Source organism: Myotis daubentonii, chromosome 13 (genome assembly GCF_963259705.1).
Source record: "Myotis daubentonii chromosome 13, mMyoDau2.1, whole genome shotgun sequence".
NCBI lineage: Eukaryota > Metazoa > Chordata > Mammalia > Chiroptera > Vespertilionidae > Myotis > Myotis daubentonii.
This window is the reverse complement of record NC_081852.1, coordinates 57,832,154-57,904,242: the sequence shown is the minus strand read 5'-3', so window position 1 is coordinate 57,904,242 and position 72,089 is coordinate 57,832,154. Positions and strand designations below refer to the sequence as shown.

At 43.0% G+C, this 72,089-nt stretch overlaps 1 protein-coding gene across 3 annotated transcripts; it reads left to right on the top strand.

The window, feature by feature from the left end:
• The first annotated feature begins 36,178 nt into the window (after positions 1-36,178).
• Positions 36,179-58,310, top strand: FAM204A (family with sequence similarity 204 member A). 3 transcript variants are annotated; one of them, XM_059661562.1, is made up of 8 exons: positions 36,179-36,283; positions 41,510-41,751; positions 42,272-42,359; positions 42,495-42,525; positions 42,707-42,806; positions 46,661-46,750; positions 57,279-57,385; positions 57,677-58,310. In XM_059661562.1, the coding sequence occupies exons 1-8, from the start codon at positions 36,223-36,225 to the stop codon at positions 57,726-57,728; spliced, it is 771 nt and encodes a 256-aa protein (XP_059517545.1). In that variant the 5' UTR covers positions 36,179-36,222; the 3' UTR covers positions 57,729-58,310. The 3 variants fall into 3 exon arrangements, with proteins under 3 accessions (XP_059517545.1, XP_059517546.1, XP_059517548.1); XM_059661563.1 differs by lacking the exon at positions 36,179-36,283 and adding an exon at positions 36,290-36,533; XM_059661565.1 differs by lacking the exon at positions 36,179-36,283 and adding an exon at positions 36,612-36,788.
• The last annotated feature ends 13,779 nt before the right edge of the window (positions 58,311-72,089 follow it).

Genomic DNA, 72,089 nt, shown 5'->3' with positions numbered 1-72,089 from the left:
GTAGGAACTGGAAGGAGGGGAGTTATGGGGGGAAAAAGAGGAACAAATGTAATAATCTGAACAATAAAGATTTAATTAAAAAAGAAAAAGAAAAAAACTGAAAAAAAAAGAATTATCCTGCTGTGGCCGGTTTAGCTCAGTGGATAGAGCATTGGCTTGCGGACCTAAGGATCCTGGGTTCGATTCAGATCAAAGGCATGTACTGAGGTTGCAGGCTCCTCCCTAGCCCCGGCCTGGTCAGGGCGCATGCACGAGGCAACCAATCAGTGTGTTTCTCTCATGTCAGTGTTTCTCTGTCTTTCCCTCTCTCTTCTATTCTCTCTAGAAATCAATGGAAAAATATCCTTGGGTGAGGATAAAAAATAAAATAAAAAAAGAATTGTCCCATAATGTACCCATTTGGGAAGTTTGGACTTTCATGCATCATCTTTTTCTAGAATTATACAAACATATCACAGAGCTTCAATGTCGCACCCCTTATACTTAGCCATTAACCTGGGATGCGAGAAAGGGTGAAGGGACCCTTGTTTCCTTGCCAAACTGTGTAGAGATAAACCACAGATCCATCTAGATCCTATCCCAAAGCTTTTATAATAAAGTTTTATTAAAAGCCGATGTTTATTAAGACTTTAAAAATATTAAATAATTCTTCTAAGCGACAATAGGGTTTTCATCTTGCGTAAATGGCATTTTTATGAAATCTTCAGATACTGTATATGCAGCAGCAAGGCAGCGCTCCACCTTGGATTTCTCATCTACAATATGAAGAATTTAAAATTTTGCACCTAATAACTCTAAAAATCGCCCCATTATAAATCATTCCCAGCTGGGGGGGGGGTGTGATTAAAAGAAAATTTGTGTGTAGGCACTTCACCATGGGCTTTGAGCCTCAGAATGGAAATCTCTCCCTCGTAAGAATATTCTGTATATAGACAGGATGTCAATGTACAAACACTAATAGGCCTTGAATTATTTATAATCCAGGGGGCTTATTATTGTAGCCTCTCGCAGGCTCTGCCCAACACACTGTTATTTTCATCTCACATTTACGACAGAGGGGCCTGTTCCTCACTTCCCCTGCGGAGAGAGCCAGGAATGAAAATATGACATCCAAGCGCTCAACTACCAAATCTGAAACACATTCCGAGGGCTGTCCTCAGCAGATGTCTCAGCCAGACCTTCTAAGCGGAGCCAGGGAGGGGCGGAAAGTTAGTCGCACCGCTGGGAGACAAGGAAAGAGAAGATCCTTGCCAAGGAGTCAGGGCAGAAAGCAAGAGAAGGCCCCGTGGATTTATTTATTGCTTGGGTGTGGGGTCTAGTTCTTTTTTGGGAAACAAGGAAGTGAGCGTTCCCTCTGGCTTTACCCTGGAGGCATACTCCGCAGCGGGACGGTGTGGCCTCTCTGGCACTCCGAGATGAGATGCTCTGGCAGTCACTGGTATGTTTCCTGCCCCGCTGCTAGAACCAGCTGTTCCTCTGAGGAGCGCTGGTTCCCTTCACCGAAGACTGAAGCCAAATCTGGGCGCGAGGTGCGCTCACAGCTATTGGGGTGTCATGGCTTCTAGCACCTCTCAGTTCGGTGTATGTACTAAACCGTGTATAAACATATACCTAGAAATATTTCCGTGCGTAATCATCTGCCTCTACGGGGTGTCCCCATACACACTTTGAATAATTATAAAGGCCGTGTTTATTAAACTACATTTCATTTTCAGAATGTAACAGAAATCAGCCATTAAGGCGTGTATACAGTTTTGGGGGACGCCCTGTGTAGTAAGCTAGACACGAGTTGATACGTGTCTGCAAGCCTTGGGGTTACTGAGATCAATAAATTCTAGGAGGGGAACCACGGCAGAGCTCACTGGTTCACTCTTTAATTCCAGCAACGGAAGGCTTCCCATTCTTAGGAATTCTCTGCAGTACAGAGAGCACGTTCTGCTCTGTTTCCGGCTCATCTGGGTATTCTACAGGGTGCTCCCCGGTTGCTTATTCCTCCCTTGTGCCAGAACCACCTGGCTGTCTGCGCTCACCCCTACACGCCATCTTTCAGGCTCTTCAGTGGCCACGTCATCATTAGGGTTTGCAGTGCTGCTGTTTATCAGGAAGTCCCTGCCCACTCAAACTTCAGACCACAATAAAAGGTCAATGACAAGAAATAGCCCGACTCCTTCGACAAAGTTGGACTCTTCTTACCTATTCTTTTTTTTTATTGGTTGATTTTCGAGAAAGAGAAGAAGGGAGGAAGGGAAGGAGGGAGAGAGAGAGGGGAAACATCCATTTGTTGTTCCACTTACTTATGCATCTATTGGTTGATTCTCGTATGTGCCCTGACTTGGGATTGAACCCACAACCTTGGCATATTAGGACGATGATCTAACCAACTGAGCTACCTGGCCAGGGCCAGGGCCTGCCCTCTAGTCTCGTGTAGCACTTATCACAGTTATACCTAATCAGATCGGCCTCCCCTCCAAAAGCCAAGCTCCTTGATGGGAATGCAGAGGTCATGTTAGTCTTGTTCTACGCTCTACGTAGCCCCCAGCACAGCACGGAAAATAATGGTGGCTCTTTCTGCATGCCTCCCCACAGTTCCCTCGGCATCCCCGTCTTACAAATGAAGAAGCTGAGAGAGGAAGAGATGAAATGCATCGCCCAAGCTTAGGAAGCAGATCTGAAATTAAACCCAGGCCGTCTGGCTCCAGAACCTACTGTCTTAACCTGTATTTCGTCATAGATGGTTATTGCTCAGTAATTTTCTGTGGAATGACTTCCTGAGAGCCCATGAGCTCCGGTGCTCCCTGCCAGAGCCAGCCAACAGTGTCTCATTTCTTCACTTTTCACCAGGTGACTTTCTCTAGGAACCTGCTGTGTGTGGACTTTCCAGACGAGGGCCCTTCGGCTGCTGCTCATTTGCATGGCAGGGGTGGTTGGCTGGCCCTGAGCCTGGTCACGTCACTGGTCTGCCTTTTCCCCAGCTTCTCTCTGAGAACTCATGCAAGTGACCCATAGAAGGGACCTGGCATAAGCCTATAGCTCCCGAGGAGGCAGATTCTGATCTGTGTGTCTGGACTAGGGCCTGAGATTGTGCAATTTCTAGTCATTTCCCACATGGTGCTGATGTTGCTGGTCTGTGCACGGATTTTGAGGGGTCAGGAGCCAGAGCAGCATGCTGTACTCTCTGCGCCGGCATTCCCTAGTTTGTATTTGCAGCTAATTCTTCCTACCTTGTAACATCAAAATGAGAATGAAAGAATGTGTGTTGAGTACTAGTACTGTGACTGGAATGTTAGGTGTTCAATTAATGGTATTTTTGCTTTTCTCAATATCAAATCTGTAAAGATCTTATCTTGTACAATACTTGCACTGGAAAATTGACACACACACACACACACACACACACACACACACACACAGCTCTTGGACCATTTTTTAAAAAGGAATCCAATTTAAAATATTTAATATTATGTATTATCTATATATATAAAAGCCTAAGTGACTGTCAGACCATTTGACCATCTGATCAGTAGCTATGATGCGCAATGACCACCAGGGGGCAGACACTCAATGCAGGAGCTGCCAAGCTTCGGTGACTTAGCAGCTGCAGTTCTTGGGTGATGCACCCAGAACCAGAGAGGAGGGAGCCCGATTTCAGGGTGCATCACCTGAGAACTGCCTTCTCGCAATCCAGGACTCCTTGGGGAATGTCAGAGAGCTTGTTTTGGCCTGATCCCCGCAGGCCAGGCCAAGGGACCCCACCAGTGCATGAATCCGTGCACCGGGCCTCTAGTATACATACAATAAAAGGTAGTCACCTTTACCCTTTTGAAACTTAAATTCACTCTCTAACCACCTAACCTCCGGATATTCTCTGCCTAACTATTAAAAGCTGATGATAAATCACACTAAAAAGAAACTCCTATTGCTTCTGGGTTCTCACCATTACTGCAAATCCGTAAATTGCCCAGAACTGGAGCTTTGAAGGCTGTTAGCTTCCAAGATTTCTATTATGAATTTGCACTTAATCTTTAGTCCTGACATACCTTTTAGGCTTCCCATTTAATTATTTACTAAGTACGCTTTTTAAAGCCCGACGCACCAGCCTTCCCATGGCTGCTGTCCTCTGCTCACAACTCCCCACACCTGTGTAGGAGTCCTGTCTTCCAGGGTTCCACGCTGTGCCCACATGTCGGTGTTCCAGGGGAGCCTCCTAATGGACTTGTCAAGGGACTCCTCTTGGTCTGGAACTCGGTTACTGACATTCTGACTGACACCGGGCATGACAATCACATTACCCTGGTTGTAAAAGACCTCCACTGGCTACCTGCGAAGTACAGGATTATGTGGAAAGGCCTTGTTATTAACTTACAAGGCCTTAGATCGACTTGGTGTTGAATACCTCAGAGACATTCTGGAACCATCCATTCCCCGGTCGTTTTCTTTGTTCTCGGTCAATTGGATTAGTTCTTTTTGGCTGAAGACATGGAGCCAGGGGGCATTTTTAATGTTTGTGCTCTCCTTATGGAATTTATTAACCATGGAGGTCAGGCTGTCTTCCTCTCTGTCAAGCTTTCAGTTGAAATTTAAGAGGTATCTTTTCCAGATTGCTGATTTGGCTAAGTAAGCCATAAACGGATCCCCTGTTTCGTTTTTGAATCATTGTTCATCTTTGGTATTTTTATGAACCTGCTCCAAGAGTATGTTTGACATGTCACAGTTAAATTTTATATTATTCCACTTAATACCTTTTCCCCCACATCCTGACTTGAAACACTGTCAAAGTGAGTTTACTAATTAAATGCTTTGCATGACACATTACCTTTCCCATATGCTTCAGTAGATGGCACAGGACAATATGTCATATAAGAAAGCACTTGGATTGTGAAATATCAGGTATTATATTCAATTATGTACATATATTTCACCGTATTTGGGTTATTATTCAATTACTTTACTCTTATGGTACTCAAAAATTAATTGTTGAGCCCGGCTGGTGTTGCTCAATGGTTGAGTGTCAACCTATGAACCAGGAGGTCACGGTTTGATTCTGGTTCAGGGCATGTGCCTGGGTTATGGGCTCAATTCCCAGTAGGGGGTATGCAGGAGGCAGCCAACCAGTGATTCTCTCTCATTGATGTTTCTATCTCTCCCTGGACTTTAAAGGGCCTTGCATGAAGCATCCAAAGACAGGGATGGCTTCATGTGCAAGGAAAGTGCTGCGTAATAGCCACCCCTGTTGAAATCTACTCCTGAGCTCAGGCAGAGGTGAAGGGATATTTGGAAGGTGGGCACTGGCTGGGGAACAGGCAAGGGCAGAAAATGCACTCTCTTGCATGTCTGGTTCTACCCATATGTGCCTGCAGGTATGGATCTGAGCCATGGCTTCGAAAGCTAAAAAGATTATACACATGCCCTAGAAAAATGCCCACCTTCCTGTTTCTGTCATATAGGTCCATGCTTGTGTGGTTTGCATTAGTTAGAGTGGTTCATTATGGCGCGGGGAGCGGAGAGACATTTTAATGGAACTGGCAAAACCCAAGCCACAATGCCCAACAGAGCGGGCTGTAGGCAAACAGCTATGGCCTGACTTTCTACAAGTGAAAAGGGTTTCTCATGCCTGGGGTTGATATAGAGTGCTTAAACAGCTATAGTGGTCATTTTATAAAGACCACAATCTCTTCCTCCCTCCCCTTCTTCCCTCCCTTCCTTTCTTCCTATTTATTTCCTTCCCTCCTTATTTCCTTCCTTCCTTCCTCTTTCCCACCCTCCCTTCCCTCAATCCCCTCCCTCCACTCCTTCCCTTCCTCCCTTCCTTCTCTCCCCCGTTCCTTCCCTCCTTCCCTCCCCCCCTTTCTCCTTTCTCTAAGCTTTTAAAAATAATGTGGCTTCCGTGCCAATCAAAACCAGCTAAAGCTTGCCAAGGCCAAGATGTAATTGAAGATGGCATTTGCGCCTTTGTGTCTCCTCTGTCTCTAGAGATATCATCATAAAATAAAAGCCTTCATCAGGTAATGTTTTCTTCATTATTCAACATCACCATTCTGAAGTGAAAAAAGATAATTAGACATACGGTGCTGTCGACACATAGTTTCTGAGGCGCTCATAGTTAATTAGTTATGGTAAAAGGTTTTTATAGTCATAATTACTTTCTATTTCAGAGGAAAAGAAGCAAACATCCACGTATTTTCTTTTACCTGGTGACAAGTTTATCAGAGTGATGCCGGTGTTTTGATGACCCTTCGGCGCTTTCTTCAGACTTCCCAGGTTATATGCAAAGTGTCATGAGGGGTTTAACAGCACAGCTCTTGTTAACTTTAATAGGAGCCACGCATCTGAGGTCCTTACACCTCATCTTGCTGGACTCTCTAAGAACACATCTTCTTGGCGTTTTGTCATCAAAGGAGCTTTCACCTCTACAATCGTTCAGAAAATGGTTGCAATAATTTTCTTTAAAATGTGAGACAAGACACTTGCATGAGAATACTTTTTCTATTCTCATTTTGGGTGTTGTCCACTGATGCAAAAAATAATGTCCTAGGAAGTGTGGCATTCTACAACTTATTTGTTTAAAATAATGTATAAAAGCTCTCTTTCTCTTTTTTTGCCATTGAGTTTTCTGCTGGTGTGGTTAGTCAAGATCTCAACCTAGCCCTGACCAGTTTGGCTCAGTGGATAAAGCGTCGGCCTGCGGACGGAAGGGTCTCAGGTTCGAGTCTGGTCAAGAGCATGTACCTTGGTTGCGGGCACATCCCCAGTAGGGGTTGTGCAGGAGGCAGCTGATTGATGTTTCTCTCTCATTGATGTTTCTAACTCTCTATCCCTCTCCCTTCCTCTCTGTAAAAAAATCAATAAAATATATTTTTTTTAAAAAAGATCTCAACCTAATTGAGAAATGAACTTAAAAATAAGAGTGCTACCTTTGGTCTTGCGCCTCTACCGGTTCCAATCATATCTGAGCCGAGGGGAGAATGAGAACCCCTCCGCCACGTCCTGTACCCTCTGGGTGCCCTGGAGCACAGGTTGTCCAATCTCTGAGATGCCTGCCCCTGAGAGAAAATTAATCAGGTTGCCACGTATCCTGATTGTCGACCTCCCAGGATGTCACATGGCAAATGTCCACCTCCGTGTACGGTCCAGGTGCACTCACCATGGGCGAGCACACACATTTCCTCCGTCTCAGACCAGGGCTTTATTTATGGGAACAGAAGCCGGGAACCCTGAGATACATGCTAAAGAGGGTAACGGACCGATCCTCTGTAGCATGGTGCACAGCGCTAGTGTCGCCTTCTCCACACCTGGGTTGCCATCCATCCATCCACACCCCAGCTTCAATGGTAGGTTCCTGCTTCCCTCTACTCCTGCCATAGTATGTGACGTCACAGTACTTTTAGGTAGATACATGGGAATGATAATTGTCATTTCTGGAGTGTTTTGTGATGCATGTGCCCTGTGTCAGATACTACATGGATTTCTTTTATCACTTCATCAAGCAAGGCCTTGCCTCTTCCTAGATGAATGGATTTGGGCAAGGTCATTTATCTTACTAAGCTTTAGTTTCCTCATCTACAAAATGAAAGGAATATTAAGACAGATAACCCAGGTGGGTTGTGGACGGGATGGAGGACCACCTATTTAGATGCATGTTATGTCCCGCCAGCGGTTGAGCGTCAACCTATGAACCTAGAGGTCGCGGTTCGATTCCTGGTCAGGGCACATGCCTGGGTTGTGGGCTCGATCCCCATTGTGGGGTGTGCAGGAGGCAGCTGATCAATGATTTTCTCTCATCGTTGATGTTTCTATCTCTCTCTCCCTCTCCCTTCTTCTCTGAAATCAACAAAAAATAAATAGATGCATGTTATTGTCAAAGTCCTAGTTTTTGTTTTGGGCAGTGGATTCACCGGTGCCTACTGCATTATGAAAAATAATAACTAAAGAAAAGCAGAGATACCTGGACCAGTGATCCAATAATAAGGGTGTGTCAAGAAAACAAGGTAACAACTGGCAGGAGATTGGCACAGTGCCAGACACAGTAATGCTCAGTAAACATTAGCCCTTACTATTGTTATTCTGAGAACAGTTCTGTGAGTTAGATACTACTATCACCCCCATTTTACAGATGATAAAACTAACATTTAAGGAGGTTAAGTCACATAGCTAGTATGTGGTAATGCCAGGATCTAAACCTGGGTCCCGAACCCAAGCGATGACCTCATCAGAGACGACTAGGACAACCCTGAACCGTCATCTTCTCACATGACTTTCCCTCCACCATCCACGCTGGTGGACATGCTGGAAACTAAGAGCTGGGCTTCTGGTTCCTGGGACTGGGCACGTGGCTGACTTTGTGTAGATCTGGAGGATCCAGTGGGCGGGGCTGGCTATCCTGACACTGCTTGCTTGAACTCCCCCAGCTTTCAATGCCTCCCAACTTATTGCTGATGTAAAGGATGGATGGGGGAGGAGGCCCCAGCTAGAACGTCCCCACATCCTTGTTCTCCTGGCCCTCCTGCCAGGACCTCCTTGATGAGGGACGGCTGTCACTGCTCTGGGTTTTTTCTCTGTAAAATCCCTGCGGGCTTTGGGTTTCCAGCATTATTCAGGATGCTCATATATTGTTCCTGAATAAATCAGGAAGTGGCCTCCTCATTCTCCCAGCCAGAAGAAAATCAGTCTTAGCATTCAGCATCTCCGGCATCCCTCCTCCACAATTTCAAGTGGAACAAAAAAGGGAACCCGTAGCATCGGTTTCGAGTTGGCTAAATGCAATTCTTGAGAGTGCCGATACATTAGCGATGAGGCTTTCTCTTTAGATAGGAATCATGATAAGAAACTATGGTTTTCATAGCCAAACTGGAAAAAGTCTATTTGGAAAGACTAAATAAATTATATTTGATTTGGGGTATGTAGAGAGCCTGAATAAAGGAGATCAAATAGTTTACAGTGTTGTCATAAGTGTGAATCATAGTCTGCATCCCCCTTTCTACCCTAAATCTAAATATGAGTTATGCCCCAGATATGGAATTTTGACACAATTATGCCCTAGTAAAGAAGAGCTGTCTTTAATCTCATTTCCTTGAGATAATTAAGACAATATTTACTATTTCTATGTATTTTTAATGGGAATAGTTTTAGCTATGATTCTAATCACTAGTAATTAGCCTGTAATCTAGGAAAGAAATAGAAATGTAGCATGACAAAATAATGCTTAGAAATCATCTCCTTTTGTCTCTTCTTAAAGGACTAAAAGACAAAAGTTTTAATATATCCAAGGTGAATGATTTCTAAAATTTTTGATATTTCAGGTCCAATCAACATCTTCCGATGATTTATGTAGAACACTATAATATTCTAAATTCCTGAATAAATAATTCTCAATTCAGTGTGTTAATTATTCTCAATTAATTATGCTAATTCACACTCATTACTAATGTAATTACAAAATTGAAGATTAACCTGGAAATTTGGAAGAGCAATGTTTCTGTTAACTAAACAGGAATAAATTACATGGACAGGAGCAGAGGCCGGGTTCTTTTTATTTTGTTTGGCTCGCTCAATGCCTACAAAGTACAATATAATCTGGAAACATTTGACCTCAGCATCTAATCCACTTGCAAAACTGTGGGACCAACCCTATCCTCCACTTCACTCCCACACGTATCCTTTGCTCTCAACATTCCTAACATTTTCAAAAGCTGTTCTTAGCAATGAGAAGATCATTTCTAGCCGCAAAGGAAAAAAATAAGACTAGGACCTTCTAGAACATTCTGTCTGTGTCTGCCAAGGCTGTTGGAAAGCCACAGCATTGCTAGATCTCTTGACTATTTAAGGGGACTACGAAAGTAGCTGTAATCTTTGTTTGCTGGGCCCAAACTCAAGATTCTACAGGACAGTGGCTTGAATTACAGGGACTACTATCTCGCTGATATGGGAAAACTGGGGTGGGTTCCAAAGTAATAGCAAAAACTAGCTGTTTGAGATGGTGAGGAATATAATTTCTTAACTATTAATAAGAAACAAGGGCAGCAAGGCCTGATTTTATGTATTGCTGCACTTTGCATACTAAATGTTATTGACAGGGTTTAAGGGGGTATAGTTCTCTATGACTTACTGATGTTCATTCATTTGATCAATTAATTGGTAACGTGTGTGTGTGTGTGTGTGTGTGTGTGTGTGTGTGTGTGTGAGAGCATTCCCCTGTTCCAGGTTCTAGATCTTGAGTATCCAAAGAGGAAAAACCCCAGCCTTTAAGAAGCTGTCACCCCAGCAGAAGTGATGTCCCGTAGTTGTCTCCGTAGAAAATTAGAGCTTGGAGAACACAAGGTATTAGCCAGGGGGGAGGAGGAACAAGTGATATTCACTTTGAGAGAATGACTCATTGAGCAACAATTTCCCACTCCTGGTTCACGTGTTCACCCATCATGGACAGAAGTATGTTGAGGGTTTGCATGCGGTAGAATAATTCACCTCCTCCCAAAGCTGCAAGGAAAGGCTCCTCCTTGCTTCCTTCACCTCTAGGCTCAAGGAGCAGCATTTTTCTGAGCTGGTAGAGAAGAATCCACTGGAATTTGATAGAATCCTTATTTCCCTTCCAAAGGCCTGTGGATTATCTTAGGTCAAAACCCACTTTTATCTCCTAACGAAACACATAGTCTTCTTCTGAGGGAAAACACCCATGGCCCTGGAATGCCGCGAAGAGTAACGGCCTAATGCTTCTAAAGTACTTTTAAACGTCCAAAACGAAACTCACCCCACATGAAAGGCAAGTGTTGTTATGAAGGACAGGAATTGCCAGCCTGCTAAGAAGAAAGCAAAGCTCCAAGCACTTACCATTCATTCATCTTATGCTTTTTCATCCACTGTGCTTTTCTTTAATAGCAAAGCCTATCGTTATAAATTATTAGTTGTAAATCACTTGTTTAAAACATCATGATGGTTCGTATAAGTAACCCATGAGGGTATATTTTTGCTGCAATTTAAAAAGCTACCAAATGAACTATAATTCATTTACTGTTAACATCCAAATAAGAGCTGTAAACCACAAGAAGAAAATGAGTCATGGTTGCATCATGAGCATTAACTTCAGAGAAATATTAAAGAACTAAATGTTATTGTCAGTACATTGGGATTAACTATTATTTGCAGTGCAGCCACTCTATTTATGAGAGAAAGCACAAAAACACATGATTAATCCTGACCTGGTATCTATTAACATTAATCTAGATTACTGTCAACCTTCGTTTGTTTCACTCCACGACATTTCAAACTCCCCCAAGAGATGTTATGAAATTGTTCCAAATTCCCTAAACAAAATCAGTTTTCATTCACATTCATATTAAAAATAAATGTATGCCATATGGCAGATGAGGGGAAGGAAAATACTTGCATGTCAAACTAATAACTTAGAAAAAGATTCCAACTCATTAGCCAACTTAAGTGGTATTTAAGATAACACTTTTTAAGTCACAAATTCTCAGTAAATAGGAACATAGTTCTGGAAACCAAGAAAAATATTACTGAGTTGTAAGTCCTCAAATTGTATGTGGAGGTCTCTTGATGAAATGCTTTTCTTTACCACGAGCTGATTCTAGTTTCAAATACATTTAAAGACCTCCTCGTTCTCTTGCAGTTTAGGTTACTAGTAGGATAATGTTCTACTCCTTCATGGTGTAAACACTCTTCCGTAGACAGCATCTCAGCCGGTCACTAATGCTGGAGGCTCCTCTGGCCACAGAGAAAGAGAAAAGAAAAAGGCGACTTCAGTGAGAGACCTTCACCCAACTAAACCTCAGGTGGAATTAGTGTACAAGCCACCCCACCGAAAGCTTCACATTCGCCTAGGACACCTCGGGGGAGATGGGAAGAGTGAAGGCTGCTACTGGGCTGTTACTTCTCCAGCTCCAGCACCGCATGCCGAAGCTGTATGATACATAAACTTGGCCTCCCTCTCTCCCACTCCCAAATAAAGCGAAGGGAGGGGCAGTCAGGAGTGAGTGGTAGAGGGGCTAAAAGAAAATGGTTCCACATAAATTTAAAGTAAGTGGTGTGGGTAGTGATCGCGGGGGGTAGGGGGCAGGGGGTGGGTAGTGGAGACTGGTGAGCAGGCAGGTAGACCACAGGGGTAGAAACTGGAGAGTTCAGATTGAAATAACGCCTACTGATGGAGGCATCTTTTGAGACCCAAAAGGAAACCCAGGACGAGGCTCACTCATTCTTGGCTCTCACACACAAATTAAAAACAGAGATGCTGTGCTTGTTGCGACACTCAGGGGACTAAAGAGTATTTTTTAAACCAAAAGTTCATGTCCATTTGTGATAACATGGACCTGCCTCACATTCTGATTTTAATACGTATTCAGAGGAAGGTAATTAAAATAATGTTTGGACCATTTGAATGTTTTAATCGAGAATATAATTTTTAGGATACCTAATACTTTTTTCATTTTTTTTTAATTTTAAGAAAAACGATTTTAAATATAACGTTACATGCAATAAACATTAATATCTCAAGAAAAACGATTTTAAGTATAATGTTACATGCCATAAACACCAATTATTCAAGAAAAATGAGCTTACATAGAATAATATTACATGCTACAAACATTAATATTTCAAGAAAAAAAAGGATTTTTAGAATACCTAATAGGGAATGAATTTATTGAGAGCATCATTATAAGAAGTAAAATGCTAAGAAAGCTATCAATGACATGGGAATTCTAGTTGACATAGGAAATGTTAAATCTACTGGGGAACTATACCACACATGTATTTAACTCATAGACTCTAATGTTTAGTAAAACACAGAGCAGGCTGGTATGATTCTCATGGCATTCAGTTATCCTCTGAATCTCTTCCTGCAGGTGGCAGACACAGATATACGCAGACCTAGAAACAAGGGCTTCTGGCCCTTGCATGATGGCCAAGAATCATATAAAACGAATTCTCTTTATTTGGTTCATTAACACTTGTTCATTCACCAACTTTTTGAAAGCTCTTAGCAGTTTATGGTCCTGGCCTTTAAGAAGTGACTTGCGTGGGATAAAGAGATATACAGACAAATCATGTTAACACCATACAGTAAGGTCTGCTGAAGAGGCACTCACACAGAATCCTAGAAGCTCATAGAAGGGAGTGGACATCTCTTTCTAGGGAACTCATTTGGTCTCCCAGGTGAGGAGCAGGAGTCACCATGTATAAGAGAAGGGCATTCAGGTCAGAGGGAAGAGCAAATGCCAAGGCTCAAAGGTATAAAAAGGCAAAGGTGTCGTCCAGGAGAGAGTGAGAAGGGGAGGGGCCTGGGCATGGAGTGGGTCGTGGACAAGTATAGATTAGAATAACGATGTACAAGATGGCAGGAGGCTGGATATAAAATGGTAAACATTCTGGGGGAACAACAGTAAAGCACTCAACAATGCAAAAACTTCCGGGAAAACAGACTTGGACTTGGCAGTCATTTTAGCCTTGTACTTATCCCCAATTCTGAATCCTCTAGTAGGTAGTTTATTCAAGAGAACACTAAGCTGCCTGGCTGGCATTGCTCAGCAGTTAGCGTCAACTTAGGAACCAAGAGGTCACGATTTGATTTCCGGTCAGGGCACATGCCCTGGTTGCGGGCTCGATCCCCAGTGTGGGATGTGCAGGAGACAGCCGATCAATGAGTCTCTCTCATCATTGATGTTTCTATCTCTCTCTCCCTCTCCCTTCCTCTCTGAAATCAGTAAAAACATATTAAAAAAAGGAAAAGAGGAACACCAAGCTAATGATAGAAATCAGCACGCTGACATATTTTGCTCTCCTAAAAATATGCATTAGTTTTTGTTTTTTGTTTTTTTGCTGGAACACACTTATTTTATATTGAACTCGTGGTTGTTGTTTTAATATTTGAAAATATTTACCAAAAAAACCTAGAAAGGATTTATGCTTTGATTAAGAATTGCCAGATTTCTACAATTCTATTGGAAAATTAAAAGATTTCATGCATACAAACTTAATGACACCCACAGTCCACATTTACACCTGAATTTACAACTGAACTTACAAATGATATCAAATTTTCACCTCCTGTGTTTCCTCTGGCTGTAATCTTCCCAACTATCCTAAGAAGCTGCTGGGAAGTATGCCTATCATGAAAATTGCTCAATTTTCAAAATGATCTATGAATCATAATGGGAGTCTTGGTAGTTAAGTGTCCACAATAACATAAAAATGCCTCCCGGCCCTTAAACAGGTGGTAGAAAGAAGGCAAAAATGACTGGGACTGTGGTCTTTTTTCAACCATTTAAATCCCAGTACATCAGACAGTGTTAGAAGAAATTATAAGAAGATAGAGCACGGCTAAAAGATACTAGTATATGAGGTTATTGTATAATAATAAGACAGATAGGCCTAGTGCAGTGAAGCCAGACTACCTGGGTTAAAATCCTGTATCCATCACTTACCAGATGTGCAATCTTGGGCAAGTTACCTAACCTCTCTGTGCGTCGCTTGCTATTAAAATTCATGCACCGACAGTGACTACGAAATAGGGTTACTAATGAGTGTTCTGAGTATTTCCTCTTTGCTCCTCCAGACCCTCCTCCACCCTGCTTCTGCTTCCTGGGAGGCTGGCCCACAAGAGGGGCAACAGTGAGCTCTTTGCCCTCTGGCTTTCTGTCCTGTTGGGCTAATGGGAGGCACCTGTCAGGAGAGTGGGGGGGGGGGGCAGGAGAGTGAGGTTGGGGTGTTTATACCTCTTGCTCCCTCCCCACCAGGTGGCCATGGTTGTCTGCCACCCTCTGCTCTCTGGGTATCTCTGGCCCCTCCCTGGGGCCGCTGCAGGCAGGTCTGGGGAGGTATAGGCTCCCCGCTGCTGTTAGCCGGGATGTTGCACCGCCCATATTGCATTTCCAAACCCCACTCACACCTTTGTAAATATTCCTCTTCATCAGTTCACCTCCACTTATCCGATTGGAGTGTACCATTGGTTTCCTGCCAGAGTCCTGACTAACGGGATGAGTTTCTCTTTGGAAAGCACTTAAAATGATAGCTGGCATGTGTAAGTACTACATAAGTAGTTGATGGATACATACAATAAATGAGATTTAGAAACTTTCTATAGCCAGTGGAAACATATCTTTTGTATCCTGCCATAGAAAGCAAAAATCTTCAGGAAGATTTCCCAAATAAGCCTGGTCTCTTCAGTGCACTTTATGTTTATGAAAAAGCAATCGTTTCATTTCTAATCACGTTTGTAGCACTTTGGTTTTAAAGAGCGTAAGGAAAATATTATTAACATTGTCTTTAATTCAATATGAGCTTCTGGGGAATTTATTAACTATATTCACTATTGTTGTTACATGGCATTAGTTCCCCCTTTTTGACACTTTGTTGTTGTCCCTTCTCTATACCTTTTATCACCTGTACAATATTATCTCCTTGGATGCTTTAAAATCATTTGGAATGGAAACACCTATATTTTTATCCAACTGGTCAAATATAACGGTATTTCACAGCTTCTAAAATGATAAATATCTGATCAAAACAATAGCCTCATTGCTTCTTTGCATGAAAGACAAAATTTTGCATATTGGATTCCACCTTCACTTCTAACTCTAAGGTTCGAAGACCCCTATTTTATTCTAAAGTATTTATTTATTTTGTGTACTATTTTTTTAATCACTTAGGGCAGATACTTTTTTTGAGCTCTTAGCTAATTATTTATATATTGACAAGTGGTTACCCCAGATTCATCTTTGCAGTAGTATCTTCATACAATATTTTAAAATTCTAATTTAATTTCTAATATTCTAGAGGACGACCTCTTTGTCAATCTGAGATTATCCTTTCTTTTGCAAATGTGAGCCAAAGGCAATTAATACTTCACTTGAAGTATTCTAAGGTCTCAAAGTCTTTTCTCAAGAGTTCTCTAGATGTTTCTCCCACAACGTGTAATAATTATTGTATTATTGTTATAATAATAATAATAATAATAATAATAATAGACCAGAAATAGAAGATGGTCTGCTTTTGACCACTTTGAAATTAAGCAAAGTTGCTGGCTAGAAGACCAACATCAAATATCAGTAATGTTTTTCTGCTCCAGTAGCAAACACTTGGAAAAATAGAAATTTATTAAAAACTATGATTCACAAAGCAACTAAATGTATAATATGTTGAGGAATAAATTTACCAAAAGTTATGAAACTTTATAGAACTACTAGAGGCCTGGTGCACGGAATCATGCACCGGTGGGGTCCCTCGGCCTGGCCTGTGGGAACGGGACAAAACCAGCTCTCTGACATCCCCCAAGGGATCCCGGATTGAGAGAGGGAGATTCTTGGGTGATGCACCCTGGAATTGGGCTCCCTCCTCTCTGGTTCCGGGTGTGTCACCCCAGAACCTCAGCTGCCAAGTCACCACAGCTCAGTAGCTCCTGCGTTGAGCATCTGCCCCCTGGTGGTCAGTGAACATCATAGCCACCGGTCAGACGGTCGGTTAGGCTTTTATATATATAGACTAGAGGCCCGGTGCATGAAATTCGTGCACTGGGTGTGGGGCGGAGGGGGGGAGTGTCCCTCAGCCCAGCCTGCCCCCTCTCACATACTGGGAGCCCTCAGGCGTTGACCCCCATCACCCTCCAATCGCAGGATCGGCCCCTTGCCCAGGCCTGACGCCTCTAACAGAGGTGTCAGGCCTGGGCAAGGGACCCTCATTTCCCCCCATCACTGGTTCTGCCCCCAGCCCAGGCCTGATGCCTCTGGCCTAGGCGTCCGGCCCGGGCAGCGGGGACCCACAGCTGCAGCGGCCCCGTGATCGTGGGCTCCGCTTTAGGCCCAGGCAAGGGGCCCCTAGCTCCTGGGACTGCCAGCTTCGACCGTGCCCAGCTCCCATCACTGGCTCCACCCCTACTTCCTGCTATCACTGGCCAGGGCGGAAAAGGCGCCTGATTCTCCGATCATGGCTGGGGGGCAGGGCAAAGGCGGCCCCAGGGCCGCCTTTGCCCTGCCCCCCAGCTCTTAGCTCCCCCCTGGGTTTCTGATCACTGTCAGTGGCAGGGGGCTTCTTCCTGCTTTCCCTTTCGCCTCCCTGCATTGTGCCTAATATGCAAATTAACCGCCATCATGTTGGCAGTTAACCGCCATCTTGTTGGCAGTTAACTGCCAATCATAGTTGGCAGTTAACTGCCAATCATAGTTGGCAGTTAATTTGCATATAGCCCTGATTAGCCAATGAAAAGGGTATCATCGTACGCCAATTACCATTTGTCTCTTTTATTAGATAGGACTAGAGGCCTGGTGCACAAAAATTTATGCACTTGGGGGTAGGGGGTCCCTCAGCCCGGCCTGTGCCCTCTCGCAGTCTGGGACCCCTCAGGGGTGACCACTTGCTGGCTTAGGCCTGCTCCCTGGGGGATTGGGCCTAAGATGGCAATCAGACATCCCTCTGGCAGCTCAGCAGCCCTCAGGGGATGCCCACTTGCCAGCAGGGAGCAGACCTAAGCTGCAGTCGGACATCCTTAGCACTGCTGAGGAGGCAGGAGAGGCTCCCACCACCACCGCTGTACTGGCAGCCATCAGCCTGGCTCGTGGCTGAGCAGAGCTCCCCCTGTGGGAGTACACTGACCACCAGAGGGCAGCTCCTGCATTGAGCGTCTGCCTCCTGGTGGTCAGTGTGTGTTATAGTGACCAGTCATTCCCATTCTTTCTGCTGTTAGGGTCAGTTTGCATATTACCCTTTTACTACATAGCATAGAGGCCTGGTGCATGGGTGGGGGCCGCCTGTTTTCCCTGAAAGGTGATCCGGATCAGGGTGGGGGTCCTGCTTGGGTGCCTGGCCAGCCTGGATGACAGGCTGATGGCTGTTTGCAGCTGGTCACACCCCCTTTAGGGTGGGGGTCCCCACTGGGGTGCCTGGCCAGTCTGGGTGAGGGGCTGAGGGCCGTTTTCAGGCTGGTGGGCGACTGAAGCTCCCAGCCTCTTTTTTTTTTCTTTTTTTTATTTTATTCTGGGATTTATTTACCTTCTATGGCTGTCACTGGAAATGAGAGCCGGCTCTAGCTCTGAGGCCGTGGCTGGCTGAAAGCAGGTATCTGGGTTTGTTTAGCTTCTATAATTGAAACTCTGTTGCCATCACTGGCGCTCTAAGCTCTGAGCCTGCTGGTGGCTGAAAGCAGGTTTCTGGGTTTGTTTAGCTTCTATAATTGCAACATTGTTGCATCTGGAGCTCAGAGCTGGGCTGCGGCAGGCCGGGAACCTTGGATTCCTCCCTTACTGGAGCAAGCAAGCCTCCTGTTCGCTTCAGCTGCCTGGCTGCTGTCCACCATCTTGGTTGGCAGTTAATTTACATATCTCTCTGATTAGCCAATGGGAAGGGTAGCAAAATTACAGTTAATTACCATGTTTCTCTATTATTAGATAGGATGTTAACAAAGACCTAAATAAATGGACAGGTAAACTAGAGTCATGAATTGGAAGACTCTATTATGATGAGGTCACTTCTCCTCAGAATCTATACATTCAATACAATTGGGAAAATTAGTTATCCATATGGAAAAAAATGGATTTCTATCTTATACTACACAAAATAAAGTCAATGTGGATACAAGACCCAAATGTAAAGGCAAAATATTAAGACTTAAAAAGAGAATATATTTATTCTCTAATGGTAGGGAAGCATTTCTTAAATAAGATACAAAGGACACAAACCACAGAGAAAAATTATCAACTTGTCTACATTAATAAAATGAAAGCCTTCTGCTCATAAGAGACAACATTTAAAAGTGAAAAGAAAAGCCATAGACGGAGAGAAGCATTTGCAAAACATCCAACCGACAAGGATGAGTGTACAACTTCATAAGACGAAAGACACACAATTTAATAGAAAAATGGGCAAAAGACAGGTAACAGACATTTCATAGAAAAGGAAATACGAGTGTCTAAAAATAAATAAAAAATAATCCACTTCACTAGATATAAGGAAGGCTAAAATGAGATCACAGTAGATACCATTTGCACAAACTGGATGAGCTGGGAAGTTAAAAATTCTCAGAATATGAAGTGTTGGTAAGGATAGTAAACAGTATAAACTCCTATAATGATGAGTGGGAGTGTAAGTTGCTACCATTGCTTTAGACAGGCCTGTGAGGTGCATGTATCCCACCTCATTCCCCCCCGCTACCCCCCCCATGATACAGTTCTCTGGCTGTGGTGCTCAAACTTGGCTGTGCACTGGACTCTCCTGGGGAGCTCATTAAAACAGGTCGCTATCCACATCCCCAGAGTCTCTAATTCAGTAGGTCTGTGGTGGGGTCCAAACATTTGCATTGCTGACAAGATCCCAGGTGATACGGTGGCTGCTGGTGTAGGACTGCACTTGAGAAACATTGCTCTGGCGAAACTCTGAAACATATAAGTATGAATTCACATACAAGAATGTTCATAGCAGCATTTTGGGGTAATAACAGAAAACTGTAACAACCCAAATATTTATGGAACAGAGAGTGAAGAGCGAATGGAAATATGTTCATAAAATATTGTAGAGCCTTGAAAGTGAATGGACAGCAGCGATGTGTGTGCATCAACCTGAATGAATATCAAAAGCACAATGTTGTGTACAAAATATAAGTTGCAGAAGAAAGCATACGGTATAATACAATTTAGTTAGTGTTCAGAAGCATGCAAAATTAAACTATGTTTTTCTTAATAAGTGTACGTATATTGAAAAGTCAAGGTAATGATAAAACTCAATATAGTAGTTACTATTGGGAGTGTATATAAACACATTTAAAGAAGAGCATATGGTGGAGATTAAGAGTACTTGGCAAGGCTTGTTTCTTAAATTAGGTGAAGCGTACAGAAATGTTCATCATATTATTTCTAAGCTTTTCTTGATATATGAATATTTCAAAGTAAATTAAAAATAATAATTAAATTACATTTTAAAAGGAACTCAACTTTCTCTTTCTCTTTGAGCATAGTTATAATAGCTGATTTAAAATCTTTGTCTGCTGCCTGGCTGGTGTGGCTCAGTGGTTGAGCATCAACCTGTGAACCAGGAGGTCATAGTTTGATTCCGGTCAAGGGCACATGCCTGGGTTGTGGGCTTGATCCCCAGTGGTGGGCATGTGGGAGGCAGCCAATCAATGATTCTCTCTCATCATTGATGTTTTTATCTCTTTCTCCTTTTCCCTTTTTCTCTGAAATCAATAAAAAATATTTTTAAAAAAGAAAATCTTTGTCCGATTCAAACCACAGAGTTATTTCAGTGTCAGTCTCCATTAATTGTCTTTGGCTCACATTTTCTTCCTTTATGTGCTTAGTGTTTTGGTGGCATCCAAGAAATTGTGAACAATGTGTTATAAAGCCACTGGATTCTGTTGTGTTCCTGTGAAGAGTACTGATTTTTTAAAAGCTTGTAGCTAACTTAGCTGACCTCAAACTCCATACTGTCTCCCTTGTAGTGAGAATCAATAGAAACTGTTGTCCAATTCCTTTAGCCTTTTCTGGGATGCTTGCTTACACACATGGCGGGGGCGTCGGCAATGATATGTGCAGAGTTTCTACACCGTAACCCATTGCGGTCCCTCTTTCGTTCTCTTCTTTCCAAGACCCCCTCTTCCTTTCCAGTTACTGCAATGCACTTGAACTCCCTCCCCGGGCTCTCCATGGCAGTAAGACTACAGGTTTTCTGTACAAGCTTTAGTCTCTATTATTTGGCACGAATTGGGCCCTGCTTTCCAGCAAAAAGCAGTAATAATGGGCAGCTTGCCCACTGCTGTTCTCTTCTTCCAAATGCAGGCTCCACTCCTGTGTTTGCCCGTTTCGTTGCTCTCTAGTGCCTTTGGACAGCTGCTTTTTATATGATGTTCAGAATTTATAGCTTCTACGTGCAGGAGGATTACCAGAAGCCAGAAGCCCGTTCCATTTCTTTTTTGAGCTTGTTTGTATGTTTTTTCCTTCATTATTTATCACCCCCTCCGCCTCCCTCACCCTGGGCCTCAGGGTAGCTCCTCTGGTGCCCAGAGTCTCACAGTCCCCCCCCCCCCCATGAAACAGTTCCAACAGGCCTCATTTTTCTAATCACAGAAGCTCAAATCAAGTCCAAGGGGCCACATGGGATGAGGATGTTAATGACCTTGTCTTGGACCACACTTTAGTATTTCTTCAAAGTAGCATAATCTATAGACCCGAAGCCATTTATTCAACTCAGCAAATATTTACCGAGTGTCTGCAAGGCTTTAGTTGAGGCCTTTTAGATACACTAATAAACAAACAGTCAAATATCCCTGCCTTTGGGAAAGTAACATTATGAAGAGGGACTCAGACCATGGACAATAGACAATAAAGAAGCATGATAGTAGGTTAGAAGGTGGCAATTGGCCACCTTCGTTCCCATTCCCAGAGCAGTTCAGGCTCTTTGGAGTCATAATCATCTTTATCCTCATTTCCCTTAACTTTACCGGCTTGTCTGAGTTGTTTTCCCAGAACTAAGCAATAGGCAGTGAGTCCTGAAGGGGAGAAAAGGACTGGGCTTCAGGGGCTGCAGTGACTGAATGTCACCACTGGGTGGGAAAAATGAAAGGAGCTGACGAGTAATTACACAGGGATGGGTGATGGCAAAGGAAAAGCCATTGTTCAGTCATTGCTAAACCAGCCTGCTCGCCGCTCTCCACGGGACCTCTCTTTTACTTTTAGTGCAAAGATCACACAGTCAGGCGGGGTAATTTCATCACAGAGTGGTTGTTCTGTGCCCAGGAACTGAGAAAGTACTTTTTTTGGCACAGGATTTTTAAGTGTGTGTGTGTTTACGTTAAGTGTATTGTGTTTTCATTAAGACCTATGTTTTTCATTGTTTCATATATATAATACATAATATATATGTGTATATGTTTGTGTGTATTCTACTTGTATTAATACCTATAGATCCTTTTCATATTTATTACATGTGTGCATAAGTATGTGTCTGTACATTTTATATATATGTATGTATATTACATTATATTGTGGGCCTTCAACAAGCCCCCTTTAAAGCCTTTTTGAGGTTTGGTGTTCCCTGTATAATAACTTTGTCTGTATACTCACCATTATCATCATCATTGTTCACTTTTAATAAGCTTATCCTGCTACAGGTACTGTGTTAGTTGCTTTAGGTTATTTAACGCTCACAAAACCCCTACGAAGTAAATAGTATTATTGTTCCCATTAAATAGGGAAGGAAACGGAGGTGTGGAGAGGTTGACTTGCCTGAGTTGGAGCTAGGATTGAAACTTAGTTTTGACCGACAAAGCCATTATTTTGAACTAGGGTCGGCAAACTTTTTCTGTAAAGGGCTAAATAGTAAATATTTTAGGCTCTGCAGGCCACATGGTCTCTGTTGCATCTATTCAGCGCTGCTGTTGCAGCGTGAAAGCAGCCATAGACAATAGATAAATGAAAGGGTATGGCTCTCTCCCAATAAGACTGTAAAAATAGGTGGTGGGCAGGATTTGGCCCACAGGCCAGAGTTTACCTATCCCTACTCTTAACCACTAGGCTCCACTGCCTTCGTGATGGCAAAGATTCAGATTAAAACGGAAAACTCTTCCTTTTTCCCACTTCATAAAAATGTTCATCAAAGGCACTTCTTTTTAAAAAAATATATTTTTATTGATTTCAGAGAGGAAGGGAGAGAAAGAAGCATCAATGATGAGAGAGAATCTTCAATGATGAGAGAGAATCATTGATTAGCTGCCTCCTTCACGCCCATCCCCCACCCCCACTGGGGATCGAGCCAGCAACCTAGGCATGTGCCCTGACTGGGAATTGGACCATGACCTCCTGGTTCCTAGGTTGACGCTCAACCACTGAGCCACATTGGCTGGGCAAAGGCCCTTCTTTAGTCCTTGACTCCTCTGGGTCTCAATCCCTTAGTTCCTTGTGGCAACAGAAATACTTGACTCCCATCGCAGCTCTGAAATCTAGAATTCTGGGTTTGCAAGAACTGAGCTCAGCCGCAAGGAGCTGCAGACAGTCATGGGAAAGGAAAGAACATGTCAGTGTTCCTTGGAGCGGCTGAATCTGTCCAAAGGACACTCATGAAAATCACGAGTGAGGCTTCTCCTGCTTTTTGACTTCCACACCAGCCTCTAAATGGTGTGCCCATCGGAGCCGATGGGTAGATAAGCCGGAAATTCTGATGTTTAGGGGAAGAGCATGCTTACTGAATGTCAGTGTGTGCCGGGCGACGCTAGGCACCTGCCAGGCTCTTCCACTCACAGCACCCCATGTGGGTAGCCGTGGTATTTGAGGGAGACGGGGAAGAGCAGATACGGTTCAATGCCCAGGATGGGTTGCAGGGCCTCTCAGGACAATACCCTGTTTGGGAGCCTGGCAGGTCCAGAAAGGGGATATCATTAGCATGTCCAGTGCTGACAAATTCAACTGCTCAGTGAATGCTCTGATGCAGAGCCGCGTATCAACTGACTCACTTATTTGGGAGCATTCTCACCTCGCCGGGGAGGGAAGTTGGCTCAGCAAGCATTTCTTGGTCACCCAACATGTGCTCAAACCTTGGGAACAAAGATAAGGAAGAGGAAATGGCCTCTGAATGAAGAAACTTTGAGACTGGCCACTGCATTCCTCTGAGGGATCTGAGGAGTGCTGCGTGGAAATGGATCAGGGCCATTCAAATTGGGTTGTACCCCAATACAGACCTACCTATTGGAAGGCGCTCATCTAAAGTCTACCTCTGGGATAGAAAGGACACTAAATTCAAGACCATTAGCCTTGCTCTGCCCCAGTTCCTTCTGAGCACTCGGATAAGAATAATAATGGCTCCTATCTGCAGAACACTTACAGCGTACTTGGTACCGTGTGCTACACATACGACCTCACAGACCGAATCTGAATTCCTGAGTGTGACAGTCGAGGCCTCTAGTGATTCAGCCTCAACATAAGGTTCTAGTTCTTTCTCTTCTATGTACACTCTAATCTGCAGCCCTATTGCATAGTACATCACATATTACACGACTTTATCTTCCAGCTTCAGCTTACACAATCTCTTCCACCTGGAATGCCTTCTCCAACTCAATCGATCATAATGCTGGCCGTGGTTCCAGGCCCCACTCACATGCTAATCCTTCCTTGAAAACTTTTCTTGGCGAAGATCTCTCTCATGGGCGCCCATAAAACTTTGCACCTCATTCGATAGCACATAAGTGCTTTCAAAAAGCATCCGTCTTAATGCTCTCAGTTCTGATTACAAAAATAAAACATTGCTCATTGTAAATAACTCAAACAGTAATGGGAAAATGTTCGCAAGCACAGCACACTCCTCTCATGAGTATAAGTTCCCTAGGGACAAGGACCATGTTTTGTTCATTTTTATGCCCCCTCCTCCCCCACTGGAATCTGCCCACTCTAGTTCCAGAATATCCATCCCAGGCTTGGTTCATAGTGAGAGCTAAGTATTTATTTGAATGCATTATGCTTAAGACTTTGATAGCTCCACATACAGCTGATTTTCAAGACTTCGGTGAGATTTATGGTCGGTGATGTTATTAACATGTCTTTATTCCCAATATGATAAGACTTCTTTAAAAGTTTACTGATAAAATGATTTTGTGCTAGACCCGTGGTCGGCAAACCGTGGCTCGCGAGCCACCTGCGGCTCTTTGGCCCCTTCAGTGTGGCTCTTCCACAAAATACCACGTGCGGGCGCGCACGTACAGTGCGATTGAAACTTCGTGGTCCATGCGCAGAAGTCGGTATTTTGTGCAAGGGCCGGTATTTTGTGGAAGAGCCACACTGACGGGGCCAAAGAGCCGCAGGTGGCTCGCGAGCCGCGGTTTGCCGAACCGCAGTGTGCCGAACACTGTAGACTAATGAATGCTGTGCATTCTTGGCCTGTGGGCCAAAGCAATCTCTGATCAGCTGTTCTTGCTAGAAATCCCGTAGCTTCTATCTCCAGCCCACTTTAGAGATGAATTATTTAATTCGTGCAGAGAACATGTCAGTGCTCCAACTTGTTCACCTTTCACAGTTCCTCAGGTATCTGCAAGAATTTGTGAGTTAAAATATTCCTGGGTTATAGGTCTTCATTTCATTGAAAATTGACTGCACATTTTTATCATTAAATCATGAGCATCACAGATGACTTTCACATTTCTGCTGGAGGCATGTTTCTTATTAGGCTAAAGCTTTTCAAGCTGTACAATTAATGGTTCATAGCACACTAGGGAACATTTATTAATTTTCATTTTACTTCTTTTTTGAAGGTTATGAGGGTTAAGGGTTCCAAGTTGGAGTTATTGAAATTTTAAAAGGTGTAAATAGGTAAATATTATGGTTCCTGGAAAAGTGAGACATTTTTCCCTTTAAGCATGTGATTAATATTACTTATAAAAATGTCATCAGCCGTCCCTGCTAGGGGTCTGCAGTTAGAAAGACATTTGGTATGTGTGTGTGTGTGGTTTGCTTTCCATATCTAATAGGACATTTGAGAGAATGCTTAATAGGAGAAAATTGTTTTCTTTAAATAGATTTTTGATGCTTTACTAGTCTTACACAATCATTCTAAATGAAAAACTGTATCTTCCTGTGCATTTACTGAAGATTTTTCTCAACCACATTTGGTGGCTTGTATCAGTGTCTGAGATGCAGGGATCTATTTTTTTCCTCTTGTCAGATCACGTGACACAAATACCACTCTTGTTGAGGCCGAATTTCCTAAAGGCAAGTCTCCTTCCCATACTTTTGTGGAGAGATTACTTATTTTGTATTTCCATTTCGTTTCCTTCATAAGCTAGTTTCCTGAGTAGTTATTTCCTTTTGGTGCTATTCGTAGCTCATGATGTTGGTTCTATATAGTAAAATATTTAATTCTGGCATAGATCAAGCAGTGCTTTTAAAACAGCTGCATTGAGATATAATTCACAAACCATACGGGACACCCATGTGAAGGGCACAATTCAATGGTTTTTAGTCTGTTCACAGAATTGTATAACCATCACCACAATCTAGTTTTAAAACATTTTGTCACCCCCCAAAAGAAACCCCATGCCCATTAGCAGTCACCCCCCCCCCATTTTTTCCACCTCATCTCAGCCCTAGGCAACCATCAATCTACTTTTTATCTCCATAGATTATGTAGTATTTTTTAAAGCTAATTTTAGTTATCTTAAAATGTTGGTGATTTATGACATTATGAAAGCTAATACATTCAATACAATACTCAGGTAATGGCATTTTTATTTATTATTTTTATCTTTAAAAACAAAGCATTTGCTTTGCAATAATTTCAAATCCATTGGTAGATTACAGTGGTATTACTTCACCTGTGCTGCCCTGCTATTCGGTTGGTACTGTAAGAGTTCTGTATCTACACCAACACAGATGCAGAAACATTAACTTAGGAAAATGGTGATGGCTTAAATTATTAGTATGAAGCACTCTCAGAGCAGAATATCTTAAGCAAGTATATTGTTTCTCCTTTTCAGTCTCCAGTTACTTCTATCACACACACACACACACACACACACACACACACACACACTCAGTAGCTATAGTTGCATCGGTGGAAGATGCCAGAGAGCAGACATTAGGCAGTGACAATCAGAAGTAGCAGTTCATATTCAGTATTGATATACTCTTATGCACACAATAAAAATGACATGTTGTGTATTTTGATTGCACACACACACACACACACACACACACAACTAGAGGCCTGATGCACGAAATTTGTACAAGGCTCCGCCCTCGCAGCCCCGGCTTCGTCTGGACAGTCGTTCCACTGTTCAGCCATCTGGTCTAATTAGCATATTACACTTTTATTACTATAGACATATAGTTTATTCTAAATCATAGTGGGAGTCACAGAACCTTCTCCAGAGATTGGAAGTGAGTGCTAAAGCAGAAATGTATGAAGTAGTACTCTTGGTCAGTGCTACTTCTCCTGATTTTGTTCATGGATTATCAGAAAACCTGGAGGTCATTCATCTCTTCACTCATTCATGCAACAGCTATTTATTGAGGAAAGACGATGTAAGCAGCACAGTGCGAGGCCCAAGCAATGACGAACACCTAAAATGCAGCTTCCTTGGGAATTGTTGTCCAAACAGCACATAAAAGGGTGGGCTGTCTTCTCGGGGAGAAAGAGCTCAATGAATCATGCACCTTTTCCTTTTTCTTGAAAAACTGCAGCCTGTATTTTGCAGGAAATTCAGCATAATTGGCATATACCCATCTTTTTAGGTGAATTAGGCCTTCACTGACAGATAAGCCATTTTGTTCTAAAATTCAACAAACTCTTGGAAAATCTTATTCCATACAATCTTTTGAATATGTCATTTGCCATTTATATTTGATGGCCTTAAGCAAAAAAAAAAAAAAAAACTTACAAAAAGGTATTAATGCAAGGAGATAATAAAGCTGCATTCTATAAATCTATAGCAGCTTACAGTAATCATGAAAGCATGCAAAAGTCTTTCATCTATTCAAAAATATGCAGTGCGCAGAACGTCTGCTGAGGTGCATGACAAGTCAGAGTTAAATATATATTAATAAATGAATTAGCTTCATAAATAATAGCCATAATGACATTTTAGGAGACAATAAGTCTGAGGATTGTCAGAAAACGGTTGATGTATGAGCTTCACGTCTCAGTGATTCTTCAAAATGAATAGGCTTCGCGAGATAGTTCAGACCCGCGACCAGCCTATTTCCTTGAATAATTTACTTGTTGTCAATTTGTACAGCCACATTACACATGCAAATTGTGCTGCCTGTGCAAACACCACTTGGAGATGATAAAAACAAATTTACGAAGGCTATAGAAGAAGGATTTATTTCACTTTCTCACCCAGGTCAAGCAATACATGTATCTGACGATTGTGTGTACCCAATTTTGTTGTAATTATATCAGCAAATTATTCCTTATAATCTTATTATTTTTAGCAGTCTCCTTGTGCTTGGGATAATTAGCTTTCTTCACTCAGTGTAAAAACAATTCAACTTGCCAGCCAGGCAGGGCATAGCTCCATTATCTGTTTTGGGTTTAAATTTATTCCCTATATTCTTGGACACTTTGTGTAAATTAAAAATTTCATAGTCCCTAATACTGTACACGCTGTTCATTCAGTGATGAATTAAGGCCCCTAAACCTCTCCGTTTGCTATTAGATATCTCACCCACTTTATATGTTAATCTGTGCTAATGAATTCCACAACCCCTAGCCACAGCGAGATGACTAAAATTATTACCACTTACAGAGATATGCCTTTTTCATTTAAAGTTCAATTCAAATTGCTCCCATAAACAGTCTGCCACACAAAGATACCTTCTACAAAGGAGAGTTACTTACCTCTAAGTAGAGTTCTCTGAAAGTAGTATTATCTTGGGATGCACATTCCTAGGTCACGTGCCCTCAGGTCTGTGGCATGAGGGGGAGAGGATTCCTAGCGGATAGGTAAGACTTGCTTTCCTGGGGCCCTTGGTTAGCTCTGTGGCCTGTATTCCCAAGGGTTACTTGTGCCACACCCCTTCACACAACCAATCCCTTCTCAGCAGAACAGGCCAGTGCATCGACCAAGTGCGAGTCGAAGGACTGGTTACCATGAACGGTCCTTGATGATCAAGAAGCACATTTTCCATCCTAACGAGGTTACCTGTAAAACAATATGCCTAGCAACTGGGGAAAAAATTAGGTTCTCTTTTCTACATATAATGCAAAATTTAAAATCTATATTTACTGTCTACAGAAGACATTTTTATTGTGAAAATAATACATTCTCGCTATGGAAGAATCAAAGTATAGATAAACAAAAAGAAGAAAAATCACACATATTCTCACCAACAGTCCTACCACCCAGTCATAGCCTTTGCTAGTGTCTAGTACCTATTTTTATAAACTAGTTTTCTGTTTACATGCCCTCTTTAACCCATTCCCACCAGGGGTTCTAGGACAGGGAGCCTGCCCCGATTGCCCCTAAGTCACCAACTTCACCTGTTTTAGGATGTTATTTGCTGTCGTCCTCTAGCGTGGATGACACCTAGGGTTTCAGTCGCTGAGCCCTTTGCTGAGCCCTCTCCCCCCATGCTCCTTCCACCCCGCTTCCCTCAAGAGAACATTCGAGCAAGTTCTCATCCAGCTTTAGCTCTCGTGGACTCTCTGGACCTGCCACCTTCCAAAATAACCTTTCGTTAAACAGCACAGCGAGGTGCAAGGGTGTCAGGCGCAGTCTGAGGCCGGGTCCTGGTGCCGGACTCCACCGTCCCTTCTCTGCGCGGGTGTCCTATTGACACGGAGCTGCTTCACTCCCACCCATTGCTGCCTCTGCACTTGGTCTTCACAGTCACCGGGAAAGCAGGCAGAGCAGGAGGTCTTATTCCTGTTTCACAGAGAACAGCAAAGGTCTGGGAGGTTAAGCAATGTGCCTGGGAGGGGGAAATTAGCACTTAGTCTTTGTGACGCCTAGAACCAAGGGCTCTTCAATTCTTGCCCTTTAGTCCTCACTTAGGACTTCGTTGTGTTTTCAGTGTTTCCCCTTAAAGACAGATAATTTCCAAAGGTAAATCTTCGGAAACCTTTTTGGGTAGAAATTCAGAGCTTCATACATTATTTTATTTTGAGGTCCCTTAATTATTTATTACTTGAGAAGGCTATTTACATAAAGCAAATATTTTGCTTCAGAAGAGTTTATAATAGTCTACTTTTTTTTAAAAAAAAATGCAGTGTGTATATATTTCAATTTTTTCTGTAGTATCACAGAATAAGTAAAAATAAGTTTCAATTCTAAGAGAAAACACATCTTAACTATAGCATCCTCTGATTAAAAGTCAAAACAATTTCTTGGCAATGAGGTTTTTCAGTTTATCAGTAAGAAAGTACCCACATATTAACTTAAAATTTTTAATTCTTATTGATTTCAGAGAGGAAGGGAGAGATAGAAACATCAATGATGAGAGAGAATCATTGATTGGCTGCCTCCTGCAGGGCCCCCGCCCCCCCCCCCCCCCCAGTAGGGATCGAGCCTGAAACCAGGGCATGTGCCCTGACTGGAATTGAACCCGGGACCCTTTAGTCCACAGGCTGATGCTCTGTCCACTGAGCCAAACCAGCTAGGGCCCCACATATTAACTTAATTCAGTATTCCATGTGGACATGGCATGCCTAAGACCCAACCTGAGACCTTTCCCACTCTGTGCCTCTCTCTTAGCCACAGGGAACTAGTGGCATTACACACTCAGGCAGTTAGGATGTCATATAGTATTGGAGGAACAGCAACCCAGAGAACAATTTAATACATCATTTTAAAATCTGAACCTATCACCTGCACGTAACCTGAGTTAATATTTGGCAGAGCCCGATGTACAGCTCTTAACATCTAATCTCACATAAAGTACCATGTGTCCTTTAGTGAATTAAAACCAAATATATTTTAACGTCAGCATCTACTCTGGCCACACAGTGTGTTCACCTAATTGTCTCATCTACCTAATGATTTTCAAATGCAGGTTTGGTTCTAGCAAGACCAAGACCACAAAACCGTGAAGCTGGTTTTCTGTGCCTCAACTACCCTCAAGAGGGTCTCCGCCCCTCCTCCCAACCTGGCACCGCCCCTTCCTCCTGGATGCCCTGTGGCTTCCTCCTCGTCCTTCCCTGTTAAAGCTCTCTGCCTGGCAATCTCTGCCCGTCATTTAGTCACAAAGCGGTGTAGCTGGCTAACAGCTTCCTGTGCTTTCACTCCAGGGTTATCTTTATTTTGACAAATTCTGGCAAAAACGTTCCCAGTGGCCATCAAATGCTGCGACTTAGATCCAAGTGTTTGGTGGTTAGCAATATTGTAGTTGTAGAATTATTGAATGCCATATGGAAGATCTGGTTCCTTTCCTTATCCTTATATATTCTCTCTCTCTCTCTCTCTCTCTCTCTCTCTCTCTCTCTCTCTCTCTCTCTCTCTCTCTCTCTCTCCTCATATACAAAATGAGGGTAAAAAACTCCTACATATAAACTATGCCCTAATGTCTGGATGACCCGTGAACAGTGAAGAATAGGCGCCAAGCAGCCCAGCTAACGCTAAAGTAACTAAACTTTAAGATTTGAGCTGCTCCCTCCCACAGGAGACATAGCGGATACTTTGGGCTCAGCCAATGAACTGCCTGCTGTAAAATGGAGTGAGTGTTCTTTGGAGAAATATGATAGAATCTTGAATTTCTATAACCTATTATCCACAATGTCCAGGATGAAACCCAAAATTTCTTGTCATATAAAGAAACAGGAAAACATGAATCTTTTCAAGAGCGAAAAAATCAATGGACGCTAAACCTGAGATTACCCCAATCAAAGATAAGGATTTAAAAATAGTTATGCTTAAGGATTAAAAGGAAAATATAATGAAAACATGGGAAACTTCAGGCAAGAGACATAAACTATAAAATAGAACTCAATAGAAATTATAGAACTGAAAAACAAAATGGCATAAAATAAAAGATTTACTGCCTGCCTCAACAATAGCGTGGATATGGCAAAAAAGAGAGTCAGAGAACTTGAAGATGACATCATCTGAAGAACAGAGAAAGAACTTGTAATCAATGAACAGAGCCCCATGGTCCTGTACCAACTGTCATGAAGGCATAGAGAAGAATTTCATGAATCAGAAAAGGTTTAACTCAGGAGGTAAGATTTGATCTAGGTTTTGAAGGATGAAACGAAGTTCAAAGGTATAAAAGAGAGAGTTATTCCAGGCTAAGGAAATAGCTTGTGCTAAATTCCATCTAGCTTCCTTTTCCATTCTTAGGATCTATAGTTGTACTTACATCATGGTCCTCACAATTTTAGTACTTACGGTGTAAAATGTACCATCTCTCAAAATGAATGTTATTTCATTCATAGGAATGAATAAAATAACTGCGCCTGACACCCTTGCACCTTGCTGTGCTGTTTAACGAAAGGTTATTTTGGAAGGTAGTAGGTACAGAGAGTCCACGAGAGCTAAAGCTGGATGAGAACTTGCTCGAATGTTCTCTTGAGGGAAGTGGGATGGAAGGAGCATGGGGGGAGAGGGCTCAGCAAATGGCTCAGCGCCTGAAACTCTAGGTGTCATCCACTCTAGAGGAAGACAGCAAATAACATTCCTATGGTTATTAATCAATGGGTTAAAGAGGGCATATACCATCTATAACCGATATTACCTATCTCAGACTACAAACTTCTTGGTGGGCCAGTTCATAAACTTCATGTGTATTCTCTTGCAAGCTTAGCCAAGTGCTGAGCACTGGACACATGGTAAGGACCACAACGTTACTGACATATTAATCTGATAACCTATCAACATTTATGTACTCCTCAGTTGTTGTTTTTTTCTGTAAGCTCCAATAGAACTTTATTTATGGATACTACATTTTGGGTTTCACATAATTTTCACATGTAATGAATTATTGTTTTTATGATTTTTAAAGAGACTTTATTTTTAGAGCAGTTTTAGGTTCACAGCAAAATTGAGATGGTAGAGATTTTCCATACATTTACTATCTCCACGTATTATGGCTCTCTCTCATCAGAGTGGTACATTTGTTATAATTTATACACCCACACTGACAATCATAATCACCCAAAGTCCACTGTTTACCTTAGGGTTCACTCTTGCTTGGTGTTGTATACTCTTTGAGCTTGGAAAAAACGTGTATTGATGTGAATCTATCATTACGGTTACTATGCAGAGTATGTTCCCTGCCCAAAACTCCTCTGTGCTCTGTGTGTTCAATTTCTTTTCCCCAACACACACACACACACACACACACACACACACACACACACACACACACACTCCTTAGTTTTTATGTATAAGGAAAGGAAACTAATATTTATTGACGATTAGTCGGTAAGTGCCAGGCTCTATGTTAAAAGCTTTCCATGTCTTCCTTTATTTAGAGAAAGGAATCAGGCCCTGGGCTGCTGTGGACGACCAGGAAAAGGGAGACCAACATAGATTTCAATGTATCAGAGCGGGCATGACTGAAGAGGTTCCTCTGATAGGATTTGCTCATTCGCCAGGTACTGAGGGTTGGAGAGGGAAGGCACATTTTGCTCCCCAGGCCGCTCTTTTCCTGAGTTCCCACTGGGTATACATCCCAGGGTAATCTTGATGTCCATACATTATTGACCGTACTGTGCTGGGAACTTTATCTTAAAAGTAGGGCAGTGGGTGACAGTGGAAGGAGCATGAGCTTGACAGTCCCGTTCTGCTTGTGACTTAGTTACGTGACCTTAGGCAAGTTTCCCCCTTGAACTCTAGAAGCCTTAATTTCCTTATATGTAAAATGGATACAGCAGTAATTACTTCATAAGATTTTATGATATTAGCACTGGACATAACCAATTAAAAAAATGCTTTTCTCTGGCAACATCAATATTATAGGAATGTCGTTTCCTTGAATGTTAACTCTTTTTGATGTCAGTGCTAGTTGTTTAACATATTCCTCTAAGGCTAACATTGTTTACAGATGCTACGGTTTGCAAATTTATAAAACAGATCCAGAAGAGATGTTGTCACACCATTCCTAAAATTCAGAACTCCCTTGTTTCTGTTCTTTTGTGTAAGTCACTACACCACGTTTTCTTCAATGCAGAAAATAAGGCATTTGGTACAGATGGAAATTCATTTATTCTCTTTCTCAGTTTCAGCAAGAAACACATTTATTATATATTCAACAAGGTCGTATTCACTTTTTCCAACTGAGGAATAGTTAAGGGATTTCATTATATTTGGGAAAATTTTCATCAATCAGAGATTTAGCAGCCACCAGAAAAGACCTCCACAATTAATCTTTTATAACATGAGTGTGACTTGTAATCTCTACACTAAGAAAAAAATGACGAAATATAAGGACAAACTATTCAGAAACTGTAATATTTCTTGGCAAAGAAAAACTGCTTTATGATTTTTAAGATACGTTTGATAATTTAGGTGAAACTTACATGTTTGAAATCAGTGCCAGATGCAACACAATTCAAGTTCAAATTCACTAGCCGCGTCGCATTCAGTATGATTTAGTAAAAGGTATTCAATAATTCTGTTTCATGGAAATCTCACCAAATACAAGTATTTCATTCACAAAATGCATGGCTTGGCAGATTTCCAGGGCAGGAATTTGCTGGAGGGAAGGTATATTTATTGATTAAAATAAATCAAATGACTGACAGTTCCCCCAGAAAACTGACAAAACAATAATGTTCTGAGCCAGAAGAAAAGTCTGAGCTATTTACATTTATTACAGGAACCCAATAATGTCGCAGGTAAACAATCAGATGTTTGAGAATTCTCAAATTAATAAGAGAAAAATTTAAAACACCTATTTTGGAGTAGGACTGGGACTTTGGTGTGAAATCCGGTGTTTCTAGGGTTTTGGAGTGCTTCTATTCCCCCTCTATTTTGCACACTTATATGTACTAAAAAAACGATTATACTTCGATGGAATTTATGTGGAAACATTCTAGATGGTTCTTACACAGGCCGACGTCACTTTTTTCCTACTCCAGGTCTTCTCCCCTCTGTGCTCTTTCCCCATTCTGGCCACTCTTCCACCATTGGCAATTTTACGGACTGAATGTTTGCATAAGGATATAATTCATATGTTGAAACCCTAACCCCCCAGTGTGGCTGTATTTGGGGTTGGGGACTCGAAGGAATTAAGGTTATGTAAGGCCATGAGAGTGGGGCCCTGAAAGGATTAGTCTCCTCATCAGAAGAGACAGGAGGTAGGAGAGACAGGAGATACCAGATAGCCCTGGAGCTCCTCTCCTCTCCCTCTCCTCTCCTCTCTCCTTCCCTCCCCTCCCCTTCCCTTCCCTCGTCTCTCCCTCTCTTCCTACCTCCCCCCTTTCTCTCTCTCTCTCCAAACATGTACAAAGAAGAGATCATGTGAGCACACAGCAAGATGGCTGCTGCCCCACAAGCCTGGAGACAGGACTCACAAGGGAACCCACGTTGCAGGCATCTTGATCTTGGACTTCCCGGCCGTCAGAACCGAGAGGAGTAAACGCTGCTGCCGAGCCGCCCAGTCCGCGGCCCCGCTGACTGATACAGCAATCCAGAGGCCCGAGACCAGAGCTACATCAGAGCTTTCACACACGGCCTTTCTTTAGCTGCTTACCTCCCGAAGGTTTTGGATTCAGGGAAAACCCCCTTGAGCAGCCGGACACCCCTAGCCAGGATAGCTTCATACAGATCTGCACATGGCTCAGCTCTGCTTCTATTCTGGAATCAGAGGCTGGGAGCACGTTAAACGGACCGTAGCCGCCCAAGCTTGTCAATCCAGGGTTCACTGATTCCGGGGTTATAGCAAGTGACTCCACAAACCTGGCACACCTTCTGGGAGACACTGGGGGCGAGGCACTGGACAGTTAGGTAATAACTTGAACGATCTGTTTATACTAAATCGTGATATATTACTGAGTGCCAAGCAACATTTTTATACATTTTTACAATGTTTCAAAGAAGGGCATTATTGGTAACAAATAGCTAAGACAGAATGACTGTGGGCCAGGTACTAGGTTAAGGTCTGTATGTGTATTTTCTTACAGGAACGTTACAACACTAGAAAATAGGGAATATTCTTCGTCTTCTTATCACTGTTACCGAACAGTTTCAGAAAACGGCAGCCCTTCTAAAATAGCCCCACTCCCATCACGACCACAGTACTGTTTTCTTTTCTTCGTAGCGCCTTTTTCTTGGTGGTTTTCCTTGCTTATTTTCCACGCTCCCCACGCCCCTCCTCGGGGCCGACAACAGTGGCTGCCTCGGAAAAGTCCCCTAAGCTTTGGGCCACGACCACGGAGTCTGCTGGGGGAGCGGCCTGGGCATAACCAGATGGTAAGCTCCACGAGAGCAGGAGGCGGACCGCTTTCTCCGACACAGAGACTGGCAGGAAGGCTGCTCAACAAGCACGTGCAGAGAAGGAAAAAGGAAGAGAGGGAGGAAAACGGAGAACTAATAGCAACGTTCCCAGAAGGGCCTAGAGAGCGCCTGCAGCGATTCGCTCCCCTTGGGCATGGACTCCGGCCAAAGTCTAAGCCAGCACCGGCGTGCGGCAGGGGATGGCGAACCGACAAAGCCTGGAGAACGACGAAAAGCAAGAGGGACAACGGCGAGAGAAAAGTGGAAAGAAACCCACCGCTCCATTCAGTGAATTTCACCTTGGAGCTGAGCGCGGCCGGTTGCCACGGCGACCGCCAGGCCAGAACGGCCGCAGCCCATTGGCTGAGAGGTCAGAGCCAATGAGAAGGCGCGATGTTGACGGGGTCTTAAGATGGCTGCCGGGCGGCTGGCTCCGGACGGGTGAGTAGAGCTGCTTGTGGGGCTGACTCCCGGGCTGCTCGGGCTCCGGCGTGAGGGGTGGAGGAGCCCCCGCTTCGGGGAGTGAGGGGGCCAGTGGAGGAGCCTCCCAGCCTTTCTCCCGAGCCGCCCCGGCCCGGGCCCGCGGGAGCGTCGGCCGGCCTGGCCTCCGAAGTGCCGGAAGGGGCGTCGCAGCGCCTTCCCCAGCCGGTGGGTTGGAGAGGGTTCTCCGTCCCCGCCCGGCCCGGCCCAGGTGAGAGGGGGAGGGGGCTTTCAGTTAGGGAAACAGCTTCCCTTTACCATGGCTGTGTCCCGGGAAAGAGCTGCAGTTCATGGGAGTGTCCGCCGGCTGGACCTCCCGTCCCGGAACCTTCGGCACCTAGTGCGGGGCCGGGGCGGGGGTCCCGTGTGGGAGTGACGCTGCCCCTAGAGGCCCGCCGAGTTCCGGGCGGGGCGGCCCGGCAGGAAGAGCTTCCCCCGCTGGAGCCACCCTCTTGCCGTCGGGAACGTAAGTGTTTCCCCAGCAGCGTCCGGCTTCAAATGAGCCTCGCTGTGCTGCTGGCTAACTGCACGTCGCTCTTGGGCCTAAGGAAGTGTGTTTTCCACCGCTGACCTAGACAGGCAGCCTCTTTAATGAAAACGTGTGTGTGCGTGCAGAGTCCTGCTACAAGCATCCATAGTTTGTTTATCTGGGTGATCGGATTGGTAACAAATCCGAAGGCAGGCCCGTGATTCGCTTGTACTTCCTACCTTTTTGAGAAGAGGGAACACGTTTATTTTATGAAAGTAAACATGATGTATACGTTAATGTTGATGATACATGTATTTTAAAAAAATTCTTGATTGTTGATGGTATTGATGATACATGTTTAAAAGTGTTTTAGTTAAGTAACTTATTCCAAGCCATAGAAACTGATTATCATGTAAATTATTTAACACCCTCTTTAGATTGGTGGGTGGGTGGTGGCTTATGATTATTATACAAGGTTAAATTCATATCAGACAAGGTTTAGATTCCTGTGATTATTTCTAATTGAGTACAAAATGTAAATAAAACGTTATCGTTTGGTGAAAATGGCATTGAATTCTGGAATACCAGACACAGGAGATATGAGACATTTACTCATTAAACTGCTTGGATTATATCTTTTGGGTTTTGATTATAAGCAGCCGCCTGGTGGGCCACAAATGTGACAGTATTACCAGAATGTGACTTTGATACATGTAGTTTAGTGTAGCATCTTACATGGTTTTCTGTACTTAAACAGGGGAAAAAAATTTCTTAATCAAATTTTAGCAAGTCTAGGATTATAGGCTAGACCGCTAGAGTCATTCTTGAGACACTTCCAAGTCTTTGTCTCTGTCCTCTAAAAGTTTATAATTTGAAGTCATGAGTTCCATTTTTGTAAAATAAGTGGATCACCGTGCATTACGCAAGTCAGTCACCTTATTTGTAAGACGTAGTAATTCGTAGTGGAAGTGCGGTTGTGAGATTAGTGGTAAGTCAGTGCTTGTCACGTCGTTTGTATATTACGAATAGCAATGACCTGCTTTGTTTCCTTTTCCCAGTTCTGTTTCTTCTGTCATAATGCGTTTTCTTGTCTTTAGGATGTCCTGTGTGAAGTGCCACTAACTGAAAACTATCAATTTTGGCTGTGACAGCCAGGTTGAGGAGAGGGCCGTATCTCCTGGGGTGGAGGGGTCCAATCACTATTGCATCTCACTGGAAGAGAATGGAGTATTGCAGCAAAGAGTGAGGTGACTGAGTATTTGGGCACATATAATATTAAGATCCATAAGGAAACATTTGAAAGCTGCAGGACATCTCAGAGATCATCTGATCAGACTTTCATTTTATAGCTTAAAAATGGAGACCGGGCAAAATGCATTGTCTTGCCCACAATTATGTTGTTCAGAACAGGAACCCGTCTTTGACATTCAAAACCAAGTCTTTTCCCCTGTACCAGCTGTTCCCCATCCTTTCACAACCCCACACGCCTTTTATTATAATTTGATATCTCCCTGGGTGCCATGTTTTGAAAGATTGTGTCTATTAACGTATATTCATTAGTGGTGTGTTTTTTTTTTTAAATAAAAATCAGGTCTGTAGCTACCAATCAGACCTTCTGATCAACGAATATGTGGTGAATAATGCTTCATTGATTTTAAGTCTCCTCATGTAGATGTGGCTGATATTGTTTGAGGGGGAAAAATATTGGGCTTTGAATATTGAAATTAGCTTAGAGACCTCCATTACTATCTTCATAAAACTTTATAAAAACCTTAGATTAGGAATTGCTGAACTGTATCATGTTCTTGATGCATTGTGATCTGCCAAGTGTGCTAAATAAATAGTGACTATGGTGGTTTTCAAGGGCAAAAGAAAACCCAATCGTTCAGACTAGAATGATACATGAATATTTTCAGTTCATAGTAAATTGTATCAGCCCAGGACTAAAGCTGTGTTCTGTGTAGTATACACAGATTTTTTTTAAAGAATAATTGTGGAAAGGAAAATAATCTTAACTTCAGAAGTAGAGAGTGTATGAGATGAAGAAGGTGATATTTAAAACCATAGAGTAAAAATGGCTTCTGAATCATTTGCATCTTTTTTGGGAGGGATGGGGGAGCAAAAATGATTGAATTAAAAATTGTTTTAATTACAGACTTAAAACTGATAGGTTTTGTATTAATACAGGGACTGTTGTATAGATCTGGCTAGAATGTGCACTAAAAACACTTACGTTTCCAGTTTCCTGGTATGCCACGTCTCCTGGGAATGGCTGAGTAATTTTCACATTGAAAAGGGAATTTGGAGTGATCTGCTTTAAAATAAAGGAATAGACACTGATAGATGTGGCGGGAGAGACGATCCAAAGAACTAGAGACTCAGAATAGCCAAAACAGAAATAACATGAGGCCTAACGTAGTACATTGGAAATGGATGAAAGACATGTCTATGCTATGAATAGAAAACAGTGTTTTCGAACCTGAGCCCAAAGCATGTCACAGGCTGCCGTTCCGTGTTGGCTGATTTACAGTCGAGCTTCTGGCCGTGGGGCTGCGCCGCTTGCAGGCTCCTCAGTGAGTTATCCATGTAGAATGTCGGCTCCATGAAGTTAGGCATTTTTGCCTTTTGTCCATGCTGTCCCTTGTCTTGAGTGCCTGGCACACAGAGGGCATGCAAAAGATACCGTGGATAGGGAAAAGAAATGGTGGTTTCAAGCATAGAAGAACCCCAGTTATGCTAAAGCTATGTTTGAAATTTGTTACTACACTTAAATCCTGAAATGGAAAATGAGCATAAGGTATGTTCTATGCCAGTATCACAGTGATGATGGAACTTATTATTGCTCCCCTCGCCCTGCTTTTCAGAAGAGTAGAAATATTTTTACTAATGACAGCACATCAGTTTTTTAATATTGGTGTATTTTATATGATGTCCTTTGTGCTAATAGAGCATCTTAAGATGACCTCCATTCCAGCTTTTCAAGTCCTCAGGCTGGTGTAGGGGTGCATCCAGGTTTCCTGGGGTTGGGAGCCTATGTAATTTTGGGTCTCTAAAAACAAGAACTACATATTCTAAATATAGAATTAGGTATAGTGTCTTGTGCAAATGAGCCTTGAAGCTTAAGCCCCATTATCTTCATGCTGATTTGTTTCTGGGTCTGTTGCTCTATTCAGAAAACCAGACACCTACATTTTTTATAGAAACTTCATGTCAGCCTGTGGAAATCAGGGAAGTCAATGATTTGCATCAATTGTTAAGCGAATACACTTCAAACATGAGAAACTTCAAAACGACCTTATGAATGAATGCTGCCATCCATGATAGAAATGATCAAAATGTACATAGCCACAGGAATAATAGCAGAAAAGAACTTAGCACTGATTGAGCCCCTAGAACCTCCTAAATACTGTTGAATGTTTTCATGGTTTTATCTCATTTAATCCTCAGAATAAGCCTGTATGCCTTATTATTACAGATGAAAAAACGGAGGTATTAAAAATGATTTCCATATACTACTAGTATATGGTAGACACAAAATTACAATGGGAGCAGTTATATGTCAGACCCTTCCTCTTAAAAAGTCAAGAGATTATTTTGGTGAGGATGTTTCTGAGAGCTAACAGCTGATGAGTCTGGACCAAAGTGGCAGAAAGTAAGATCTGATTCTTTGGGTTTGGGAGGAGGTCCTTAAAGTTATTAGGAATCCATTATTCAGAGTTATGGAAAAGCCCATGATGTCTTTGTCTCAGAGATTAATGGTGGTGGCTTTGTTACTAGGTTAATTAATCACAATACGGGGTAGAAAACTTAGCAGAAAAGATTTCTATTCATTTTATTCCTTCAGGTTGACAGTAATCATGAGCACTACAACCAACTTCTCTGTTTCAGGCAACTTTTAAACAAAATGGATTTGGCTCAATAGTATTCTAAAATAGACTATGCCATTATAGTGAAAATGTACTCAGTTATCTTAATTGACTACAACTCCAATTTTTAAACATTATTTTTATTAAACACTAGCTAATGGTTCTACAAATGGACAGTATAGCTAATGCTAAATATTATTTTGGACTTTAATATTAGTTTACCAAATATAGTATGTTTTTGTTAAAATGTTAGGACTAAATTCCATTTAATATTAGTTTAGCAAATAGTATAAAATTTTAATCTAGGGTATTCTTTTCACCATCACACTTTCCTCAAACTACTTGTACAGCTTAAAAAATTTCTTTTTGAATAATTGTTTTCCTGCTCCTTAGTAAGTCCCCTGAATGTTTTGTATATCCCAATACAGGTGAAACATTCAATTTTGTTTTCTTCTCTAGTTGGTATAGCTTGAACTATAGTAATATAGTTCTTACATGGCCTGCAGGGCATATTGTTAGGTTCTTGCCATTCTCGAGCAATGGATGCTTTTACTGGATTTCCTTTTTTTAAGGCAAAATTATGCATATAATAGAGAATCAAGGTCCTATATTCTTAGGTCATTCACCTATAGATGTATTTTGTAACAACTTGCTAAACTGCTTTACACTTTTTTTTATACAAAGTTTAATTTTAATATGGAGGGCATATCCCATTATAGATTTTTAAAAAGTTTAGCTGGACTGTTCCCAAACTATAGGTATATTTATTAGACTCTGGGATGTCATTTAATGGTTTTAAAATTCTTTGCATGCCTACTTTAAATTGGTCTAAATTCACCCTCTTCCCTTTAGAAGAGAAGATGTGGAGTGGGCTGCTACCTCGTGGCCTAAATGAAAGTGATGTTGAGTTGAATTCTGAAGATGAAGACACAATAGAGAACTCTGGACCTAACTTACAGGAAGATGAAGAAGATGGGACCATTACAGAAACAGAGGTCACGGATTTCCCTGCAGATGGACCAAACCCTGAAGCAGAGGCGAATGTAAATGCATATGAAGAGTGTCCTTCTGGAGTTCCCTTACATATATGGAACGTAGGTTTTCTCTGATGTGTTCCTAGTATAGCCTGTGTTTGTACATGCCTGTGTGTCTCTGCCATGGTCAGAGTGTACATGTTCTTGGGAGGTAATAGGTAGGAAAATTTACCCAGAATTTTTTTATTACCAGGTGGGTCTGTAGTCATTCCATTGGCCATTCAGATATTTGCTTTCATTTTTGTTTTGTTTTTCATAAATAGGGGAAGAAAACATTTAGTAAGATTAGCTACTTTGCCTAACATGATACAGGAGGAATTTCTATCTTAATTTATCTTTTTGTTATCTATGAGTCATTGAATTTTACTCTCAGATTATCAGTTTGACTTATCTAGAAATACTTAGAAATAAAGTAAGATGAAAACTCAGGTTGTGAAAGAGCCTTGGAGAATATAGTATCTCAAGAAGAACTTAAATATGTTTTAATAAATACTAGAATATAATAGTTTTATTACTTGTTAGTTTTTGATGTATGTGTTGCTTCAAAATATATTTGCTTTTTTTTTTTACTTTTATGTAGAAATTTCAAGAATTGCATAAAAAACATTCTGAACAGAAAATCTCATCTTCAAGATTCAGAAGGAAAAAAAGAAAACGCTCCAGAAAAGGTATTTTGCTTTAATTCAGATTAATTGTCAATAGTGCTAATGTTAAACTGCGACTAACTGAGCTCATTAATTTTTAATAAATGTAATTTTGAAATAACTAAATACTTAGCTATTAACACTGTGAATTCTTTTCAGGTAAATTGAAGAATGAAGAAGAATCTCATAGGTAGGTGGAATTGAAAATATTTGTCTATTCTAGTTAGTATTTGTAGAATTTGTACAAATAAATTAATTACCTCTGAAACATAAGAACTAGTTGTTGTAATATAATTGTAGTAACCAATTAAAAACAGTAAAAATAAAAATGAGTACACTTAGTGCAAAACGTATTGTTTATCTTTTTATAGTGAACAGTCCCCAAGTGAAACCCAGTTGAAGGAACTTACTCAGTATTTTGGAGTCAATGACAGGTTTGAACCCCCTGTTAAAAAGAAAAAGATTGAGAAGGTAAAGTGTTGTTGATTTTTTTATTGCATCTTATATTACTCAGTAGAAAATGTTTGTAATTAACCTTGCCAAAGGTAGTTCTCATTAAGTGACTATTAAAATGCCTTCTATGTGCCAAACAAGGTGCTAGATAAAGAAGTAAATATATAGTTACAGATCATTAACAAAAACTGTTAAGAAGGAAATGAATGGGGTATTGTGAAGAAATTCAGACGGAGGCCCCACTGTAGCTTGTTGTGGTCAGGGAAGACCTTTCTCAGAAGATGCCATTTCACTGAGACCTGAAGGAGGGAAGGAACCGTCTAAATAAGGAATGCTAGTGCAGAGTGAGAGCCTGGGTAGAGGTCCTAGGGAGGAAAGAGTCGTTCATCATCGGACGTTGGAGTCACTAAGGTCAGCCTGGCTGGAGTGCAGTTAGTGAGGAGGAGGGGGCCCAAGATGAGATTGGAGAGGCCGGCAAGCAGGGAGCAAACTCTAGGACCTTCGGGGCAGAGAAAGGAGTTGGGTTTTAGTGACAATGCACTTGAGAGTCATTCAGGGGTTTTCAGTTAAAAGGAGTGACATGATCTAAAATATGTTTAAAAAGATTGCTATTATGTGGAGAATGGACTGCGGGGCAGCAAAAGTAGGTGAGAAGAGAGCAGTTAAGAGACCCTTCTAGGCATGAGGTCATCTTGAACAAGAATGCTGCTGCTGAATAAGGAGAACAGTGGAAGGATTTGAGGTATTCGGCAGAAGTAGAATTGACAGGATTTGCCTCTGGATTGTTTGCGAGGTAGTGGGGAGGATTTGGAGAATAAGGAGGGAAAGAGCCATCCACGGTTTTACCTTAAGCATAAAGATAATAGCTATGAAGATGGGAAAGCTTGGGAGGGGAGAAGATTTAGAGTGGGGCCTCCAGAGTTCAGCGTGGGGCGTGGGTGATCTCAGCCAGCAGGAAGCGAATAGACTGTTGGTAAGATGAGGCAGGAGCTTGGAGGAGAGCCAGCTTGAGAAACACATTTGGGAGTTGTCGGTCTTTGCATAGATGACTAATACTGAGTAGAGGTTTGAATGCATGAGTAGCTTACATATTCACATGCAGGAATGATGGACAGATTGCAGCAGCATGAACACAGACCACTGAGCGGTAGGGCTAGAGCACAGGGTCCTTCTGGTGAAGCCCAGGTCTGCTGTACCTTGTGTGTGCCTCCGTCGTGGGTCATTGCTAGAGATGACTGTGTGCGTAGAGATCATTGCCATTTTCCGATTAATCAGTATTTCTCATGAAAAACCTGATTTTCACCCATTGGGTGGTGTTGCATCATTGAGGGCATTGCATTCGGAACTCACACAACAGAATTTTACGTGTGAACTTGTGATTCCAGCTTTGTCAAGTAGAGGAGCTGGACTGTGACCTCACCAGCCATGCTCTTTGTCAAGTGCTGTTAGCTTATGGTGCTAGGTGATGGAAGTGTTTACCTAAGGATGGTTTTGTACTAATGTAAGCATTTGGAATGTTAATATCTTCTAAAAGTGCAAATAAAAAGTTGAACATGTAAGTGGAATTCTAGGATTTTATTTTTAAGAGAGGGTTTTGGTCATCCAAGCCAATAACTGGTTTTCTTTAATGAAACAGACACTTAAGAATTAAGTACCTCATTTATCCAGAGCTGTGACCACTCCTAATCCTGACTCCTAATCCATTGTTTTTTCTACTATATTATGCCATCTCCCGTAGACACTGCTCCAAATGGCTGGATAATGGAGGTTGATTGATGGTGAAGAGATACATTTATAATTTTAGATGATTTATTTTTAAGTGAAAAGTGTACTTTCAAGCTCAGCAGTTCATACAAGTTTCTAGAAGAGGGGAATGTTCCTGTGTCCCCCTTTGTGACATTAACTTGTAAGCTGTGGCCCATCCATGGTAGCCAAAGGGAAGTAGCAAGTTGACTGAATAAACAGACCACTGGTTTATTCTTGGGCATTGGTGGAAAAATAGGTTGGATTCCTCTCTGCTCGCTGACCTGTGTTATTCTACGTCTGGAGTAAGGGAATGTGGCACCCAGATGATCCGTATCTCAGGAAGCCTACCTAATTGGACGGACACAGCAGAGCTGCCGTGTGGAATACGCAGGACAGGCTCAAGAATGGCTGCTGTTAGACCAGGTTGCTGAGGTGAAAGACTGGAGAGCAGGTCTGGGTTGAGGTGTCAGGCTACCCCAGAATTTGTGGTGCAGGGAAAATTAAAGTTTGATATTAATGTTTTGTTTTCACATATCTCCGTGGCATTTGAGGAGATACCTAATGTTCTATGTAGGAAGGAGAGGCCATTGTTTTAGTATTTCTTAAATGAAAATAGTTTATTTTGACTATAAAAAGAAATATTAAAATATTCCAGGTACAGGTACTGAGATCCTATTATGAAGGGAATTGGGTGCTATTCAAAAGGAGTAAGAAAGTGGTATTGTTTTAAGCTGGATAATGACATGGTATCTGCTTAAGAAAGATAGAAGACCAATTTGGAGATGGTTATAATCTTTCAAACGAGATTATGACGCCCTGAAGAAGCACAGAAAGGAGAAATGCGAGACACTACAAAACAGTTAAATTAAGAGCACAGAATTGGAGGCATTGAAGCTGACTGCGGATTTTATCAGGGGTGACTGATAGGGTAGTTGGCTCTAAAGGAGAAGCCGGCGGGAGTGAGGAACTTGTTTTTAGACATAATTAAAAAAGGGAGAACGCTACCTTCAATATGAAGATAACTAGGAAGTAGCTGGAGCTGTAGATCGTGATAAGGTGAAAGGTCAGATGCTTTAAATTATATAGAGATCCAAAGCAGCTTATAAGAATTAATTGAAGGCCTAGGATTGACTTACGGTGTGAAATCAGAGTAAGAAGAAGGGGTCAATCACACATCGCAGGAGCACTGTCACTAAGGGGCAACAAGAGATAAGGGACTTCAAAGCAGATTGAAGATGATATTTGGGGGCGATAGAAGGTGGATGTGGTTAACATAAAGGATGCGCAGGTGAAAGGACAGCAGTTGGCGTCTCCTGTGACCATAGACTCTGTGGCTTAGAGGGCTAAGGAATGAGATGACATCAGGGCAACTGATAAGAGTGTTTTAGAAGAGAGAGAAGTAGTATTAACATAAGAAATCAGTTTGAGGAAAGAGGCTGAGGCATCCCATCTAGTCCCTGGTCCAGAATGGGAGGACTAGCTTGTGTGTGGGATGAAAGAAAGGTGGGGGCAGAAAATGTAAAGAGCAAGGCTCCGGACGGCATGAAGGCAGATGGGATTGTGGTGAGCGCGGGAGGTGGGGTTCGTCTGCAACGGGAGATGATTCTTTCCTGGGGGCAGTAAGGAGTGAAGAACAGGATACCTGAAGATAACGTTTTTGAGGTGGAGGAGAGGAAGACTGTAGAGAGGATATACATACCCTTGGTTCTTTCCCCTCCCTTCTCCCGCTCCCGTAAAGTGGGGGTAGAGTTACCGTCTGAGAAGGAAGGAGGTGGGGTTGAGGGTATTTGGAGTCATGGGAAAGACATGTAACAGTGTCGTGGAGGACTGTGGAGCCTGTCAAGGGCAGAATTGAGAGCCCACCCTGCCCAATTGGATAAATGGCCTTTAGCGAAGCCAGTGGATTGAGTTATTTGACTTTCTCTGACATCGCTGAAGCACCTGGATGTGACAGTAGTTGAGAGAAATGGTTGGGAAAGCCTAAACAAGGTAAGATGTTGGCGGAAACGGAAGGCGTCGCTGAGGTCAGTGGTTCTCAAACTGTAGCCTGCTACGTAGTCTTTGCTAGCGAATGTTTGTTTGCCTTTCTTTCCTGCCTTGAAGTTTCAGGTTTTGTTTCTTTCTAGTCGGGCCTTGAGAAGAGCATGGACCAGGCTGTGGAAGAGTGGGATATTGAGAAGGCGGAGGAGCTCAGCAACCAGCTAGCTACCCGAGAGGTAAGCCAAACCTTCCTTATCTCCAAATTTTCTAAAGTGGATGCACACTTTTTATGGTCATAAGTAAGTTCGGTATTCAGATTTTTGACCTATGATTTTCCTTCCAGTCCATTTTCTTCTCTCTTGTTCTGCCATTTATTTACAAATACCTTTGTTTTCAGTGTTTGTAAATTAAGTCTAAAACTTACGGTGGAAATACTGCATGATTTTACCTAGTTCAGAGACCTTTTTGCCCCTTATGATGAAAAGGCTAGCTGCTAGCTTTCTTCTCCTGTTTGCATCATTACCTCAGTTTAACTCTCCCAGAGGAGAGCTTATATAACGCTCTCTGTGTTGTAATGCCACATCTCTCAATGTTTTTCTAACACTTGCTCCCCAGAATGCATTCTTATTTCATATACTGCACATTTCCCTCAGCCCTAAAGAATTTTCAGTCTTTAAAAAAAAAAGGTATAGTTTATAGTATAAAACTAATAGATATATTGAATATTCTTTTTCCAAGTACCAGGCTTCTGGAAGATTCTGACTTGCACCTTCTGGGGGAATCACTGCTAGGTGTTCCTAGGCAAGGGCACACGTAGAGTAAAGAGCTCATGTTGGCATATGTGTTGTTGTCGCTATTGTTTTGTAAAAATTTTTTGTCCTTGCTACTATAGCTTTCACTTTTAGCATCTCTCCCCTTTCTTCATTTTATTCATAAGCTGTAACTGCTCCAGGGGGTTTGAGTATGTGGACAGCATCATCAGGCATCTGTGTAAACTGTTGGCCGTGTATACTGTTCTTTCTTACTCACCTTCAGGTGAGCATTTTCTAACTGAGACGAGTGATGAAATTACTATTTTAATAAATTTTTCTATGGAAATACTATTTCACTCTTACATCATCATTAGATGTCAAAAATCTACTATCGATGGCCGTTTGTTTGTTTTCTATTTTTGGCTGCCAGCTATAAGTATTTAGTGAGGTTTGTATTTTTATGTCCAGTAGTGAGGCTTAGGGATTTAGAAGTTATCTTTCTTTCCTGAAGCTTAAATGATGCCCTGGGAGGAGACTGTCACCTGTGGCTTGTGGCAGGCAGTGCTGCTTGTTAACGCCACCTTGTCTGCCCCGCCCGTGTTCCTCGCGAGCTTTCCTTTCTCTGCTGCGAAGCTGCCCGCGAGGCTGCACAGACGTGTGCCTTGGAGGCTTCAGAAATAAATGTTTCCTTGGAGGGTATTCGGTTTCTAGTTCTGTGTTTTGCTTTGTCACGCTGCTGTTTTAGAAGTGGGAATTGTATCGTACAGATTAGGCGTTTTCCATTGTAAGGGCTATTTTCTGTCACACTTAAGACAAATGCGATTGCTATAGGAATACATGGTATTTTCAGCATTTATAAGGATAGTAAACATTTTTCTCAAGTGCCCTTTTTACAGTCATACAAATATAATGCTTTGTTCTACTACAATAAATTTATTTAGTGTGGGTTGAGGATTCTCATGAAAAGAAGACAATAATTTGAGTCCTATTCTTGTCTTTGTCTAAGTGGGAAAACATCTGGAAGGTGTTTGCTGTTCAGACACAGACATTGGAAAAATACTGATGCTAATGTTAATTAAATGCCCATGAAGAATAAAGTAATCAAGATGGAATTTCTTAATAAATAGTTTGAGATTTAATTTTTTATATTTATCCCTTTGCTCTCAAACACCATGGAGATGAGAGATGGGATTTTGAGAAGGAGGTAATTGTGAGTTGGGACAGAAACCCTTTGTAATTAAATGTATACATGTGTGGTGAGTACCCTTTTGGAAATCAGGTATGTTGGTTTTTAATCAGGAGCATTTTCTTTTTTCAAGAAGCAGTGACTGGGGCCAGCTGATAAAGCCTTTGCTCAGAGGCACAGATCCCAGAGTTCTGTAAGCCTTTTCTAACCATAATAAGTGAAACTAATTTTTGATGTTTAACATTTATAAGCCTGTGAAACCAATAGGGTAGGACCAGTACTGAGAAAAATGAAGCCAAAAGTAGAACAATGTTTGGGGAATGGGCCTTGAATACAGTTCCTCAAAAATATGCCAAAATAAGGCTGTTGGTACCCTGTGGTTGTGACACAGCAAGCACTTTTTCTCCAGAACCACCTTCCCTTAGTACCTAAGGGAAGCATTTTGAAAAACGCTAACTTAACTCTGGTGCCGTGTCACATATAGAAATTTTTTGATATTTGCAACCATAGTAAAACAAAGATTTATATTTTGATATTTATTTTATATATTTAAATGCCATTTAACAAAGAAAAATCAACCAAAAAAATGAGTTCGCGTGTCACCTCTGACACACGTGTCATAGGTTCGCCATCACTGCCTTAGGTTAATGGTGACCGTAGGATGTCTGTGATCTGAATTTCTATAGAAACAGGTTCAGTGTTTGAGCCTAGGTTGTGCTGCTGCCTCTGATTTTGCCATGTGGTAATGTTGCTTTGGGGCTCCCTACAATTTTGGAGGAGAGATGAAGTGAAAAATGCACTTGAGTTTGTGTCATACTGATGAAACTGTTTAAGAAGTTGTTTTTTAAAAATATTATTTATACACACACTCACGTATTTGTACTAATTTGCAAGGTATTGATATTCACATCTTTGCTAAGGCCTAAAATCTTCATTTGGAGTAATGATATAAACTGTTTATATTTTAAAGCTTTTTGCTCTTGTTTATGAATGCAGGACAAAGGCAGTGACTTCCACCATTAGTGCTGTTGGATATAGTATTTTTTCAGAACCTAATCAAGGTCTCACAGTATAAATGATAAAAATATCCCATTTTAATACTACTTTTTAATAGACAAAAATACTATATTACTAGTTTTTAAAATAGACTACTTAAATGTTTGGATTCTAAAACATAGGTAAAGTTAATGTTGAAATAATAATAGTTTGTTAATATTTAAAATAACAAAGGTAGGAATGGCCTTTAAAAAAAAAAAAAGTTTGAATTAATTGAGTTATATTTTTTCCTCGCTAAACACATTAAGTGCTGTCTTAAATTTAGGCAGGTGATTAATTTGGAGCATAAAACTCTGTTTTTAGAGCAGTTTCCTAGAAAATCTGAAGGCATTCTCATTGAAGAGGGGCATATACATTGAAGGATCGTTTTTGCATTTTGTATGAACATCTAAGAAGTGGTCCTTCATCAGAAATGCTTCGGATGCCAGAGTGCTTGTTCCAGCTTCCAGAGTTTTCCCAGGACAGCTCACTGTTAGGCTTAGTTTCCCTGTGAGGATTCTGGCTACAGTTCACCCTTTTCATTCTGGTTCAGTTTTGTGGTGATGTACGTGCCATGTTGTCTTGATGGAATAAGAGCTTGAATTACTGCCCCCTCTTTGAGACTCCCCCCCCCCCCGCAAAAAAAAAACCCCACCTCTTCCCAAATAATTTTGATAGGTTTAGCTATCAAGGCACATGAGCATTATCATATCTAGAGTTCAGAATGGAAACGTTTGTTTACATTTTTGGAATAGAAATGCTGCCAGACTTGGTGAGTTGAAAGTCACTTCCCGTCAGTGCTGTTTTCAGAGCTCTAACATTTTAGGGAAGGTGTTCACATCACGTGAAAGAACCGGACCTGAAAGACGTACTACAATGAAGGAAATGTTGTGGTTCTAACCTTTAATTCTATAATCCAGAGAGCAGAATTAGTTTCCTCCTATTTTTGTGAATGGGTAGAAATATCTTAACCATGTTTCCAAAGTAAAATAATTCGATATGAAGCTGAACATATATTCCAGTGAGCTACTGTTAAGAACCTGTGACCTTATGAAGAATGGCAGGTACTTCCCATTTTCTTAATTATTGTGATTTCTAGCCACTGAAGATTGTGTAAACAAAGTAAAAGTGCATTAAACATTACTCATTTGTATATATTAAGAATTTAAAATTAAATATCTCCATTTCATTATTTTATTTTTGTAGAAATGACATTATTCTGTAATCTAGTACCAGCGGTTTATATGAAGAATACATTATTTCATTATAAAGTCATTAATGCCTGCTAAATATATTTTATGGCCTTCTTTGAAATTGTACTGCTCTGCCTTCTGTCTTTTTTTTTTCTCTTTGCAGTTAGACAGTAGAGCTTAGGGCTGTTTTCTGTGTGTGCATTTCCCGAGTAGCAGTGGGGAAGGGCGCAGGGCTCCGGGGGAGGAGCGCTCCCCTCGGTCCGGTCCGTAGGCTCCCGTCAGCTGGTCAGCAGCGTGGTCAGCTTCCCGGGCAAGGTCGCTCTCAGCCCCTGCGGGTCTGTGCCTGTCGAGGATCATCTAGAACTGACTCACTTCCATTAACTTTGGTTGTCTTAGTGGCTTTTTAATTTAGATGTTCGTCTGTGTATTGTTTTGTAGTCGGCGCATAGAATGGGAGGCTTTTAAATGGTGATTTTAATACTTTTGAAGCCTTGTTCTTAGTTTTTAGAAGTCATTCATTACCTCACATAGATGAACAATCAGCACAAGGTATGAAAAATAAACTGTTCCTATGCGGGTAAGGAAAGACTTCATTGAGTCCCTTTACATTGAGGTTCAACATATGTTCATTCTCACTAAAACATTGTGTGCAGCCTTAAAGTTGGAGCATTTTAACATGGGAAAAGCAAAAATGGTACTGAGTGTGGGTTCTCCTCGCTTGCTTAGATTCATCGCATTGAGGATGTTTTAACCTTTGAGGTATGAGTGGATGATCACCTAGAATGGTGTTCCTTATGCTCCCTTTTCATTATGTTTATCTGTGCTTTTAAAAACCTTAAAAAAAGATTTCAGATGTTACAAGTCTAATTAAAGAGACAGACAAAGCACAGTTTATACTGTAGATTTTTTCTGCAGTTCAATTAATCAGCATGTTTTCTCTTTTAATTAAAACCATTTTAGTAAATTAAAGCCCACAGCAAAACACATATATAATTTGTTTGTAATTAGCTCTTAATTGGTGGTAGTTGAAGCTTAGCACCCTCGGTTTCTTTCTTCATGATTGCCATTTTATTAGCAGCCAGTCATTAATTAATCTTTTTCTAATTAGCTTATAAAACTGTTGATGGCACATTATTGTAAATGTGATTTTAAGTTCAAAGCTTGTTAATAAGCTTTCTTACTTAGAAGAACAGAGATAAAGAAATTGCTGAAAACAGCACTACAGTTCTTTTAAAAAAACTGTCTTTCTTATGGGGAATGTGTAAAGCATCTAACAGCTTATGGTTAATTTTTTAATGCTTTTTTCCCCCTTATGAATGGATAAGTTGTTTGAATATAAATGTCTATTTCCAGAAGTAATTTCAATAGTATAACATCTTTTCTCCCTCCTTTGGAGTACTGTAATCTACTTATAATTCGAAGCCTTAATAGTCATCATTAAAACAGGTGTTATATAAGCTATTGCACTATGAAATCGAAGTTGATTATATGAATCAAAGTATATCTTCTCACATATCACGGGCCAAATACATTTTTTAACTATTGCAAGGTGAATCATAGACACACAGACATACACACAATATATATGATATTTGTGTATAATAGATCTTTATGATATGTTTTAAAAACAGGATTTGTTGGGTTATACTTAGAAATAAAAACTGTTTGGGTTAGTTGATATGAAGGTGTAGGTATTACATAATAGGTGTTTGTGCAATTGTACATGCACATAGATAGATGTGGTACGCAAACTTGCAAAGCTCTGCATGCACATTTTTAGATGACAATGAAATGAGTCTATTTTTTGAATAGAGAGGAAATGATTTGAAGTCTGAGTTTAAATGACTAGCTGTGGTGTAGCCTGTGTGCTGTTACCAGAGCTCCCGCATCCCAGGTATGACCCTGGAGAGGACGGTACCAATCCCGATGCAGACATCCAGAATTTACCGACGCACACACCGTATTTAATTAGCATGTCATCATCTTTATTGAAATGAACTACCAGTTTTCTAAAACTCTTCAACTGCATGGCATTCTGAGCTGTTTATCAATATTAGTGCAAAGTTTTGAAAGCTATATAAAAAAACAAAGCGTTATAAATCATTGGAAGTGCTTTTCCCCCCTTACTTGCTTTTTGAACTTTGCATGTTATTTCAACTTTGGCTGTTTCTCTGCTTGTTTATAAGGCGGCATTTTAGGATGCCATGGAAGAGACTAGAAAGGGATAGCTGACAAGGAAAAAATTAAAAATTGGATAAAAAGTAAATGAATAATGTCATATTACCAAAAAGATGAGAGGCTAATTTGTGCCGACTTTTTGCTAATTTTGTTCAAGCCTCAAAATGAGGAGCTGTCACCCGTTCTGTGTAGCGCTGATGACAGTGCCAATGATCCATGAAATAAGCTGCCGCTGGCTTTGTTCTGATAAGAATGAACAAATCTGCACAGTGTTCGGCTCCCAGAATCTCATTTTCATACTTGCATGCAGGCTAAAAGAAATAAGCTGTTTGCAGACTTGATTAATCAGACATTGGAGGGGTTTTTGTCTCTTTGATCTCTTTCGTCTCCTAGGTAACTTGCTTGACATTAATGTTGAGCTTGAGTAAAGACAATCAGGAATTGTCGACCAAACTGATATAAAAATTAAAGACCTTGACACTTTAAGTACTCCAGTAATGGTTCCGCTTTACTTCAGAAAACATCTGTTTTCATTTAATTAAAGAACAAAAGAGAATGGCATAAATATTTTTCATAGAGACCTATTATTTCATAAAAAGGTAAAGTATGATAATTGGTATTTTTAAATAAGTGCCTTGAAAGTATCCAAAAGGGAGGAAAACTTTATACATCTGTTACAGGCTGGTAATTTTGAGATGAGTAAAATACTTTATGGAATGGATAAGAAGTTTTTACAGTTGGGTTAGATTAAGCTGTTTGAATCGGATGCTTCAAATGATTATCAGCAAACTCTTAGAATGGCAAGGTTTAGCAAGAAAAACTTAACTTGATGGTGAAAGTTTGTCTTTTAAAAATCTCGACTATGTTACAAGATGTGCCATTATATCTATTTTACAACCCAGTATGATTTACACATGCTAAACCTGTAAAATTGAAAGGAATTAAAAAAATGTCGCGGAGCATTTGCTTGAGGTTATGCAGACGCTTTTACAAATCTTCCAAGTGGCTGTAAAGATGAATGCCTCAAGGGTCCAGCCAGGGCCCTGCTTTTCCAACCAGCTAAAGCCCTTATCTTAAATCCAAGCAAAGTACCATTAATCTTTTTGAAAGACCTTTTATGGCTTTTAATATATCCCAAATTAGAACATTTTACACCCTTGGTTCCTGAAATATGGTGATAAAAAGCCTTTAGAGCTTAATTTTCCTTACCGCTTGCTCTGACCAATTTGCAGTTCTTTGTGATAATGTTTAGACACCTTAATTAAAATGCAGCAAAATATTGGATGTTCTATATGGAAAATGCTGATACTTTGGCTACACATACAAGAAATTCTGTATGTATTTTTATTCATTAAAAATTTTTTTCTTCCCACATTGTGTTGCTATGGTTATCTGATGACCCGAAACCGTTTTTTAATATAAAAACTATTGACCAAGCTTTTGTGATGTTTACTTGGGTATGAAGATGCATTTTCCTTTTTACAGACGGGAAGGGGGATTCCGGTTGGCCTGTATTATTTGTTTGTAATACTGAAACATAGCACGGTATTCCTTTATCTTCTGGAACTCGGGTTAGTCCACCTGCCTGGGAAAGGAGCTTCCTCTCAACTCTCTTCCACAGAAGGTCTTGCTATTCTTCCTCACATCCACATATTCCCACTCTTCATAGTCTCCGCAAGAATAAGGGAAGCATTTATTTTAAGCACATGAAGGTAGACAACATTGATATAACAGTTTTAGAAAATAACTTGGTCACATGGTTAATGGTACATGGCAAATATGTTTTGGGTTATTTTTATTTCATTCTCAAAATGTATAATCTCAACTTAAATACAAGATAAACTAGCTGAGTGGTACTTTTGTTGGGGAGTTTCCTTGGCAGAATTTACATTTGATAGATAATGCATAGGAATATAGTTAAGTAGAAAAATACGGAGTTCTGTGTTTTACCCTTTGGTGAATGTAGAGAGCCCAGAGTACATCTCAGTCATAGGGAGCGAGCTGCGTTTATGACGGCAGGCTGTTACTAAGTGCACTTACTGCTCTCCTGCACTCCCAGCCGTATGAGCAGCTCTGACCAGAGGACTGGGCGCAGAAAAGACGCGTGTCACTTCTGGACTTAAGCTTTTGGGAGCCAGGGTGAGACCCTCTGGCCGGCTCTTCCTCTGCCACGGGGAACTCGGCTCGGAAGCCACATGCTGAGACGCTGGCACCACAAGATGGAGGAGAGCCCTGCCCGTCTGCTGACTTTTAAGTGAAACGAGAAAGAAAAGTTCAGCCAGTGGGAAGGGGATTCGTTTGATACTGCAGCACTGACTAGCCTAACCTGGCAGGTGCTAGCCTGCGTTTTCACTATGGGAAACGGGTAGTTTTTCATGGATAGGAAATCCTGATAGCTCATCCCACAGCATCCCTCAGAGCTCCATTTCCTCTTTGGGGATGTGCGACAGCCCTTCGATTCCTAGCCTTCTTAGTTGACTTAGATGAACTTTTCTGAGATAAAGAACTGGAAGTGAAGAGAGAATCGAGAACAGGCCCCGTCTTGAAGCAGTGTTCCTGGCAACCCCTCTCCCAGGCCCACAATGTGAAAATGAATCCTTTTGTCCAGGGCTGTAGCTCCTGTGCCTGGAGCAGTGCCTGGCAGAATGATGCATTTGTGCCCTTATGATTGTCAAAAGCATGTCATCCTCGTGAGAAAGGCGATGGCGGCAGTCTTGGCGCCGCTAATGTTGGTTTGAATTTTGAGAAGAAACTGGTCTGCCTTCTCCCACGGGCTCTCAAGTCACACTGGATCTTTTCTTCCTTGACCTTCCTGTTGGTGTGACCACTTCCACACCTGTCAGGTTGCTTCTGTTGTATTCATTCTTCCTATAGACTTTCCTCGGCTGAAAAATCAGATCTAGTTTTGCTCTGATTTAGAAACCCCAGGCAGGCTTGATTCCCACTCCTTCATTTCACCCAATGAAACTTCTCCAGGATCAACTGGAAGAAATGTCAGGCATGCCAGACCTCAGTGCTGAACCGGCCTCTCTCCGTACACATGTGCTCTGAACCACCCACTGAGTCTCATTGGCAAACAGATCCCTAACACTTGGGCTTCTATAGTTGACTTTAAGTGGCGGCCAGTCCTTTCTGCTCTTGCTTAACACGTTAAGCGCCCAGCCTGTTTTGTCTTCTGGACGGAACGTATAGTGTCAGTCACCAGTGACGGACTTGGGGGCTTAACATGTTAAGTCTGCTGTCCACTCATAGGCACAGGTCGTTGAGTCCAGGGATAGGAAAGGTAAGAAACACCACAGTTTTCGCCTTGGTTGTTTAGCCTGGGCTCTTACAGACGCTTTGGAGCCGTCCACATAGACAGGCCCTGTTAGCTCAGCCTGGATCCCGCTTGTCCTGGAGACGCCCCTGGAGGCGGCCCTGCAGCAGAGCTGGGAAAGCAGTGCGGTGGCTGTAGTCGCTAAGAGCTGGAGCGGCAGCAGCAAAGCCTGGTGGCTGAGGTAGAGAAGACAGCGTGGGAGAGGAGGAGGTTTCATTTTTTTAAAATGTATGTATTTTTTAATTGATTTCAGAGAGGAGGGGAGAGGAGAGAGAGAGAGAGAGAGAGAGAGAGAGAGAGAGAGAGAGAGAGAGAGAGAGAGAGAGAGAGAAACTTCAACGGTAAGAGAGAATTGTTGATCGACTGCCTCCTACAGGCCCCTACTGGGAATTGAGCCCACAACCAAGGCATGAGCCCTGACCAGGAATCGAACAGTAACCTCTCCTGGTTCATAGGTCGAGGCTCAACAACGGCCATGCCAGCCATGCAGGAGGTTTCATTTTGGTTGGACCTTATAGGCCTGGCAGATGGGTGTGCGGAGGACTATGCACTGAGGGACCAGCGGAGGGAAGACTTCGGTCCTGTGTCCTGGTGCTCAGCCTTTGCACCTGTCAGTGCATTGAAAGCTGTTGCCCCTCATACAAGTGGGTCATTCGCTTTCTCAGGTTTTATTAATGACATCTCTGACTGCCAGTCAGAGCTGGTCAGCATGAGATAGCTGGTGTGGCCATGAGTGGCTGTCATTCTGGCCCATAGCGAAGACACGCGGTGTCTGTCAGTCTGTGCAGTCTCATCAGGTAAACTGTTTGGCCTCCTGTTTGCTGAGATCGCTGCGGATCTTCACCACCACCTTTGTGGGCCCTCGAGGGGCCTCAGTTCGGGAAGCATTTCCCCCCAGGAGACGGGCCAGTGCGGGTTCTCTGGGAGGCAGTGGGCCACCTCAGTGTAGCCCTAAGTTGGTTGCTCAAGGCGTCCGGAGCATAGGGGTTTCTCATTTCTGGGCACAGCTTTCTTACCCTCAAGTTCTCAAGTGTTTGTAGTCTCGTATTAGCTGGAATATTTATTTTCACTCTTCATTTTCTTTTTCTTCTTTTTAATTCTTAGCTTGGTGTAAAAATTGCCAAAGCGATTGCCTGCCATAAATTTGTAAAAGCCAAAAAGGAAGCTGAAAATTCACAGGCTGCTCGAAAAAAGAAGAAACTTGCGTGGGGGTAAGTTTACGGCTTTTGGTGGCGACGCCACCGGCTTCCTAGAAATGGACACATCCTGTGACACGCTTTCGGGGTCTGGTGTGTGTGTAATTGCTACTCGTTGTCTTCTTCGTACGCGCGCTGGTGTGTGTCAGATTGTAAATGAGGAGGCGTTTCTTCATCCTGTTTGATGTGTGTTTTGTCATCAGTGGAGTATGTGAACGTTTAAGTTTTACTTTGGCACGTAGTGAACATGTTACTTTAGTGACATATTTTAGAAACAAATTGAGATGTTTACGTTCTTCATTTTAGATTTGAAGCAAAGAAGAGATGGGAAACCAAAAGCAACATGGGCTACATGTAACTCGCCAGAGTTCAAGACAGTGTGTCTATTCCTAAGTCTTCAATTGCTCAAAAGACTGAAGATATCCCTGCTTATGTTAAAGATGTCAGGAAATGGATAGAAGAAGAAAGAAAAAATAAGCATAACACTTGGAGGGTGATCATCAGTCCTTTTCTAAAGAGTTCAATCTATTGAGGTGAATGGAACTCCTGTTGGTACAGGAGTCTGAGTCCATGTACAGGAGAAAGATCGGCTTTATTTATTTATTTATAGAGACCTGCAGTGTAATCGATTTCACTTTTCATCCATTTGGTATAGCATAGCCGTTAAGCTCCTTGTACTTTGTTATCTGTCCTCAGTGGAACTGTACTCATTCTGGAATTGTGTTTTCAAGATTGGCATTTTTGTTTATAATGGATTTGTCATAAGTGTAAGAAAGTCTCCATTGATAGTCTCTACAAATGACTTCATCCAATTGTTTTAAGAGTAATGATTGGTTCTTCATTGGGTGCAGTGGAGTTGATACTTGACAGTAACATAATAGAAGCAATTGGTTGGTTTTAGTGCCTTCAGATAAAATATCTCAATAAAACAAAGACAGCATGTAGTGTTTGGAGGACGATTGAAATTCAGCTCTTGCTGGAAATGTCTTCCTAAATATCTCAGCCCAGCCATGTCATTCCTTACATTATGAGATGATTCCTAGAAGCGAAAATGGTAGAATTACATTAGAATGTTACAACTCAAGACAATATAACTTGGAACCTTCTAAGAACGTGGTTGGATTGTTCTTACTCCTCTCCCCCAGTTTTCCTTAAAAGGTGGGTGCATTAATGAGCTGAAAGAGGATTGGTGCATGGGAAGTAGACTTCATTGTGTGTGTTTCAGAGTCCTCACTAGCAGGGCCTTTGAGAAACCATATGGCCAGCTGTTGACACGACCACAGCTGGAGGTTTGGAGTCTGGCAGGCCTCTGGTATTGTGGTGCCTCCCTCCTCGGGGCTCGGTAGAGATACAGAGCTGCACACTTCCTCTGGTTTGATGGTATAAATTTAGGAACATAATTCTATTATTAACTTGTTATTTTTAGATTTACAGTAGTAACAAAATTTCACTAATTTATTGGTGTCATATTCAATGTTTTACCTATATTCTGGAGTAAGTAAGTTGCAATTTAAGAGGACAAAATCATATCTTGCTTCCACTTAGGTGAGAAAAGCCTGTATTAAGAAAGCAGGATTTTAGGAGATTGTTTGTTTATAGAATTGATCATGAAAGGTTGTCCAAGACCAAATATTGGAAACTCTTGTATTTTGTGATTTAATATCCCCTATTGCACTTTGTAGATAGTCATATACTGCTTACCTATAACCTCTCATTTTAAAATCCTAATAGGTGAATATAAGCTTATAGCATAGGAACCTTGCCTTTAAAAAAAATATCGGCCACACAATCCAGTGGTTTTGCCTGAAACGTTGAAAGTGCGCTTGATCAGAGCTGGTACACACTTCTCACACCCAGGGCTCCCAGACGGCCTGTCCCGCGCCTCTCCTCATTGTTCTCTTCCCGCACCCGCTTCCTGCAGGAGCCTCACCCGTCTGCTCCCTGCGGAGGCCTTGCCAGGTGGCCGCCTCGGGGTCTTCTGATTGGGAGCCTGTCCTCAGCCGGTCCCACTGCCAGTGCTGCCACTCCGCCCCACTGTCTAACCTGGGTGGGGCATCTGAACTGGATTTGGATTGGGCAGCGATGGAGGCGTGAACTGAGGGCGCTGCAGTTCAGAAATGCCCACTCTGGGGGCCTGGGTCTTGAAAAGCTCGAATCATGGTACAGCTGAAGCGGTGGGGTGGGAGGGAAGGGCTTAAGGGAAAGGAAGGGACTGTTGTCTTGGGTTCGCCCTGCTGGCACGTCATTTGGATCCCGATTTTCTTTATCACCTTAGTTTGAATTAGACATTTTACTCACTAAAGCGATGAAATGGGAACATTGTTCTTCGAGAACCCATGTTGCCTAAAACGTGGGGTCATTTGTCCTCTTCATCTGGTCACAGCCAAACAAGGGCTCTTTCTGGATCAGTGACATCAGTTCCTGGGCTCGGACACGTGCCTTTACTACCCCTGGAACGCCCGGGCCAGGTTAGCAACGTAACTGTCAGTCGTTAACGGAGATGAGTACGTTTCAGGCCGTCAGGACCGCAGTAACGTAGCTGATTTATTAAGTACTTGGGGCTAAAACAACTCGCTGAAGAGCAGTAATTTTGAGCTTTGCAGCGCTGGTTCTGAGGGTGTAGCTGGGAGCGCGTTCCTGTGTGGGAGCCCTCAGGATGTTCAGCAGAACAGTCCCTTCTTTCACCAGCAGGAGAGCTGAATGTGTAATCTCAGGTTTGCCGTAATTAGTTCTGATGACAGAGCTAAATGCCGTGGCCAGGACTATAAATCAGCAGTTAAACAGGTTTCTGCAACTGATCATAAATCGCAGACTCCATATTTTAAACACTTTTTTTTTTTTTAAGAGCTCAGGGAGGGGCAGGCCAAGGACAGGAATAAAATGTTATCTGAACTTGGAGCCACAGCCTGGAACCTCCCGTTTCAGATCTTACTGATTTCTCTGATACCTTTTGTCTAGAATGTTATCTTTCAAATATTTCAATAACTGAGGTTGATATTGAAATAAGATTCCAATTGTGTTGTCTTTTTTTGAGAAGTAAGTTTAGGGAAACCACGTGATGTTTGTTGGACTCCATTTTGGAAAAGTAACTGCGTGACGCCTAGTGGTCCAGCCCAGAACCAACTGAAACAGTCCAGCTCTCCCGTGTCCGCCGAAGCCGCCTTTATTTTTAGTATCTGGCAGAGCAGTAAATGCTTTTCACGGCCGTGTAATAGTTTTTCAAGCCAACTGTTTATTCTTTGGCTTAAAATTTACACTCTGCTAAAGTCTTCGCTCTGACTTTCCTGAGGCAGATAGTAATATTTGGACAAAATATGTACATGAAAAGCTTTTTCCAAAACCCCATGTAGATTGCTGGGTGGCATTGGTGCCTTCTAACGAGGGAATGGATCTTAAGTACTTCGAAAAGCCTGAGGCATTAAAAACCGGGGCCCTGCATTTCAAGGAACTAATCCAGTGATTCTCAACCGTGGCTGCACATTAGAATCACCTGGGAATCTTTTTAAAATCCTGATTTCTGGGCCTCGTCCTCCGGGAATTCTGTTTCTTTGTTACGGGGTGGGGCCACAACATTAATAACAAAGAAACAGAATTCCCGGAGGATGAGGCCCAGAAGTCAGGATTTTAAGAAGGTTCCCAGGTGATTCTAATGTGCAGCCACGGTTGAGAACCACTGAACTAATCTTTATTATGAAGTAGTCAGAACATCTGTCCAGGTTTTCAGATTTAAATGAGTGAGAAATTTTCTGCTAGAAAGCAGATCTATGTTAGAGTAAATGTCAGTGAACTGTGAGAAGATTATCTTGCGAATGTATATCTATTACTGACCTCTGTAGTTCACTGAGACATAAGACATGACCCATTTTCCATGGCTGAGGCTGGGATGCTCTAGATTTTGATAAAATGAGCAGAGCTGCATTCTCCTGTCTTTACTGTTTTATCCGCCCTCCACACTCACCTTCGAAGGAAAACAGGCCCCACACGTTGGCAGGGTGGCAGCTGCCATCCGCACAGAGGCTTCTGGGAACGGGATTCTTGACTCCCGGCGAGCACGTGGCAGCCAGCAAATAGATCAAGTTTGCCAGGAAGAACCTTAGAAAGGCGCCAAACCATTGTGCTCTCGTGTTAAGGAACATTTGGTGCCTCCAACAAATGTATTTCCTATTCCCGGTGAGCGTTCTGGCGGTATGTGTTCATTTTGCTAGAGTTCCTTCAAGTACCCTGGCTCCGTCAGGAGCTTCCTCCGCACGGCTTTTGCGACCTTGACCCTGGACGTAACCGCAGGCTTTGGAGGGGAACGCCTATTAAAGGCCATGCCGCATGCGGTGTTCAGATGTGCTTGTAAAATGACATCTGATTGTCTGATAGTATTAGCAACCCCTTTTTAGATTTAAATAAGGGAAGCAATCCATTTTTACTTTAGGTGTGTGCCTTTGTGCCTAGACGGGGTTTCTTAAGGCGGCACAGAACCGAAGGAATGAAGGGAAGGGAGGGTCTGACCCGAGAGGAGCCTCGGCCCCCGGGCGCTCCTGGATCGTCCTGGAAGCCCGGTCCACCCCTCCTGCGCCATGGCTGGCTGCCTCTTGCTGACTTGCTGCAGGGGCCCGGTCGGTGACAGGTATGGAATGAGGTAATCTTTTCCCACCTCTAATTTCTGAAGGGTGTGTCTGTCCAGTTATTACTTGTTCATCGAACTTAGAGGGTTAGACACCAGCAGCTCCAGTGCAAGCTGTAATTATCGATGTCTGTTTCATATTCCTCTCTGAGTCCTGGCACCCGATCAAGAAGCTAATGTATCACTTCATCTTCGGGCTGAATGTGCCTCGACTCATGATGTTTTATTTGATGGGATGGCATACAAGCATGATTGCCCAGAATAAAAGCTGTTCTCGTGTGTCACGTGGGTGATGCCAGAAGTCGTCGTGAATGTCACAGGAAGACTGAAACAAATGGAGCCTCTCTTTGTTTCATTCCTATCTACGTGATACCTGAGAAGCGTGTGCTGAGCACCTACTGTGTGTCAGACACCAGGCACACTCCTGCAGGGGCCAGGTTACTAAGCACAGACTGCTGGGAAATGGATGTAAACTGTGTTAGGACAACTTGACTTTTTTAGGTGGGCTTGTAGGAAATCAGTACAAGAAATATCGACATGTAACTAAGTGACGGAGATGTTTTGGTCACACACGTGTACGGTCTGTCCCGGATGCAGATTCCTCGCTGGGCGGCCAGCTGCAGTCACTCACCAGCTTAGCGACTGGTTGCATGTGCTCCCCTTACAGCGAAGGGTTGGCACCTGTTTTTTAGGCTCAGCGATGAGGGTCACAGAGGAATGAGTGCAACTGTTTTTGCACAATACTTGACTATTTTCTTATTTCTTTGCAATTTATTGATTTTTTTTAGAGAGAGGAAGGTCAAGAGAGAGAGAAACATCGATGTGAGAGGGAAACATTGATCCATTGCTCCCCATATGTGCCCGACCCGGGATTGGAGCCACAACCTTACTTGGTGTACGGATGACGCTCCAGCTAACAGCCACTGGCCACGGCAGTACTCGGTCATTCTAAGTGTCAGGCTTTTCTGAGCCGGTGCCAACATGTCCTTTTGTTAGAATGGCGGTGTCGGTGCCTGCAGTGCCCGGGTGGTGTGAACTGCAGGTCATACCCCCCCCCCCCCGCCCCCCACCTATCCTGACCCAGGAGGATGTTCCAGTCAACGGGACTGTGCTCCACGCAGTCACTCCGAGACCCAGGCGGACGGCAACTCTCCCACCTTCTTCCCCGTAACCCTGGGTGTCACCAGCTCAGTCACCTGGAGGGAGAAGAGCGTGGAAGAGCACCCTGGGCAGTCGTGGGCCTGGCCTGGGATTGGGACAGTCCTGCTCCCTTTGCTCTGGCTAGAACTTGGTGGCTTCATCACACCCACCTGCACGGAGGCTGCAAACTAGATGGGCTGTTTCCCTGGAACAGGAAGTAAATGTCAGTAACCAGCTGGCAGTGTCTGCCACATTGCCTCAATCACACGTGACCTGCCCTAAAGAGACACCTCAATTCTACTCACATCCCAGAAAAGGCCACCGGTTGGAGAGCTAAACTGTTCTCACACTTCCCATCCAGTGCTCTCGGAAGCATCCTTCCCAGGAAGGCAGTATGCATTTCACTTGTGTTGTCGGTGAGGAAGCAGGTGTTGGGAGGTTTAAGAGAGACCCCTAAAGCTATACCTCTAGCGTAAAAGGGCCAGGATTGGGACGCAGGCCAGGCCTTTGCTCTTTCTCCCTGTTCCTGGGGTTCGCGAAGTGTGATCCATACGCTTCCTGCAGGCAGAAGAATCACTTGTTAAAAATGAAAACTCCAGGCTCCCTCTGGGCGGGGCCAGGGATTCTGCAGTTTAATAAGCTTTGCTTAATGCAACTAATGTTAAAGAACCATTGTCTTGGAGTAGCATCTCCTTCCTACATGGGATGCTGGAATGGGAGAGAGAAATAATCCAAGGGAACGTGCATGTTACATCATGTAGTATAAATGCTGAGTCTAATTCCATTAATAGAAATGCTCATAACCACTTTCATTTTCAAAAACAAAGAGAAGAGAGTTTCCATGTCAAAGCACTCCATTGGAAGCCCGGCTTGTACTTGCTTCCTTGCCAGCAGTGCTCAAAAATAAGAAAAGGAACAGAAAATCCAGTCCATGTGCGTAACAGTTGCATTCCCCTTGGCAGAGGGCTTCATTGAAGTCCTCAGAAGTTTCTCTGCACCTTGGGAGGCATGTTTATGAAATAATACACTATCAGAAGTGGCCCCAGCTCCACAGAAGCTTTGTGAAGAGCCCAGCTTTGTCAGGAGCAAGCGGCCTTCGGGACTCGGTGTCCCGGGTCTTTCACCTGCAGGACAGCTCAAGGTTGGTGCTAGAGCCTTCTCCAAAGTTAAGGGCAGGTAACAGAATCTGGGAGCAATGGGTTTCCCCCATTCTGTTTCTCCATTTTTGAAATAAGTATGTCTTGAAGACTTGTAAGGACTGAGGATGCAGCACTGAACAAAACAAACCCTCACAGCCCCATCAGGTAGGTACTATTGGCATCTCCAATTTTCAGAAGGAGAACCAAGATGCAGAGAGATGAAGGAACCTGTCAGTGAGAGGGAGTATAATGACTTGAAGTTCATATGGTTGATTGTGGAGTTGTCATTAACATGCAGAAAGCTCCTTAGCACATGAAATGTATAATACATAATTCTTCATCTTTGGAGACATTTCTGTTCTAATGTGTCCTCAGTATATTTTTCTGAAACCAAAAGATTTTTGATAAAGTTATTTCTTTACCTTCCTCTCTGCCACTGGCTTTTAACCTTCTGAAAGCTATGGACAGACCCCCCTCTCTGAAATGATACACATGTGAACGTACACACTGTTTTGACATGATTCTGGGGGTTCATGGACCTCCTAACCCCGCCCCATCTAGAGGACCTGCTAAAACACTCCCATTCTACGGTACCCAGCCCACTACGGTGGGAAGGCCCGGAAACCCCATCCCATCTCTGTCCTAAGTTAGGAAGCTATCGCGGACAATCTACAATACAGTGGCCATTTCATCCCGCTGGTCAAGGCCACACCTAACTATTCCCAGGCTACCTGCGATTTAGGGATAGCAAAGGTTAAAGCAGTTTAGGCTTTTTTGGGTTTCTTGCGATAGACTTGCAGTTTCTGAGATAAGCTAATGGAAATACTATTTGTAAAAATAGGTTCCATCTCTCCTGTTTATAATCTTGACAACACTTAACACTCTTGATAAGCATATTTCTCCTCCCCCTCCACCCACTAGTGAGGAAACCCAGTGGTTGAAGTGTTACTGAGTTTTCCTGGGCCTCAGGGAATGGAACAGTCATGTCAAGACCCTTCTGGAAGGAGAAAGGAGGATAAGAAGAGAGACTTTCTAAATCATGTCAAGTGCTTTGCTTGACCTCAAAAAATACTTAGCCAGGGATGGTAATTGACTGACAGGGGGCCTCAAAGGAGGAAACGGGGGATGCATGAAAACACTTCATAGAACCGCCCAAAGGAAGAACCTGGAAAGTTCAGCTACAGATTTTCTGAGAAGATGAAAGGATAGGCATTAGCGTATTCAAGAATTAGGCACTGAGCCTTCCCCATTTGGAAGCTTAAAAAAGAAGGATCTGCTGCCCAAGACAAAGAAGGAAATGATGTGGCCCAGGGGGAGCTGTCGCTCACACATGCACTGTCCAGGGGGCTATGGGAGGATTGGAGCCGCCATGTTGGCTTCTCTAGAGTGAAGCAGCAAAAACACTGTCTAGTGGTTGCTAAGCAACCATAGCCCATCGCTGCCCTTTTCCATTAAACATTATCTGCCTTCTCAGATGGCTCTAATTTGTTTTTTTAAAACAGGAAAGGTAACACAACAAAGAATTATCCGTGCGACCTCACCGTGAAAATGCAGTTGAGGTGAAGGCTTTTGCAAAGATGGGATGACTCTCGGGTGGGATGTTAAGGAGAGTGACAGGTGACTGAAACCTCTTCCCTGAAGTATGTCATCACTTGACCCCGTGTTTCCTGATGCCCAAAATAATGGCCCGGAGAGACAGTGATAACCTCTGAACATGGTGAAACCTAAGGCCAGGTTGTCACATGGATCCAGTGTAAAACATTTTCTCATGCTCTGCTCTGACCTACCCCAGCCAGGCCTTGCCCTAAAGCAGGGTTCTCTATCAGTAAGGTATGGTTGTCAGAGGCTGCAAAATGGAGTCTGGCTGTGCTCAGCTTCGTAGATGGCTGAGAGCATACTGTTCGCAGTACCTGGGCATTGGCGTGTGGAAATAACACCGCTGTGTGTAAGGAACACCTCCTGGGGCATAACAAGTACCTGGAAGGAGGAAATATGACTCTTTATTCAGAAAACCATTTGCATTCAAGTATTAGAGAGCCATTTATGACTTTTACAACACTCGTTTGTTGACATAGTGTCGATGCTTTCCTGCTATAACAGCAGAGTTGAGCAGTTGCAAGAGAGAGAGAGTATGGTCCACGAAGCCTAAAAGGCATCCTGCCTGGCCCTTTACAGACGTCTTGGGGGATAACCCCTAATTTTCCTTCTATTGTAGGACCTCCGTGAGTTCCTGAGCAGGTAGAACACACAACCTGCAGTCAATGTAGTTTTAAGAACTCAGCGAAAGTTTGTGCATCTCAAACAGACATTGAGTGCCATTCTCTGGGACAATCGGCGAGTGGAGACCAGCCAAGTCTTGGAATACCGAACGTAGGCTGGGGGAACTGTCTTTGGGGGAAACTGTTTCCAGGCTGTGCACAAGTTCTGCTCCTTGCCATGATGAAGCCCGTTAGGGGGCTGTTCGTGTGCACGTTGGTGAGCAGGCACTTGCGATTAAAATGATGTTGCTAGGAGGTCACAGCTGACAAAGGCACTCGGTTGTGAAGAGCTGACCCACGTGCAGACTAAGGGGTCTCACCAGGGTGGCTGGACCAGCTGGGAAATCATCAGCCCTGCATGGTCTCTCCAGGAGAAAGTGAAGGTCGGTAGCTTGGAACTGGGCTGGCTCCGGGAGAGGTTCTGACAATAGCAGACCTGAGCAGTTTCTGGGAGGACTGCACGGAGCCTTGAGCAAGCAGAGAGAGGCGTGAAGTTGGGCTGGGCTGACTTTCACTCAGGTCTTGGACCTTTTCTCCTTAACAGCCTTCCTCCGCTCAGACCATCCCTTCTTAGTCTTTTTTTCTTGAGTCCTTAAAGGCAGACTCCAAGGCAAGAGATCTTCTGTTTATCTTTGTGGAAACAGGAAAGGAAATATCAAGGGTAGGAGGAGCCAGGGAGCTGGGGGCGGCTCCTTTGCTACTGTGCTAAGAACAGCAACTCAATATCTATAGAGCGACCTCTGCACATCGCGCCCGTGACCGCTGGCTCCCTGTTCCCCTCACTGCACAGGGACATCCTCACGGCGCCTTCTGACGGTGTGTCCACGCTACAACCACGCCACTGAAGCATTTTCATACCTCCCTGCGAAAGAATACAATTAACCTTGCCCTTTAAGTCCACTTTCCCGGCCAGTCTATGCAGTTATCTGCTCTCTGCCACCAGGGAGTGCGGGCACGCGGTGCGTCTCTATTTGAAGAGTGTTGGGCAGTAAATTATAAATGAGAATCAAACCTGCTCAGAATAGCCCTGCCTATACGTTTGACCTCAGGAGAATGTGGACTTACACCAGAGGAAAGCGACTGGATTTCCCAGCAGTAACCCCTGGCTGCCTCTGTGGGCCCCAAACGGAACTGGGCTGGGGTAGACCAGTTGAAGATAGAGACACAGCTGAGGTTCTGCATGAAGCCACCTGCACAGTCAGGCCACTGCCTCCGGGGGCCCCAGTCATGTTTTAGGGCCTCAGAGGATGCTGCATGGCCAACCTTGAGGGAAAACCAACACACAAAGAAATATCAAGTGTGACTTGGAGCAGAGTGCCGGGCATGGAGGGGACAGCCCGGAGCGGACTGAGTGGGCGCGCCTGTTCCCCTCACTGCACAGGGACATCCTGTGAGGGGAACAGGGAGCTGTTTTTACTTCATGGTCCTCCTTTTCTTTCTCTCTTTTTGGCTCAGAAGATGATTTCGCATGTGGCTCACAGCTGACTCCTGAAGGATTTCAGTAAAGGATGGGAAGACAGAACACCTGGCCACCTTCACGCCATCCTGTGTGGAAAGAGGATGGGGCCAGGTGGACTCTCTCCTCCCCCACTTCATTTATGGACGTCTTCACTTGCTTTCTAACAGAAAGGGAGGGGGAAAGGAGGGAGGGAAGGAAGGAGAGAGACAGACAGACTGGGATTATGTGATCAGGGACAGGAAACTATATATGAGCAACTGGACTCTGGTTAGCCATTGAGAATGGGCATGGTTATAGGAGCACATCTTAGCTCATGGTCCATCAAGGGCTCCTTGAAGGTCATAGTGACAGGAAACACTCACATAGCATTTACATCGGCCAAGCACTCTTCTAAGTGCAATAGGTAGCAGTCTTTTGGGGTAGGTGCACTCTTCTTCCCATTATACAGATAAGGAAGGCGAGGCACAGAGAGGTTAAGGAACCTGCCCAAGTGTATCCGAGTGTAATTGGCAGAGCCAGGACTGCAGACCCGTGTTGGAACCACCATTCTCTATCGCTTCTCAGAGCAGAGGGATCCTTGAGGCCGTGTGCCCCAGTTTTTCCAAACTCACTCACTCCTAAACCACCTCCACGGTCTCTCTAACACCTGTGTATCACCTCTAATGTTATTTACTTAACATCTTTCGCTCTTTCTTTTTTTATCTTTAGTGTTGAAAGTATTACATATGTTCCCACCCCCTTTTTTTGCTCCATTGACCCCTCTTTTTTTCTCTTAATTCATTATGTTTAATTAAACACGTTTATTTTAAGAGGAATCTTAATATTCCTACTAAAGGTAAAAAAAATCAGCATCATTTGCCATAAATAGAAGGAAACGTAAAAAAAAAATCAGCGAAAACAATGTGAATAGATTTTGGCTAGTTCTGCTGCCCACCCAATTCTGGGAGCCTGAGCGGAGAAGTGAGAAGAGGGAGCCACCCCCACAGGACCTGGCTCCGTGGAGTGTCTGTCGTGTTCTGGCAGGGACTCTGAAATCATCTTGCTGGCCCCCCTCCCCACCCCACATACACACCCTGTGAGAGGATTTAGGACAGTCCTCTCTTCTCCCCACCGAGGCGACTGAGGCTCAGAGAGGGACATGCTGTGTCCAAGAGCCAAGCCAGCCCAGCACTCAGGCCCCCAACTCCTGAGTCCTGTGACCCTCCACCCCCATTTTTAGACACATTTTCCCACATGCCGCAGCCATTAGGTTACTTTCTCAGTTAATCCTTATCATTTACATTTGGTGGTGGCTCTGCCACCTAAACTTGTCCTTCAGGTCCCATGTTTCTAGAATAATTCCAAACCTCTGCTGTTCCAGCTGTCACTGCCCATCTGGACACATGTGAACTTGGAGTGAAAACCCCTGGACCTCAGGGTCTGCCTGTCACTTCTTTCCAGCTGCCACCTGCCTCTGAGGGGAGGCTCATCGCACTTTCTCCATGTGCTTCAGAGGGTTGGGGTTAGAGTCCGACTGAGGTAATGGACTTGAACGTGCTCTGGGGGAAAATGCTGTTCTCAGCGTGCACTCACTTCTCTGGCATCCACACGTGGTGAGAACCACGAGGGAAGGGAACAGGCATTGAAATAGACAGAACAGAGACCTCAAAGCTGACTCATGCAGGTGTGGGACATTTACTTACCCTGCCACACAATGTGCCGGTGCTGGCTCGGGACTGAAGGATACAGAGAGGAGAGCATGGGGTCCCCGACCTGAAGAGACCCACAGTGTCAAAGACAGATAAACACACAGTGCATTAAAGGCAGGGGGGTGGGGGGTGTTCTTCATGCTACACCATCACCCAGGGTATCCTCAGTCTTCTTCAGACCCACGTCTAACAGGGTTGGTCATCCACTGTCCTGACTTGAGAGATTTCAGAACTAATAGACGAGAAGGAGGCAGGGGCTGTGTCTGGGGCCAGGCAGAATGGACTCAACAAAAAAGAGGGGCTGACTTGGAGGAAAGAGATAAGAAAACAAGGAGTTGGGGATGTGGGCACTGAAGTTGGAGGTCCCTTGGTGGCGGAGCACAAAACCTCCAAACTGCATAGACCCCAGGCTTGCAGATTGCAGGACACAGCGATGAAGAACAAGTATTCATGATGGCCTCTTGAATCAGGTTTGCATTCCATTCCCTCTGCCTGGAATGCTCCTCCCCAGACCTGTGCTGGACTAACTCCTCACCTGCTTCTGGTCTCTACTCAAATGTTCCCAACCTCAGACAGGAGGCTGGGGTGGGTGTACTATTGTCAATTACATCCCATCTTGGCTCTTAACACTTTTCCTCTTTTTTTTGTCTACAGTACTTATCGCCTTTGGACATACTATTTGTCATCTATCTATCTATCTATCTATCTATCTATCTATCTATCTATCTATCTCTATATCTCTACATCTCTATATCTCTATCTATCTATCTATCTATCTATCTATCTATCTATCTATCTATCTAGTCATTCATCTATCAACTATCTATCTATGATTTATTATGGCTTTTGCCTGACTCTCATTTCTGGAACATAAGTCTCGTGAGTACAAGTGTAGGTTTTCCCCTTGATAAAGCCAGTGGCCTGAAGATGTAGTAGGCAGTCAATAAATCCTTGTTGGTTGACCTCCAACTCCAAGCCATTCAGAAAGGGTCAAACTGTAGTGAGTATATTTTGAAAACAGCCTTGATAGGTGCTTTCACACTCACCGTCTGCCACCTGATAGCGTGTCAATGTGCACATCACTTCCATCCGGGACAGTGGACACGCTCGCTCCCGTCTTTGCATCTGGCACCCAGCCAGGGTCCACATGTAGAACCACAGCCCTTCCCCGGCCCAGCCCCTCCCATGGACTTCCCACGAGAGCTTTCCAGAAGAGAACTTCTACCGAGAAATAGGTTTACTTTATTTATTTGTTGCCATTTGCCCAATTTTCTTCACAATTTCTGTTTTGCCTGCCATTCTTTGAAACGTTATTTAGAAGTCATCAGGATCCCTAGGATATGACAGACATAGAGAGAAAATAAAATACAGTTAAGTCTTGCAAATTTACTCATCCAAGCTCATACCCTTAAAACACACACACACACACACACACCAAAAAACAAAAACACAACCCCAAAACTTAAGGCAAATTTTCAAATTAGTAACCAAAAATGCCCTGCTTCACTTAGGTGCCTTGTGGGCTCACCGTTGCTATAGCAACTGGACGCGTCGCTCGTGGTGGTCACAGTGCCCAGTTCTATTGAAGCAAAAAGTGACCTTAGCCTTAAGCAAGTGCTCGGCCAGCACGGTAAAGACTGTAACAGAAAATTAAAACGTTCTTAACCAGTGAAATTACTTTTCCTGAAGCAAAAGAATCCTCTCAAATCTAAGTGTTTTTCTTCTTAAAAAAAAAAAGTATAATTTGTCGGACATTAAAATAACAAAAGGGCTTTGAGAAAGGATTACGGGTTTCTGATGTTTCACCACCAGAACTCATTTACTTTCTCTCCCACTGATGCAATCTGCGCGCTGAGGTAATGTTGGAGCGCCTTGCCTTCCCATAAATAAAGATTTCAGTGATAGCACTCCATGCCTTCTGTCCAGAACCTTCCCCTGGGTTTCTCCCTCTCGGACTTGTAAACCATCTCGCCAGGGGGGCAGACGAATGGGAGGCAGGACTTCTGTCAGGGGGCAGGGGGCTTGTTGCCAGACGTTTTCATGGCTACGGCTCGAGATGGAAGATGTTGAAAGCCGGAGGAGTTTGAATGGAGGTGCTGAGCATCACAGGTGTTTTCTCACCATGAGGAGGAGAAAGTCTGTTTTTTGAAATGGAGAGTTCAAAGTTCTCTTCTTAAACCAAAAGGCTTCTGGCCCTGGGACTTCTCCGAGCTCGGGGCTGCGAATGCATAGTCACCGGGGTCATTCAGATTTCAGAAAGCGAGTCCCCAGTTACAGCCCGGGCCTGCCTGCTAATCGCATGCCTCCTTCCCCCCCTCGAAACCTACAACTCTCTCTGGGCAGCATGGATTTAATTAGGGTGAAATCTCTTTAAAAATTCGCATGTATGTCCCTTTCCATGGAAAGCAACTGCAGGAACT

Bases quoted from the DNA above. Each gene is read 5' to 3' on its own strand.
- FAM204A (XM_059661562.1), top strand. From the start codon at position 36,223: ATGAGAAGGCGCGATGTTGACGGGGTCTTAAGATGGCTGCCGGGCGGC. The intron at 41,752-42,271 runs GTAGGTTTTCTC...ACTTTTATGTAG, and splicing joins TTCCCTTACATATATGGAAC to AAATTTCAAGAATTGCATAA. The intron at 42,807-46,660 runs GTAAAGTGTTGT...GTTTCTTTCTAG, and splicing joins AAAAGAAAAAGATTGAGAAG to TCGGGCCTTGAGAAGAGCAT.